The sequence below is a fragment of the Sapajus apella genome, unplaced genomic scaffold, assembly GCF_009761245.1.
Source record: "Sapajus apella isolate SASKATOON/1434 unplaced genomic scaffold, GSC_monkey_1.0 scaffold7, whole genome shotgun sequence".
Lineage (NCBI taxonomy): Eukaryota > Metazoa > Chordata > Mammalia > Primates > Cebidae > Sapajus > Sapajus apella.
Window position 1 is genome coordinate 34676351 of NW_022436947.1, and position 67397 is coordinate 34743747.

Sequence of the window (67397 nt, forward strand, 5' to 3'; positions counted from 1 at the left end):
TACAAATTAAAAAAAAAAAAAAAAAAAAAAAAAAAAAAAAAAAAACAACCCCCCTTTAAAACGACAAAAAAAAAAAAAAAAAAAAAAAAAAAAAACCTAGAAATAAATTTATCCAAGGAGGTAAAAGACCTCCACAAGGCAAACTATAAAACACTAATGAAAGAAATTAAAGAGGACACAAATGCAAAGAAATCCAATGCTCATGGATAAGAATTCATATTGTTAAAATGATCATACTAGCCAAAGTAATCTACAGATTCAATGTAATCCCTATAAAAACACTGATAACATTTTTCACAGAAACAGAAAAAACAATTTTAAAATTTATATGGAACCCTAAAAGAGCCCAAATAGCCAAAGCAATCCTGAGGAAAAAGAACAACATTGAAGGCATCACATTATCTAACTCCAAAATATATTACAAGGCTATATAAACAAAACAGCATGATAGTGATATAAAAATAGACACACAGATCAATGAAACAGAAGCGAGAAGCCAGAAATAAATTTATGTATTTAAATGTAACTAACTGTTGACAAAGGCAACAAGGACATACACTGGAAAAAGGACAGTCTCTTCAATAAATAGTGTGGGCAAAACCGAATATCCATATGCAGAAGAATAAAATTGAACCTCTGTCTCACTATATACAAAAATCAACTCAAAAATTGATTAAGGACTTAAATGTTAAGATCCAAAACTATAAACTACTAGAAGAAAATTTAGGGAAACACTAAGAATTCACCTAGGCAAAGATTTTATGAGTAAGACTTCAAAAGCACAGGCAACAAAATGTATATCTATATAGACAAATGAAACTATATTAAACTAAAAGGCTTCTGCACAGCAAAAAAAGCAATCAACAGAGTGAAGAAAAAACCTGTTGAATGGGATAAAATACTTCCAAACTATTCATCCAACAAGGGACTAATATCCAAAACATACAAGGAACTCAACAGCAAAAGAGAAAAAAAAAAACAAAACTAAATTTAAAAATGGGCAAAGGACATGAATAGACATTTCTCAAAAGAAGACATACAAATGGCCAACAGGTGTATTTAAAAATCCTCAACATCACTAATCATGAGGGAAATGCAAATCAAAACTACAATGAAATATAATCTTGCCCCAGTTAGAATAGCTATTACCAAAAAGACAGAAAAGATGCTGAGGAGAAAGCAGAGAAAAGGGGATTCTTATACTCTGTTGGTGGGTATATAAAGTAGCCATTATGGAAAACAGTATGGGTATTTCTAAAAAAAAAAAAAAAAAAAAACAACCTAAAAATAGAGCTATCACATAATCCAGCAATCCCACTAGTGGGTATTTACCAAAGAAAAAGGAATCAGTATATCAAAAAGATGATGCCTGTACACCCAATAGTAAAGATATGGAATCAACCTATGTGTCCATCAACAGATGAATGAGTAAAAAAAATGCAGTAATATATAGCCAATGGAATACTGTCTAGCCATGAAAAAGAATCCTGCCATTTGCAGCAACATGGATGAAATTGGAAGTCATCATATTAAGTGAAATAAGCCAGCACAGAAAGACAACTATCACATGTACTCACTCATGTGGGAGCTAAAAAAATTTTATCTTGTGAAGGCAGAAAGAATAATAGTTGCCAGAGACTGGGAAGGGTATAGGGGCAAGGAAAATTAAGAGAGGTAGGTTTATGGGTATGAACATACAGTAAATAGTAGGAATACATTCTAATGTTTGTAGCAGAGTAGGGTGACTAGAGTTAACAACAATGTGTTATATATTTCAAAGTCACTAGAAGAGAAGACTTAAAATACTCTCAACACCTAGAAATGATAAATGCTTGAGGCAGTGGATGTCCTAAATACTGACTTGATCATTACATAGTCTGCATTCATAACAAAATATTACACGTTCCCGGTAAATATATATAAATATCACGTATCAAAAAAAATTGGGCCAAGCACAGTGGCTCATACCAGTAATTCCAGCACTTTGGGAGCACGAGGCAGGTGGACCACTTGAGGTCATGAGTTTGAGATCAGCCTGGCCAACGTGGTGAAACCCTGTCTCTACTAAAAATACAAAAATTAGCTGGGCATGGTGTCACATGCCTGTAATCCCAGCTACCTGGGAGGCTGAGGTGGGAGAATTGCTTGAACCCAAGAGGCAGAGGATGCAGTGAGCCAAGATCTCACCACTGCACTCCAGCCAGGGTGACAGAGCGAGACTCTATCTCAATAAAAAACAAAACAAAAACAAAAAATTAAGACTCAACGTTCTCTAATTGCTGTTTCATTTTAATATGGCTATTTGTAAGATCTCATCTTTGTTCTCGTGTTCCATGGTTTGCTTATGGTGTGCCTTGGTAGATTTATTTCTATCTATACTACTTGATATTTCTTGGTCTTTCTATATCTGATGAAATCTACTTTTATCAAATGTGGAAGATTCTCAGCCATTGTCTCTTTAAACATTGCCTCACTGACATTGTCTCCTGAAATTTTGCTGGTCACCTATTAGACTCTCTTCCCTATCCTCTAGGTCTTGTTACCTGTTTCATTTTTCTGTCTTTATCCCTCTGGTCTGCATTATGGATAATTTCTTTGAATTTATTTTCCCATTCACTAGTTCTCTCCTCAGCTTCATCTAAAATCTGATATTTAATCTATCCTTGAAGTTTTCATTTTCAATTATTAATTTTTTATTGCTAGAAATTTTATTCCTTTGGCAAATTTGCTTGGTCATGCCTTACAGTCTCTTTCCCAATCATATTTTCAAGTTGCTTTTATTTAGACATATTACATACGGCTATTTTATACTTTACATCTGATAATTTTAATGCTCAGTCTTTAGAGTCTGTTTCTGACATCAATTTTTCCAACTAGCATTCAGTCAGGTGCTTCATTTCGTTTTTCTTTTTAAATTTTGTGACCCTAAAATTCTCCTTACTTAAAAGTAAAGAAATTCACAATAGGAAATCTCTGAAACCATTGTTCAGGTTGCAATCCTCCAGAAAGTTTTTATGTTTGCTTCTGCCATTTCCCTGAGGACACTATCAACCCTGAACCTTTTTTTTTTTTTTTTTTTGGTGGAAGTCTCGCTCTTTTCCCCGAGTGCAGTGGCACAATCTCAGCTCATCAGTACAGCAAAGGGATGCCTGCACACTCTCTGCCTCCTGGGTTCAAATATTCTCCCACCTCAATCTCCCAAGTAGCTGGGATTACAGGTGCGTGCCACCACACCCAGCTAATTTTTGTATTTTTAGTAGAGACAGGGTTTCACCATGTTGGCCAGGCTGGTCACGAACTCCTGACCTCAGGTGATCCGCCCGCCTCAGCCTCCCAAAATGCTGGGATTACAGGCATGAGCCACTGCACCCAGGTTCAACCCAAAACCATTCTAAATATAATTATCTGTTTGAGGGTTGGTTTTGTTTTTTTACTACATAGATTACATAAATTTGGACCACAACTCTAAGAGAACCAGCTTGTCATTACAAATTCTTATGGGAGATATTTTTCTTCCCTTCCATCCAGTGCCAAGGTTGAAACAGGCAAGTCTCCTTACTAACCTCTTCAGCATATTAGGTTGATTTATTGCTCACTCCTACCATCAGATTGTAGCCCGCTGGGTTCTCATCCTTCTGCAGAAGAGTCTCCTAACAGACTCACCCATTGGGCATGCCCTACCCTTATTGCCTACCCCGTGACCTCCCCTGAAACTATCAAAAAGGAAACCGAAAGTCTCCTGTCTGTAGCGGAAACGCTTAGTATTACTTCACAGGATTCCGGCTTCCTTCTTGTTTTTTGACCTCTGCAGATGTTTTTTAAAGAAGCTCAGTATTAAATGTTTTAAAGATGTTGGTTTGCCTAACATTTTCAAGTGGAAGATAGAGTATCTAATCTTCCATATGGACAGAAACAGCTATCCTACCCCATAAGGAGTAGGTCACCGGGAGAGTGGTGGGGTTGGAGACGGGGGTTAGGGGGTACTCTGATTATGAGTCCACAAGTGGCCAGTGGCAGAGGTAGTTCTGGGCCACTAATCCTCGGGCCAGTTTGGCCTCTGCAAGATTCTAAGAGCAGCAACTACTAAGGAGTCAGTCTTAGGAGGGTGTGACTATCCAAAACCACATAAGATGCTTAGAATTACCTTTAGCTAAAGACCTGCTGCCACGACAAAGCTTCTCCTTATAGATGTATTCTAACTAACATATGAAATTACAAAGAGACTGTTGCTTCAGAATATCACCCTTTTGTAACAGCCAGTGAGTTAGTACATTTAGACATCGAGAAGCAATGCCTGTTAGCGGGCATCTAACGTCATGCACATAAAAGAGATAGAGATTATGAGATGAAAGAAGCCTCACCACCTAGCATCTTACCAAGGCTCAAGCCCAAAGGTGAGCCAGCCTCTGAATCCACCTGCCCATCTGCAGGATCACAAAGGTCAGAGGAACATGGGAGATGACCACGCACATGCAATCTAAGATTCAGACCACAGGTCAAGTGGCCCAGATTCTTAAGCCCATACATTTAAAGGAAAAGGAAAAGATGGAGGGGAATGTGTAAAAAAGACTAACATGGCCAGGCACTGTGGCTCACACCTGTAATCCTCGCACTTCGGGAGGCCAAGGCGGGTAGATCACTTGAGGTCAGGAGTATGAAGCCGGCCTCGCCAACATGGTAAAACCTCATCTCTACTAAAAATACAAAAAAAAATTAGCTGGGTGTGGTGGTGGATGCCTGTAATCCCAGCTACTTGGGAGGCTGAGGCAGGAGAATCGCTTGAACCAGTGAGGTGGGTGTTGCAGTGATCCGAAATCACGCCACTGCACTCCAGCCTAGGCAACAGAGAGAGACTCCATCTCAAAAAAAAAAAAAAAAAAAGAAAAGAATAACTTGAGGACACGTAACAATATTCAAAAGGGGAAACAATATTAAACTGCAGTGTCTAGGATGACATATTTAGATGACAAACTAGAAAGAAATGCAAATAAGTAACTGCTATAAAAGTCAGAATAGTGGTTACTTAGGGGTGTGGGAGGCAGCTGTGCTTGGGTGTCCACGCTGTAATCACTCATTATACTTGTCTTTTGTGTGGTTTTCTATAGCTGGTTTTATTTCATAGTAAAAAGGGTTTTGTCAAAAAGTCAGAAGAGAGCAATTATTCCTGTCTCAAAATATTATCTCACTGCTCAATCTTTATTGGTCCAACCCTACCTGTAGCATTCAATAGGTTTTAGAATTGGCTGTAAGGAACCCAAGGCAACCTGATAACACTCTTTCCAAACATATGGGCACAGACAGAAAGAGTTCTTTATCCACACACGCACACATACACACACCATTTTCCCTCCATCTGAGATGTCATCCCTGTTGTTCTCTCCCCAGGATGTCCCCACCTCCTCACAGCCCAGTTGCCTCGGCTGCTTTTTAACATCCTCCCTGATCTCTAGCTGAATCTGAGCTCATCACTATCTGGTGCTCTCTCGTGAGATATATCTTCATCTGTTTCATTTTGCACTGACTTCCCCACCTTCTGAGTTATATGATTATAAACTTCTGCAAGCAGAGAGTATCTAACTTTTTCATGTGTCCCTTTTAGTATGAGCACAGTATTTTACACAATATGGCCATTGAGAAGCATTTCTTGTTAAGCACAAAAAATATATTGTCTTTCTTGCCTGTAATGAAGTTAAAAGGCAACTGATGCCTCTATACTACGTTTGTTGTTCTTATTGTTTTGAGACGGAGTCTCACTCTGTTGCCAGGCTGGAGTGCAGTGATGCCAGAGTGTAACTCAGCTCACTGCAACTTCTGCCTTCTGGGTTCAAGCAATTCCCCTGCCTCAGCCTCCCGTGTAGCTGGGACTACAGGCGTGTGCCACCATGTCCAGCTAATTTTTTTTTTTATTTTAGTAGAGACAGATTTTCACCATGTTGGCCAGGATGGTCTCAATCTCCTGATCTTGTGATCTGCCTGCCTCTGACTCCCAAAGCGCTGGGATTACAAGTGTGAGTCACCTCTCCTGTCCCTATCATTCCTTGTTAACAGTCATGTTGCTCATTCTGTTTTAATGGGGCATTGATTGTACTTAGCGTTCAGTTATAAGGCACAAAGGTCTGTAATTTGCTTGTCAGCTTTTCTCTGTTACAGACCAATAAGAAATACCAGGAACTGGCCAAAGTTTTGAGGACGAGCACTAGTGGTGCTGGCAGCGGCATTCCAACAGAGGGCAGCAGAGGACTGAGCGCAGCGCCCCAGCCTGCTGCAGGCAAATTGCTCCTGGGATATATTTGAGAGCTGAAGCAAGGCAGGTGTGCACACCCCAGGAAATCTCCTATTTCAACACAGAAAATGTCTAGAATTAGAGAACACGCAAAGCTAGAATGTTCCATCTCTGATCTCAAAGAGATCACAGATCTGATGGAATCTATACTCGTTCTAAGTTCAGCCTCTGCTGGGGGTTAGGGTCACATGACTCCTTTTTTTTTTTTTTGGTTGGTTGGTTGGTTTGTTTTTGCAACTGAGTCTTGCTCTATCACCCATGCTGGATTGTGGTGGCGCCATCTCAGCTCACTGCAACCTCCGCCTCCCAGGTTCAAGTGATACTCCTGCCTCAGCCTCCTGAGTAGCTGGGATTACAGCCATGCACCACGACATTGGGTTAATTTTTGTATTTTTAGTAGAGACGGGGTTTCACCATGTTGGCCAGACTGGTTTCGAACACCTAACCTCAAGTGATCTGCCCGCGTTGGCCTCCCAAAGTGCTAGGATTACAGGCGTGAGCCAGGGCGCCTGGACTGTTGTTGCTATTTTAACATAACATCCTGAAACAACCTTCCTCCTGACTCAACATCTGCCTCCTGGAAAGCCACCTTCCTTCCTCTGAGGGGCAGCTTCTCCTCTGTTCTCGGAGAGAGGAGCCAGTGTTTCGATGCAGCCTTATTTTTTTCTTCTGTGGACTGCCCTGATAATTGCAGTCAGCAAGTTCTTTCCAGGGAAGGGCTCACTCACCTGCGTTTTAGAATAAGCCATCCTTATTTTCGGGCACAGAGAACATCTGTTATCCCAAAACATCTTCCAAATTTCAAGGAGTACACGTTTCAAAAGTAAATTTCTTCACAGTTTTATTCTAAGCAGTTGGCTTCCAATTCCAAGAAGCCTGTCTCTGGCCATTGGGGGTGTTAAAATAATCTAAATTTGGCCGGAGAAAGCTTTGCACCCAAGTCCTTACTTAACTAACCGCAGGCAGCCTGGCTTACTACTTATACTAATCAAAAGCCTAAATTTAGGAGTATGCCTTTGTAAGAAACAGCTGAGTCTCCGCCATCGCAGCAACTAAGATTCCCCCAATCACAAGCAGCCAACAATCAAATAAGGCAAACGCTGACCCGGAACTAGTTATGCCTTGTATGTACCTCACTTCCGGTTTCTCTGCGTCCATAACACCTGAATCACGTTGCTGACCGAGTTCTTAGAACCAGTTCTGAATCTGAGGGGTGCCTGATTCACGCGTCATGTTTTTTTGTTTTTTGGGGTTTTTTTTTTCTCACTTAAACTCTGCCAAACTTGTCTAAGGTTTTTCTTTTTAACAGGGTCTCTGGACCTCACTACTCAAAGATCTTCCATTTGTTCACTGAAAGGTGACAAATTCCCCTCTAAAAACTGCAAGGTGAAGTGTGTCTGTGACTTTAGCGACTGTCAAAAGAATGCTGGGGTTGGGGGTCAGATGACTCCTTCTTTGTGTTTGTTTGGTTGATCGGTTTTTGAAATGGAGTCTCACTCTGTCACCCATGCTGAATTGTGGTGGTGTGATCACTGCAACCTTTGCCTCCCAGGTTCAAGCGATTCTCCTGCCTCAGCCTCCCGAGTAGCTGGGACTACAGGCACGTGCCACCACACCTGGCTAGTTTTTGTATTTTTAGTAAAGATAGGGTTTCACCATGTTGGCCAGGCAGGCCCAAACAAGTGGGGACAGAAAGAAATATAGGGGATGACAAACAACTGTCATCCTGGCACTCTTGTGCCAGCTTCCTATGGACCGTCTGTATTGGAACAGATGCCAGCCTAACTACAGATCAGGCTAACCCCAATCCCACTGAACCCTGAGGGTGAACGTAGAGTGAGACCCTGGCTCACCAACTACAGCAAAAGAACTGTCTTGTTGAGCAAATTCTTCCCATGGGACTGTGTAATACCTTTGGTTTCCCAACTTTTTACAAATTTACCTTGATCCTGAAATCTCTGCAGCACTTAAAGATTATAGACTTTTGCTGGACGCAGTGGTTCACCTTTGTAATCTCAGCATTTTGGGAGGCTGAGGTGGGTGGATCACAAGGTTAGGCGTTCAAGACCAGTCTGACCAACACGGTGAAACCCTGTCTCTACTAAAACTACAAAAAAATTAGCTGGGTGTAGTGGCACGCACCTGCAATCCCAGCTACTCAGGAGGCTGAGGCAGGAGAATCCCTTGAACTCGGTAGGCAGAGGTTGCAGTGAGCTGATATTGTGTCACTGCACTCCAGCCTGGGTGACAGAATGAGACTCCATCTCAAAAAAAAAAAAAAAAAAAAAGATTATAGACTTTTCTATAAAAGAAGCAGAGCTTTTAGACTATGTGACACTACTTGTTGCCTGCCCAAAGCCTATTCCTCCTTCTTTAGTAACAGAACTTTGGACAATATGTCTGTTTAAAAAGAAACAAAAACAGAAAACTGCATTCCAAACCTCCTGCACAGATTACTGCCACTAAATATGCCGGTGAGCCTGGGGGTGAGGCCTTTTGGGAGGTGCACATGCCCTTGTCCCTGTCCAATCCCAGCTGAAACAGGGACACAACAGCCACAGCAGGGATGGTCTAGCAGTCATCTTGTGAGCTCAGTGCTGAGAGCCACCCACCAGGAGTGGCAGGCAGACACAAAAGGGGTTGACACCAATAAACTTTTGGAGTCACCATACCTGCCTCGACTCCTGCCTCATTCTGTTACTTGAGAGAATAAGTGAAACATTTATTCCCCAATTTTCTGAAGTAACTGACATCAACCCCCACCGCTATAAATCAACCCCCACCGCTATAAATGGCAGGAGGTTACCCTGCCCCATGCACCATGAGCATCCAGTTAACGGTCACAGAGAAAAACCAGATGGAAGGAAGACACTCTCTCACCTTTCCCTGATCCAGATAGGCAGCTGCTGTTTTTATTTCTCATCCCCATATTGAAATAGAAATAACATTAGCCAGAACCTTAGAGTGAGGGGGCGGGAGGATCTATAGAGAGCTTTGTATCTTAGGGGCTGAGCAGTGACCAACCTGTGTAGGGAACAGAGTCAACACCAACTCTAGGAGGAGTCCCCCGGCCGGCCTGCCTGACCTGCCGACGTCCCCCATTCCAGTTACCTCTGAAGTTGAGGGAGGTGCAGCCAAATGATGTTCCTTCCCTTTTTATTTTCATTATAAACATACTATAAAAGCTCCTTTAACCAGAAAGTTCTGCAGATATATAGTACAAATACAAAAAAAATAAAATACAGGAACATCAAAAGCGCTAATAATTCCACCCAAAGACAATTTCTTTTAAAACTGTGGAAATAACCTTCCAGATCCTTTTGGATATACATATACAGAAATATATATTTATCATTAAATGCGATTATACTATAGATAGAATTGTGCGATTTTAAGTGTGTAATCCCAACCACTCAACAATACATTGCTATTGTAATGTAACTAGAGCTGCCTGCCCTTCTGTCTGGCTCCACTGAGACACCAGACCTAGGTGTGCCCTCCCCCACCACCAGTCCATCTCCATTTCTAAAAGGGCTTGAGAGGTGGTGGTGCCCTTCAGAGGATGGCTTTGAGGCCAGAAGCTGAAGCTGCTTGTCTGCATCAATGCCAACTGGCATGCCTTAGGACAGTGGCTGCCTGGGCGTGCAGATGATTCTGCCCACAGTGACCATCCAATGCAGTGCCCCCACCCCCAGCCCCCAGCTTTCCCAAGATCACATCTCCCTCCAGGCCAGTGCACTGAGGAGATGCCTCCCTTTTCAGCTTCTTTCCAGTCTTCTAAAGGTATAAACTCATTGCCCCATTCCACTGGGGTCTTTCATTTTGGCTCCCCAGTCAACCGAATGTAAAGTGTTTCTCCCCATATTTGCCATCTATAGCATCTCCACCTCCAGGGAAGTGGCACCATGGACCGGGAGAGCCGGGAAGGGTGGTGAATGTCCTGCCGCAGCAGCAAGGTGGTCAAGCACAGAATGCGACCTGGCCTGCGCCTCTGACTCCTGCCATCTGTAACTTCTATGATCTCAGAAATGTAAGGTGCAAAGAACTAAAGGAGTGGAGTATAGGAGATAACTGTTAGCCAGGGGCAGAAGAAAGAGCTTTTATCTGAGGAATGCAAGTCCTGTTAATTATCAGTCCCAGACAGACATTAAAATGAGACCACAGTCATGCCCTATTCCCAGCTTTGAGCTCTGTACTCATCTCCTGAAACTATTTGCTCTTTCCGCAAGTATTTAGCTATAAATTAACCTAATAATGCCACGCCCACACTAGAATCCACACCCAACAGCTTAACAATAAATAGGCAGTCACTAATCCGAATTTCTGTAAACCCAGGAGAATTTCTGACAAACAACTTTGTATCGGCCCATTCCCCATACCCTTTTTTTTTTTTGCCTTTAAAAATCCACTTGTAGGCTGGGCGCCATGGCTCACACCTGTAATCCCAGCACTTTGGGGGGCCAAGGCAGGCAGATCACAAGGTCAGCATTTCGAGACCAGCCTGGCCAACATGGTGAAACCCTGTCTCTACTAAAAATACAAAAATTAGCTGGGCGTGGTGGCAGGTGCCTGTAATCCCAGCTACACGGAAGGCTGAGGCAGGAGAATCACTTGAAACCGGGAGGCAGAGGTTGCGGTGAGCCGAGATCACACCATTGCACTCTCACCTGGATGACAAGAGCAAGACTCCGCCTGGAAAAAAAAAAAAAAAAAAAAACCCACTTGTGGCCAGGTACATGGCTCACATCTGTAATCCCAGCACTTTGAGGGGCTGAAGCGGGAGGACTGCTTGAGCTCGGGAATTCACGACCAGCCTGGACAATATGGCAAAATTTTATCTCTACAAAAAATAAGCCACATGTAGTAGTCCATGCCTATAGTCTCAGCTACCCAGAAGGCTGGGGCAGGAAGATGACTTGAGCCCAGGCTGTGGAGGCTGCAGTGAGCTGTGATCATGCCACTGCACGCCAGCCTAGGCAACACAGTGAGACTCTGCTTCCAAAAAAAAAAAAATCCACTTGAAACTGCTGCTAATTAGAATGCATATTCAAAGCAACTTGAATCTGGGCTCCTGGATGAAATCCTCAAATTTGGCCCAAATAAACTCTATATGTATTAATTTTGCCTCAGGTCAACAGCTACAGACTAACTGCCTCTCTGAGTGCTAAGGGGCAGGTGGTAATATGAGAACTAACCTGGCCTGTGCTGAGTCTCCAAGTAAAGCCTCTGTGCCTCTGAAATACACGAGGAATGGGTTTTGCTACCTCCTGGGTTGGTCTCAAAGTCCTTGGAGGAAAAGGAATTCTTTTCAACAAAAGTAATCATGGCCAAGATTTACCAAGCACTTATTCTGTGCCAGGGTATTTTCGTATATAATCTCATTTAATCCTCAGAAACACCCATGAGGTGGATTCTATTCCTATCACCATTTTTCTGATGAGGAAACAGGCCAGGGTGGTTAGGCAGTGTGACCAAGGTCATAGGGCTAGTAGGGATTGTAGGCAGGAATTGAGCCCAGAAACCTGACCCCAGAGTTCATTCTTTCTACAGGGTACAGCCCCCAAAGGAGAGATCAAAATTGCCTCTCAGGCACCCATTTTCAAAAATCTGGGGATTTTCCTTAAAAAGGTCACTAGCTATTTCAGATTCAGATCCTGTATTTCCACCTGTCCCAGAAAGTAGAACATAACAGATCTGGGCATTCCGAACACTGGGCTTCTATGATCTCAAATCAAATCTTTCTTTAAGCCACAAGTGAGAAGAGTCCCTGGAAAGGACTAACTGGAAAATCGAGTAAGTTACTTCTGAGATCACAGCCCAGCAAAGAATGGTAACCCCATAGTCCTATCTCCAAAAAGCCGCATGAGGTTTGAGCCAAGTCTCGTGTGAAATGTCAGAATCCTAGCCACATCATTATTGAAGTAATTCAGAGGGAGAGCTTGCATTGCGGGCATCAAGATTTGTTATAAACCTACAGCAGCTAAGGAAGTATATACTGGTGTAAAAATCTAGAAAATCAGGCTGGGTGCGATGACTGACACCTGTAATCCTAGCACTCTAGGAGGCCGAGGCGGGCAGATCACAAGGTCAGGGGTTGGAGACCAGCCTGGCCAGCATGGTGAAACCCCAACTCTACTAAAAATACAAAATTAGCAAGGCATGGTGGTGTGCCTGTAACCCCAGCCTGTAATCTTTTGGCAGGACCTTACACCAATTATGGAAGGTGATCAGGGAGATCAGCTGTAATCATCTTTGTGACCCCAGGTTGGGGAAGGTTTCTTAAAGAGGTCACAGAAATATTGATAAATTGGACATTAGAATTTAAACTTCTGCTCACCAAAAGATGTCTTTACAAAAGTAAAAAAGCAGGCCAGGCATGGAGGCTCATGCCTGTAATCCCAGCAGTTTGGAAAGCCAAGGTGGGTAGATCACCTGAGACCAACCTGGCCAATGTGGCAAAAATCCTTCTCTACTAAAAATACAAAAATGAGCCAGGCATGGTGGAATGTGCCTATAGTCCCAGCTACTCCAGAGGCTGAGGCAGGAAGATCACTTGAGCCCAAGAGACAGAGGTTGTAATGAGCCAAGAACATGCCACTGTACTCCAGCCTGGGCAACAGGAGTAAAATAATTTTAAAAAATAAAATAATACAAAGGCGAATCACAGAGTGGGACAGGCCATTTTCAACACATGCGTAGGATAAAGAACTCCTGCAAATCAGCAGGAAAAAGACACATAGCAAACAGAACAATAGGCAAGAGAGTTGAGCAGGCACTTCAAGAGAGAATTCCAAATGGCTAGTAAAGGCATGAAAAGGTGCTCGATCTCATTAGAAATCCAACAGATGGGACCACACGCGGTGGCTCACCCCTGTAATCCCAGTACTTTGGGAGGCCTAGTAGGGCAGATCGCCTGAGGTCAGGAATTCAAGACCATCCTGGCCAACAAGGTGAAACCCCGTCTCTACTAAAAATACAAAACAAAAATGAGCTGGGCGTGGTGGTGGGCGCCTGTAATCCCAGCTGCTCAAGAGGCTAAGGCAGGAGAATCATTTGAACCCGGAAGGCAGAGGTTGCAGTGAGCTGATATCACATCATTGCACTCCAGTCTGGGCAACTAGAGCAAAACTGCGTCTCAAAAAAAAGAAAAGAAAACCAGCAGACACGCATTAAAGTCACACTGATATTTAGCTAATGAAGCCTTTAGACCCAATTCCCAGTTTATAGAGAACAGAGAAAAGTGAGTTGGACACCATAAGAAAACATGGGACAAATGCAGAATGTGGGACTCCTCAGGACTTTTTAAAAAGCCAAAGTCATAAAAAAGAAAAAAAAAAATGAAAGAAAGAAAAAACAAAGAGATTAAAAATTAAGAGACTAAATACACAATACAAATGCAATGCATAAATTTGGGGTGGATCACAATTTCAAAAAATTAGCTATAAAAACATTTTCAGGTCAAATTGGGGAAATTTGAATATGGGCAACATATTGCACGATATGAAGAAATTGTTTATTTTCTTGATCATCATCACAGAATAGTAGAATATCCCTCATCTTAGGGGAGTCATGAGGAAATATTTTAAAATCCAGTGAACACACACAACGTAGATAAATACAGGTAAATAGATAACTAGATCAATTGATAGATAAATGATAGAACAAATATGCCAAATGTTAATAATTTCTGAGGTAGCGAGAGGCATGTGTTCTCTGTATTATTTTATGTTTGAAATGTTTTGCCAGGCTCAGTGTCTCATACCTGCAATCTGGCACTTTGAGAAGCCAAGGCAGGTGGATCATTTGAGTCCAGGAGTTCAAGACCAGCCTTATAAGGTGAAACCCCATCTCTACAAAATATTCGCTGGGGCCAGCCGCAGTGGCTCATGCCTGTAATCCCAGCACTTTGGGAGGCTGAGAGGGGCAGATCACAAGTTTAGGGGTTCAAGACCAGCCTGACCAACATGGTGAAACCTTGTCTCTACTAAAAATACAAAAATTTGCCGGGTGTGGTGGCATGCGCCGATAATCCCAGCTACTCATGAGGCTGAGGCAGGAGAATCCCTTGAACCCAGAAGGTAGATGTTACAGTGAGCCAAGATCACACCACTGCACTCCAGCCTGGGCGACAGAGCAAGACTCCATCTCAAGAAAAAAAAAAAAATTAGCTGGGTATGGTGGCATGTGCCTTTTAGTCCCAGCTATTCAGGAGGCTGAGGTTGGAGGATCACTTGAGCCCAGTTAAGCCAATATTGTGCCACTGCACTCCAGCCTGGGCATTAGAGTGAGACCCTATCTCAAAAAAAAAAAAATTATAAATATTAGGTTAATAATGAAAATCAGGTTAGAAAATATCTGTCACACACACACATGCACACATACACACACAGATATAGCTATGCATACCACCCAGAGGAGCTAACCTTACACACTAGCATTCTCCAGTGTCGACAAGGATGTGGGGTACGAAGACCTCATGTGTAGCTGCTTGGAGTATAAATCCACAGAATCACTTTGGCATCATATGGCAAAGCCAACAAAACATACCCCACGACCCATCAATTCTACCGCAGGGTGCACACCCTACTGACATATGCATAGGGAGGCAGGAACGTTCAGAGCAGAATTTATTCATAAAATCCCCAAATTGGTAACAAGTAAATATCTGCAATGGTATGAATTTGTGGAAAAACTACTGATTATTCACGCAATAAAATGCTACAGGACAATGACAGTGAATAAGCTACAGCTATGTGCAACAAGAAGAATCAATCTCATAGACATCATGTTGGTGAACGAAGCCAGGTATGAAGAACACATCCTGTATGGATCCATTTCTGTAAATTTCTATAGCAGGTATAATCAAATAATAGTGGCCATGGACATGTATGTTTGTAATAAAATTTTAAAGAAAATCAAAGACAGGATGAATGACCATCAAAGTAGAGGCAGTGGTTACTGTTAAACAGGGTGACTGCAATTGGATAGGCAGGAGGGCTCCAGGGGTCTTGCAAAGTTCTGTTTCTTGACCTGATAAAGGGTTTACTTTATTCTAAAAATACATTAGGCCGGGCCCAATGGCTTACACCTCTAATTCCAGCACTTAGGGAGGCTAAGGCGAGTGGATTGCCTGAGCTCAGGAGTTCACAACCAGCCTGGGCAGCACAGTGAAACCCTGTCTCTACCAAAAAACAAAAAATTAGCCAGACGTGGAGACATGAACCTGTAGTCCCAGCTACTCAGGAGGCTGAGGCAGGAGAATCGCTTGAATGTGGGAGGCAGAGGTTGCAGTGAGCTGAGATTGTGCCACTGCACTCCAGCCTGGGCAACAAAGTGAGATTCAATCTCAAAAAAAAAACCAAAAAACAACAACAAAAATTAAATTGTTCATTATGTTTAGTATACCTTCTTCTTTTGAGACAGGGTCACCCAGGCTAGAGAGTAGGGGCACAATCTCAGTTCACTGCAGCCTCAACCTCCCCAGGCTCAGGTGATCCTCCCATCTCAGCCTCCTGAGTAGCTGGGACTACAGGCGCATGCCACCCGGCTAATTTTTTGATGTTTTGTTGAGTTGGGGTCTCACTACGTGAACTCCTGAGCTCAGGTGATCCTCCTGCCTCAGCCTCCCAAAGTGCTTGGATTACAGTTGTCAGCCACTACACCCAGCTAGAATACTTTTCTAAATGCCTTTTTTAGTTCACAATAAAGAGTATTAAAATAAACGTTTAAAACTGCAGAAAAAATCTGGCCCCCAGACCCTCATTGTTAGAGGCAGGCCCCCTTTCTACCATGTTTGTCTCGGGGAAGGAAGATGACCTTTGAAATGAGACAGCAGGTTTCCGGACTTCTCCAGAGAATGTCTTTCTGGATTCCACCAGCCTCACTGAGGAGGGACTGATTGGTGGTCACTAGACTTTGAACTTTGGTGGCCATGAAAAACAAGCAAATTATGTCTTTCTTTTTACAAATTTGGCCATGCTGCTGGAGAGGAAATTCTTACTCCCAAAGCCTGCAAGTCCTGTGAGGAAGGGTAGAAATCTCCTGTATTTTTTATGCCTGGGCCTAGAGACCAAGGGGCCTTGACACTGAGCCTTTTAAAAGGAATGACTATAACGGTGTGTGGTGGGTGCCTGTAATCTCAGCTACTCAGGAGCCTGAGAGAGGAAATTGCTTGAACCCAGGAGGCAGAGGTTGCAGTGAGCCGACATCATGCCACTGCACTCCAGCCTGCATGACAGAGCGAGACTCAGTCTCAAAAAAAAAAAAAAAAAAGAGGAGTGACAGGCTCTGGGGCACAGGATGAGAGAATGACAGATCTAGACCTCAAACCCAGGCCACGCATGACGGCCCATGCCTGTAGTCCCAGCTGCTTGGGAGGTATGAGGTTAGAGGATTGCTTAAGCCACAAGGTCAAGGCCACACTAAGCTATGATCACACCACTGCACTCCAGCTGGAGGGACAGAGGACCCTGTCTCCAAAAATAAAAAAACCCAGGCCTGCTGTGTCATTTTGTGCATCTATAATGAAAGCTGCCCTCCTATTTCTTGCTGACTCGGAGCTTTTCCTTAATTTTTTCAATCATCAGTAATTAATTTGATCCAGCTGTGTTCAAACCAAAAACAAGGTGGGGTTTTCCTTTGCTTTCATGGGATGATGAATTTTGAAGTAGGTGAGTACCAGTGTTGGCTCAGTGACTGAAGGGAAGAGCCATGACCTCTGCAATTCTCATAGCCCCAAACCAGAGCCAGCATTAGGGCACGTAGTACATAAAGTACAAATGAAGTACAACATGTCAGCCCCTCTTTCAGATGCACAATTCACTAACGACACCCTTCCAATAAAATCAGGGCTTATAGGGGCCAGGCGCGACAGCTCGCACCTGTAATCCCAGCACTTTGCAAGGGCAAGGTGGGCAGGTCACCTGAGGCCAAGAGTTCTAGACCAGCCTGGTCAACATGGCAAACCCTGCCTCTACCAAAAATACAAAAAAGTTAGCTGGGCGTGGTGGTGCACACTCGTAGTCCCAGCTACTCGGGAGGCTGAGGCAGGAGAATCGCTTGAACCCAGGAGGCAGAGGTTGCAGTGAGCCTAAGTCGCACCACTGCACTCCAGCCTAGTTGACAGAGACTGTCTCAAATTCAGGATGTATAGAGTAGATGGCTGTTGGGTAAGGAACCAGCAGTCTGCCCTTCTCACTAGGAATAATCAGGACATTTCAGAGGAACCGTGGGAGTTTTTTACATGGGGCTGAAATCTTGAAATCTTAATAATATAAAGCCTAGGACCTGAGTTCTGAAATAAAAATGAGTATCACTCAAGGCCAAATTGATTGCTAGGAATTAAATATTTGAATTTTCATCTAGTGGCAGTTTTCAAAAGAAGGGTGCAGGGATAAGCAAAAGCATAACAAAACAAAAACACATATGTCTACCAGGCTTGCATGAGCTGGAGGTGGGGATTGTCCTAACCAGTGCACTCACATGTGCGCACAAACAACATTTCAGCATGCATTTGCCTGCCCCGCTGGGGATGTGACGCAGCTGTGCAGCCCTGCAGTGGGGGAGGCCCTGTGGCTGCTCTGTTACTTACTTGTGTGAGTAGCAGGCACCTTGCCTGGAGGTAGGTAGCAGAGGGTCCAGCTAGCAGAGAGGACACAGCTGACCCACACTTCGGGTGACCAGCACCAGTTTCATCCACACTCACTTCTCTGCGTCCTTGTGACCAGTGAATGAGCTTTCTAAGAAAACTAGCCGTGATTAGATGCTAATCCCCAAAAGGCAGGGCCAAGCTGAGCCTCATTAGCACAACGAGCTATTCTGCAAACTCCGGCCTAACTCCAGAGCAGGGGCAGCAGACAAGTCTTCCCTTTCATTATCAACAGACAGGGACCAATACTGTCTGCCCCGAGCAGGTGTCAACAACCTTTTTCCATAAACGGACAGGTTCTAAGTATTTGAGGCTTTGCGGACCTTCTGCTGTCCGTGGCAATTACTCAGCTCTGCCTTTATACTGTGAAAAAAAGGTATAGATGATACATAACCAAGTGAGTGTGGCTGTGTCTCAAAAAAACACTATTTATAGAAACAGGGAGCTTTCCAGATATGGCCAATGGGCTGTAATTTGCCAACCTCTGGCCTAGAAACCACGTGTCGGCCAGTTGTAATGGAGGGTGGGGATGCCTCCAGGTCCACGGTGCTGTAGTCAGTTAGCTCTGCCTGCACAGGTGTTGTAAGGGGAGTACCAGGCTCTAGATCAGTGGTCTACAAAGTGGGCTATGTATACCCCAAGATGTGTACCATGTGATCCATTGGCATACAGGAAAAAGCATTAAATTTCTGTTCATTTTAAAATCTGTTTTCATTTTAGACTATTGATCTTGTCTACCCTGTCATGAATCTGCAGAGTTGGCAATGAATCAACATTGTAGTGGCAATGAGCTTTATATCTAATGTGCTAATGACAAGTCAGGCTTATAAACCTCCGAAGAGGATCTCACAGCAGTTGCATCCTGGAATAGCAATATGCCCATTGCCACTCCCTGCTTGTCTGGGCTGAGCTACAGGTCTCTCAGGAATTCCCCTAAAAGGAGAGCAGTGGTCCCTGATTCCTTGCAGGCAGCTTCCTCGGGAACTATGTTGGACTTGCCACACTAAAGGAGTCTTGGATTCAAGATTCTGTCTTGAATCTGATCAGTGGTTCATCTATTGGTCAGAACACAAATAAAGGGAACTCCACCCCCCCCCCACCCTAGCACACACTGTTCCTAAGAGCACTGAGTAAGTTATGCCTTCCTGATTTCTGGTGGTCTCTCTCCCTCAGTAGTTCAGGCCTGCCACATAAAGTAGACAGATTGTGCACTGAACAAGGATGCTGCATCTAACGACATATCCTTCACATCATAGACAGGACAGACTTAGACGTCCTGTGATAACTTCCTGGTACATAGCAACGTGTCATTCTAACAAATTCAGTACATTATGACCATCTCTGACCAACAGATATAAAGCACTTTGAGGGAAGCATGTCTGTTTAATTCCAGAGGACTATATGGGTTCATAGCAGCCACACTAGTGAGAGGACAGGAGAGAAGAAAAATGCACAAAGTCCAACAGATGCAAACTCTTCCAGGGCAGGGATGTCTTGCAAATGCCTTTTACAGTGTGGAGGGACCTCTTCAGAATAAGGCAGCATTTGAGTGCTCAATCATTAGCAGAGACCCCCAAAAGCAAGGGCTTGAAGGTAACCAACACCCCTCAAACATCACTGCTACTCAGGACTGTAGGTGAAGAGAGAAAGGGAAAAAAAAATTACTTTTCCCCATCCCAGCTGTTCTACCTTTTGTATAGAGAAGAGGAGCTGGAAGAAGTCAAGCAAAGCAGCACAGATGTGTTTTGATGTTTACTCACATGGAAGCAAGTAACAAAATAAGAAAAATAAAACCATCCTTCCAGAAGAGCCAGTTGTTTTGTGGCTTCCCATTATTTATTCTCCTTCTCCTGGTAACAGCTCTCCACTTTCCTTTTAGGAAATCAGTTCTGCCCCATGGTTCAAAGCCTCTAGAACTGCCAATGAAAATACCCTGCTTCTACCAGCCAAAGGGGTGGGCACATGACTCAAGCTAGATCAGTTTCACTCTCTCTCTTCTTCTCTGTGATGGTTAATTTTGTGTGTCAGCTTGTCTGGGCCACAGGGTGCCCACATATTTGGTCAAACATTCTGGGTGTTTCTGTGAGGGTGTTTTTGAAAGAGATTAACATTTTCATCAGTCAAGAAGATTGCCCTCCATACTGAGTGGTCCTCATGCAGCTACTTGAAGCCTCAGTAGAATTAGAAGAGCAACCCTTCATCTGAGTAAGAATTCTCTAGCTGACTGCCTTCATATGCCACATCAGCTCTTCCTATCTGATGGCCTTCAAATAGAAACATGGGTTCTGCTTGGGTCTCCAACCTGCCAGCCCACCCTGCAGACTGAACTTGCCAGCCTCTGCAATCACATGAGCCAATTCCTTATTTCATACACACTCACACACACACAGTTGGTTCTTTTTCTCTGGAGAACCCTGATTTCTATACACACACTCACACTCTCTGGATTTTGAATCATGAGTGCAGACACTTAAAAATATAAGAATGTTTGGAAAACAGTTATTCCAGCAGTGGTGTCCCAATGAGACTGTCGGGGACCTAGTTCCTGCTACCTAAGCCCCTCCAGATATTATTTCATTCTTATCCTTTTCCAAAACTGGTTCCCAGTCTTCCTAACAATGCTTCAATCCACCCCATAACTTTTTAGTCCACAAATATTTACCGGGTGCTATGATCTGAATGTGGGCATTCCTCTAAAATTTATAGAACATATTACCCAACATGATCATATTAAGTGGTGGGACCTTTAGGAGGCTTTGTGAATGGGATTAGTGCCCTACAGAAAAGGAATGAGGGAGCCAGCTTGCCCTTTCTGCCATATAAGGACACATGGAAGGCACTAACTATAAGGAACTCGCTCTCGTCAGATACCAAATCTGCTGGCAACTTGATCTTGAACATCCCAGACTCCGGAATTGTGAGCAATAAATCTGTGCTGTTTATAAATTACCCAGTCTGGCCGGGCGCGGTGGCTCAAGCCTGTAATCCCAGCACTTTGGGAGGCCGAGGCGGGTGGATCACGAGGTCAAGAGATCGAGACCATCCTGGTCAACATGGTGAAACCCCGTCTCTACTAAAATTACTAAACATTAGCTGGGCATGGTGGTGCGTGCCTGTAATCCCAGCTACTCAGGAGGCTGAGGCAGGAGAATTGCCTGAACCCAGGAGGCAGAGGTTGCGGTGAGCCGAGATCGCGCCATTGCACTCCAGCCTGGGTAACAAGAGTGAAACTCCGTCTCAAAAAAAAAAAAAAAGAGAAAAATAAATTACCCAGTCTAAGCAATTTTGCTAACAGTCTGAGCAGACTAAGACAATGAGTGCCTAATATATTCAAGGTACTATTCTATTGAGGAAATACCAGTGAACAAGCTAGCCCTTGCTCTCATGGACCTTATTTTCTAAAAAGTCCTTTTCTACTTAAATACATTAACTCTTCTTAAGAGTTTATTTTGGCTGGGCCTGGTGGCCCATGCCTGTAATCCCAGCACTTTGGGAGGCCAAGGCAGGCAGATGACCTGAGGTCAGGAGTTCGAGGCCAGTCTGACCAACATGGAGAAATCCCATCTCTACTAAAAATACAAAATTAGCCAAGCGTGGTGGCACATACCTATAATCCCAGCTATTCAAGAGGCTGAGGCAAGAGAATTACTTGAACCCAGGAGGCAGACGTTGCAGTGAGCCAAGATTGCGACACTGCACACCAGCTTGGGCAACAAGAGCAAAATTCTGTCTCAAAAAAAAAAAAAAAAAAAAGAGTTTATTTCTGTTGCTTGCCACCAAAGAATCCGGATAAATACTTAAAATCTCCCTGCAGAGACTTCTAGCTCCGCCCCTTTCCTGGATCATCTTAGATAAACCTGATGTCAGTCTTAAGAAGTCAGAAGATCCCTGGCCCTATGCAATTCCTAAGAGCCACTTCTTCATGCTCACCCCATGGAAAAAAAAAACCCTGAGACCCTGCCAGTGCTCTTGTCTATGTCCTAACTTTTGGATATAAATGACTCCACAGGAACATCTTTATCAGAGGGGGTTCTCGACAGATGCCCTCCATCGAAACTATCTTTTCTCCTCTCTTGCTTAGAGCCTGGGAAGATACCTTAAAGAGTATTACCTTGTTTATGCCTCATTATGACTTGTTTCAGGTTTAATCTTCATCAAAGCCTTTTTAATGTCCTCCCCCAAGACCCAAAGGATTTATTCTGGGCTTAGACAGGAGACAAGATCAGAGAAGCTGATGAAAACAGCCAGACGTCGCTTTCGCATCAGGTAGCATCAGACAGTTATTTAACACAGCTGAACCTCTATCTTGAAGCAAGTAAGCATGCTGTTTGGTTCACTGAGGGGGTGTCGGTGACTACGGCTGGAAATTGTCACAGTTTAGTTTAGCACTCCTGGCAAACTTTGGAGCCAGCTTGCATAATGCAGTGTCTAAAGAACATGATTCCAGTTGAGCAGAGCATGTTTGCGGTTAAAAATAGAACTCTGTCACGTAACAACTCATATATAAACCATGAGGCTTGGGGAGGAACAAAATTAAATAATAGTCACTGGAGTTTCTTGAGCACCTGTCCCAGTCCCTCAGAGCATAAGCTATCTGGGAATTGCCAGCACACTGAAGCCAAACCTGCCCTGAAATCAAACGGCAAAAATAAACAACCAAACTGACCCAGTTAAATCAGGAAACATGACCGCACCTTTAAGCAGGCCACCATTCAGGTGGCCTCTCCAGCCCAGGCCTCCGCGGGGAGTTAGCTCTGAGTTCTGAAAGAATTAAGTGCTGTAGGTCCCATGACAGCCCTGCTGGCTTCACAGCCGGGTTGGAAGCTGAGACTGCGTTAGGTCTGAATGCCCCCTCACGTTTGCTTTTCACTGCCCGCACATGGGTTATGCTTTAGACAGAATGCAGGAAACGTGGGCCCCCGCTCCTTCTAAACAGTTGTGCGAGTCTTATGACCCACTGCTCAGACTTGCAAACAGCTAAGAATTAGAGACGGAATATTTGGGTTTCCCTGCCAGGAAACACTTTACAACAGTACGTAGGTCTAACTGGAAAGGCTGCTCGATGACGGAGTGGAAATTTCATGCCTGAGTACAAATAAAGCTAAGCCATCAGAACAATTAATGCTACAATATGCAACCAGAAAAACAAAGGGTGTGGCGGACCAAAAAGTAAAGGAGGCTGCCTCCTTCCCCAGCCCGGCCACCGACCCAGGCAAATTGCTCCTCCTCTCTGGGCCCCACTTCCCCTCTTTAAGAATCTATCTACAATGACTGTGCCCTTCCAAACTCACCGAAACACTGGGAAGATTCACTGGAGACTTGTGTCACTTACTCCATTCTGACTCTGAAACTCTTGAGCAGTAATACGCTCTATGCTTCACAGTCACCTGAAGACGCTTTAAAAACTTCCCTACCTCAGCTGCACTTCCTGAGATTTCTGGGTGGGGCCCAGGCACGGGGTGGATTTAAAAGCCCCCTCAGGTGATTCTAATGTGCCTCCAGGGCTTCAAACCAGGATCCAGGACTGGGAGAAGCAGCACCCCACTGCTTCACCAGGGAGTGATGGAAGATGAAAGAGATGTAGATTCCCCCACCTGCTCCGTCCTTCCAGGGTGTTCCTCTTATGGGGTTGGACAAATTGCCTCATTCCCAGTCCTTCTGTCACCAACTTCCCCCCTCACCTCTGCCAGGTTCAATCAGCAAGGAAACTAGCTAAATATCTCTTAATGGCGAGGAACTGTGTGTTGCTTTTTAAAATAAATTTTTAATTTTATTTTAAGTTCCAGGGTACATGTGCAAGGTGTGCAAGGTCGTTACATAGTAAATATGTGTCATGGTAGTTAGCTGCACAGATCAACCCGTCATGTAGGTATTAAGCCCAGCCTGCATTAGCTATTCTTCCTGACGCTCTCCTTCCCCCACTCATCCTTCCCACAGGTCCCAGTATGTGTTGTTCCCCTCCCTGCGTCCATGTGTTCTCACTGCTCAGCTCCCACTTATAAGTGAGAACATGCGGTATTTGGTTTTCTGTTCCTGAGTTAGTTTGCTGAGGATAACAGCTTCCAGCTGTATCCATGTCCCTGCAAAGGACATGATCTCATTCCTTTTTATGGCTGCATAGTATTCCATGGTGTATATGTACCACATTTTCTTTATCCTGTCTATCATTGATGGGCATTTGGGTTGATTCCATGTCTTTGCTATTGTGAATAGTGCTGCAATGAACATACACGTGCATGTATGTTAATAATAGAATGATTTCTTTTTTGAGGGTATATATCCAGTAATGGGATTGCTGGGTTAAGTAACATTTAAGTGTATTACGGCTTTTCCATCAAAGAAGTTGTATCTTTTAGGATTTACTTAGTGCAGAAGCATTTGTAGCCAACAGGAGAGTCCTGCCACTCTCAGTCTGTGTTCCCGGTCTGGAGCAGGCTGCTGCCTTCACAGTGTGTTTCCAGCAGCCCCCTATACCCAGCTGGTAACTCTGAGCCCCCCACGTGCCTTAAGATAGGTCATTCTTAGTAAGGAATGCCTCAATGTTAAGCACTGCCATCCTGCAATGAAATCCAAATAATTCAGGGCAGAGGATCCGTATGAAGTCCCTGATGCCTGGACGTAGGTTAATCCATCCAGCTTTCTTCCCAGTCCCCCTGTAGGCTCCATGTCCTTTCTGACTAATGCATCTGTTATTGTAGTGACTAAAAATATATTTTCCTCACCCATCCTAGGCTCATGGATGAGGCCCCTCTAATAAAAGCAGATTAACAAGAGAAGAAACATGTAAATTTATTTAAATGTAAGTTTTATGGGTGCAGGAGCCTTCATAAGGAAATGAAGACCCCAAGAAACAGTGAAACCTGTTTTTTATAGTAGGTTTGATGAAGAGTGGACAGTCATGGAGAAATACAAGAGGGAAAAGTGTATGATGTAATGGTAATCGGCTGGGGGAACTTCGGCAGGCCTGTTTGTTCAGAGTTTTCTCTGTGTCCTGTGTCCTCAGAGATAAGGACGCTCTTTTCCTTCAGATGTGGGGAGGGCACTTCTCATGTGAGCACCTGAAGACCTGCTGCAGGGGAGGGCAGGGAGGCCTTCTAGGTTTTAGGACCTCCTTCAGGAAGGAAGGGTGGGTGAAGGTCACAGAGACCTTCCTGCCTATGTGGTTTTTTTCCAATTCCTTCAGCTTACACTATTCAATATGCCAAGGTACCGTATGTTGGGGTAGCATGTCTGCACCCCACCGTTACTGTCTGTCTTGCTCAGTCAGTCCCGTCTGCAGGTCAGTGGTGCTTCCCACTCTCACAAATCCTGCACAACCCATTGTTCCTTCTCTATGTCTTCCCCACAGCCTGTAGTTTGGTTCTTTGCCCTTGAAAGCAGCCAGTGTGCTTCTGCTGTGTTGAATCAAACATTTGGACAAAGCCAGAAACCTTGAAAGAGAAACCAAAGAGCACAGCAAGGTCATAGTCGTGTGTTTAAGAGCACAGACACCAAACAGGTCTATGTTTGAATGTTGTTTCCACCACCTACTAGCCATGTACCCTTGGTCCACATACCCAACTTCTCTGAGACTTACCTACCCTCTCTGAGCCTCAGTTTACTCAACTGTAGAATACAATTGGTGTGAGGATTAAATGGGATGTACTTGGCATCATGTGAATACCCCCCAAACATTGGCCACTATTACCATTGTTGTTATTAATCAGAGTGAAAGGAGCGTGGGGGACAAATGGCAGCTCCTCTGAATCAATGTGAACTGGGAAGCAACAGGACTTAGGATCAAAACACCTGAGCACGGCCAGGCCTGGTGGCTCATGCCTGTAGTCCCAGCACTTTGAGAGGCTGAGGTGGGCAGATCACAAGGTCAGGAGTTTGAGACCAGCCTGACCAACATGGTGAAACTCTTGTCTCTCCTAAAAATATAAAAATTAGCTAGATGTGGTGGCGCATGCTGTAGACCCAGCTACTCAGGAGGCTGAGGCAGGAGAATCACTTGAACCCAGGAGGCAAAGGTTACACTGAGCCGAGATCATGCCACTGCACTCCAGCCTGGGTGACAGAGCAAGACTCCATCTCAAAAACAAACAAACAAACACCTGAGCTGAGAGCCATTTCCTCTCTCCGTGAACTTAGGCAAGTCCAGTCATCTCTTCAAGCTTTGTTTCCACAGTTGTGAACTGTGATGATAATAATAATATAACGCCTACTTCACAGGGTTATCGGGAGGACTAAATGCAATAATGTATGGAAAGCTGCTTTGCAAACTACAAGGAACCATATAATACCAGTGATTATTGCTTACACTCAGTTCTCAACATTTTCTGGGACTGTTTGTAGTAAATTGAAAAAGAATGAGTAGATTATCTAAGAATAGAAATGGGAAAAAACTGAGGCTCAATTCTCATGCCTTTAATCTGGCAGCTCAATAAAGTCCAGGCCAAAGGGTGATCCCCGCAGAGATTGAGGACTCTGACTAAAAGAGACCACTGGTACTGGGTAATTGTGTTCCTAAGTCATCTTTTCCTTTGAATCAGCAACTGCCTACTGTTTACCTATCATATAATCCCATGTTGCCTCAGGAGACACCCTAACATTGGTTAATGTTATTGAATTTCATAAAAGATGACCTTCATAAAAGATGGACAAGTATCACAGGGCAAAAGAAAAAGAGAGTGCAAAAAAATCATGGTATATGTTACCTCCCCCCAGGTGCCTTTAGTCTAAGCTCTCAATTTTTTTTTAATGTTTACCTTTTTTCAATGTTGCATTTTGGGTAACACTTTTCTGGTATTTTATTGTTTATGAGTTCTCCAACTTCTGCAGACTTTGCTAACTTACCTTCTATTTCCCATTGCTACCCTAAATAAACATTTCTAATTTGAAAGTTAAAGGCTAAGGTATAGCTTATACCTGAAAGGAAGAGGAGGCTTTCAGAGTCAAAATGTTAATTTACTAGCTATAGGCAGGCCTGAGATGTCTCCTACCAAAGTGGAAGTTCTCTCTGAGTCCTGAGCTACCTCACTCCAGGCTCTCCCCGCCTCCATTCCGGGGCTGTCCCCAGAGCAGCCACTGACACAAGATGTCTGACGTTCACATTAAAACACAATGACTTAGGACAATTAAAATGCAGACCATGGCCAGGTGCAGTAGCTCACGCCTGTAATCCCAGCACTTTAAGAGGCAGAGGCAGGTAGATCACTTGAGTCCAGAGTTCAAGACCAGACAGGGCAACATGGCAAAACCCCATCTCTACTAAAAATACAAAAAAATTAGCTGGATGTGGTGGTGTGCACTTGTAGACCCAGCTACTCAGGAGGCTGAGGTGGGAGAATCACCTGAGTCCAGGAGGTGGAGGTTGCAGTAAGCCGTGATCGTGCCACTGTACTCCAGTCTGGGAAACAGGAGTGAGAACCCGTCTCAAAAATATTAATAAAATAAAATGTGGTCCTCCAGCATACTGATTTTTTAGGAATAATCAAAAATTTAGCCAATGGAAAGTTCTAAAGTAAAATTCCAGAATTCTAGAATTGGGCTTTGTTCAAAAGGTCTTATGGGATAGAGGCAGAAGATAATTTGTACAGTACTACTTTGCACAATAGTACAAAACTTTTCACCAACATTCTACGCCTTTAACCCCCGCCCACTAGAAAGAAATTGGGGCCAACTGTATCTGTATTCGCAAGACATGAGCCGGAATGGGAATGCTAAAGAAAATTTGTGAGAGCATAAGGAGTGCTACTCCTCCAGAATTTTCTACCTGCTGTGGAGGCCACAGGATTAACTCAAAGAGAAGAAGGGCAACCTAGTGATCAGGAATGTTCTCTTCCCTCAAAACAGCTCTGAGGAGAAGGGTCTTAGAGTTGGGAGGTGTATAAAATATGCATTACTAATATGAAGAGCTCCTTTTCCAAGCTTCTTCTCAGCCCCAATCTAACTTCATTTTACCCCAAATTAGAAAACAAATTAAGAACCAGAAAGGAAAATTTTAACTTACTCATCTAAATCTACAAAACTAAAACCTTCACTTTCACAGTAGGACACTTCACCAGCAAAATAGCAGTGTGAATTTATTTTAGTCCCTAGTAAGTATTCAAATACAAGAACCTATAATGGTGTTATGAAAAACATGAGTAGTTAAATGTATAAGGGAGGCAAATCAGGAAATGAATGTTCTTACATGACCAAAGAGTAAAAGTAATCCTGAATTAAAGGGAAACCTGGCAAGAGCTCTGGCTGACCTAGTCAGTCTTTGTGGGACTCTAGACATATAAGAAATAACCAGGTGGCCGGGCATGGTGGCTCATGCCTATAATCCCAGCACTTTGGGAGGCTGAGGCGGTTGGATTGCCTGAGGCCAGGAGTTCAAGACCAGCCTGGCCAACATAGTGAAACCCCATCTTTACTAAAAATACAAAAAAGTAGCTGGGCTTGGTGGTGGCTGCCTGTAATCCCAGCTACTCAGGAGGCTGAGACAGGAGAATCGCTTGAACCCAAGAGGCAGAGGTTGCAATGAGCCAAGACCATGCCACTGCACTCCAGCCTGGGCAACAAGAGCAAAATTCCACCCTTCTCAAAAAGAAAAAAAGAAAAAAAGAAACAACCAGTGAACAGTTGGCCAGGGTAGCATGCCAGAAGAGGGCAGACATATCCCTGAAATAAATTGGAAATCTGCCATCAGTGGCTTTGGGCCTCTATGCCCAATCCCTGACATACTGGGGAAAGGTGCCTTTGTCCTGCTGGGCCAGCTTTGCCCCCAGCCAAAGTAAATACTACCTGCTTGGAGCACCCATCTTTGTTTGAGATCCCTCTTTAAACCCAATATCTTTTCAAACCAAGGGCACAGAGGACAGCTGCAGCCTCAGGACTCTCGACCTTAGGAAGGGGGTACAAAGCGTCTTTCTCTCCTTCATCCTGTAACATAGGGCCCAGTGCCCTTGGGCTGCCCAAAGCCAGGAAATGGGCCAGGTGGGACAAGGAGAGAAGGGGAATGAAGCCAGGCCTGCCCACCCTCAACCCCTAGTACTGTCTCAATTGTGCTTCATGGCAGGGGGTAGGATGAAGAAGAGCTACATGTTTTGAGCACTTATTAGATGCCAAAGATTCCGCTGGTTGCATTACATACATGACCCCTTTCTAATATGAGAAACAACACTTGGAGGTAGTTATCACTACTCCCGCATTCTAGATGAGTCTCCAGGAAGTTAAGAACTCGATCCAAGTTCACACAGAGATTCAAACCTGGGTCTGACTCCCAAGATCCTTTTCACACAGCATCCCATGGAACCTTAGCCACCAGCTCTGACTTGGTTGCCTCCATAATACCAACTTACTCCGCCTGGGGTGAGCCAGCATCTTGCCAGGGATGGCTGGGACCATACTCTTGCTGCTGTTGGGCAGCTAGGCAGGAAAGCCACAGGCTTGAGATTCTGGTATCTCCCACCACTCCTAGACTTAACGAAAACACAGGATGTGAGATCTGGTTTTCCAGCCGCCACCAAGAGAGGCCAGCCAGATAAGCAACCTAAAGGTAGTGCCACAAAGAACTTACCTTCCAGTTAGAGACCCAATCTGCCCATTTCTCTCCCTTCTTCTACCTGAGGACTGCTCCAAGGCAGACCTGTCCTACCTGAAGACTCCCATGTGGCTGGACAGGCTCACCTGCCATCTCACCAGCAAAGCTCATCGTGAAACAAGGCTAAGGCACCCCTGGCATTACTCCCTATCCCTCCTGCCTCGCCTCACACTCCCCTCACTATCAGTGCTCTGAGAATGCACTTTCCAAATAAAGCGTCAGCCTCAGGCAGTTTCCTTAGGGAACCCAGGTTTTCTAGTCATGTTTATGCTTCATTTCTTATTTCATTATTCTTAATGATATAAGTACCTGCAAACCTACCATCCAAAACAAAATCTAGAACCTTGACATAAACTTTATCTAACTATACAGTGCCCACATGCCATGTCCCCCTACCCCTCAACACACACACAAGATTGCCATCATCTGGAGAATTCCTTGGCTTTTTGAAATATATAGTTTTATTGCACCCATATGTATTTCTATAAAGCTTATTTTTACATTAATTGTAACTCTAGAAAAATAAATCGTGCATTGTTTAATGACAGGAATACATTCTAAAAATGCATCATTCAGGGATTCCATCATTGTGTGAACATAACAGAGTGCACGTACACAAACCTAGGTGGTGTAGACTGCTACACACTTAGGCTGTGTGGCATAATATATTGCTCCTAGGCTATAAACTTGTACAGCATGTTACTGCACTGAATGTTGTAGGCATCTGTAACGCAGTATTTGTGTATCTAAACACACAAAAGGTAAAGTAAAAGACAGTATTAAAGATTTATAGGCTGGGTGTGGTGGCTCACACCTGTAATCCCAGCACTTTGGGAGGCTGGGGCAGGCAGATCATGAGGTCAAGAGTTTAAGACCAGCCTGACCAACATGGTGAAACTCCAATGGTACTAAAAAAAAAAAAAAATACAAAAATTAGCTGGCTGTGGTAGTATGCCCCTGTGATCCCAGCTACTTGGGAGGCTCAGGCAGGAGAATCGCTTGAACCTGGGAGGCAGAGGCAGCCTGGGGGATAAAGTGAGACTCTGTCTCAAAAAAAAAAGAAGATTTATAAATTGGATACCTATATAGGGCACTTACCATAAGTAGAGCTTGCAGGATTGGAAGTTGCTCTGGGTGAGTCGGTGAGTGAGTGTTGAGTAAATGTGAAGAACTAGGACACTACCATACAGTACTATAGAGATTATAAACTCCAGATGCTTAGGCAATGGAAAATTTATTTGTAAAATATTTTCCTTCAATAATAAATTGGCTTACTGTAACTTTTTAACTTTATAAACTTTTTTAAACTTTGTAACTCTTGAAATAACACTTAGCTTAAAACACAAACACGTTGTATTTTCTTTCTTTAGATCCTTATTCTATCAGCTTTTTTCAAATTTTCCATTTTTAAATTTTTATTTTCTACTTTTTAAACTTTTTTATTAAAAACAAAGATAAAAACATGCACTTTAGCCTAGGCCTATGCAACGTCATAATCATCAGTGTCACCTCCTCAACTTGTCCCACTGGAAGGTCTTCAGGGGCAATAACAAGCATGGAGCTGTCATCTCCTATGATAACAGTGACTTCTTCTGGAATTCCTCCTGAAGGACCTGCCTGTGGTTCTTCTTGAAGAGGGGTCACTCTTCAGAAATACGTCCATAGTGGTTTTCTTGGTTTGTTTCTTTTCCTTTTTTTTTTTTTTTTTTTTTTTTGTCAAACACTTGCTTATAAGAAAATACTGTACTATGAATATTCCTCTCTATTAATGAAAACCTCAGTGTTGGGGTCTATGTTTTTAAACTTTTTAAGGAGCTTTTTGAGGTTTGCAAAACCTTCTGCTAAGCCCTCCGTGAATTTTCTTGGGGATTCTTTTTTTCTTCTCCTGCAATTTCCTTTCTCTTGCCTCTTCTTCAGCAACAGATTCCTGTCCCACTTCCAACAACTTCTTGTGAGTCAATTCTTTAGGACAACATCACTAGGTGATAGAAAATTTTCAGCTCTGTTATAATCTTATGGGACCACTGTCATATATGGAGTCCATCATTGGCTGAAGTGCCATTACGTGGTGTATGACTATATATCATATTATACAAATTTGGGGCATTTTCTTCACTTAGCGTTTTATTACTGCTTGGAGTTATCCACGTTATTGTGTGGTTCATTTCTTTTTATAGTCCTGCAATAGTTATATAACTACACCAGAATTTATCCATTCTCCTGTTGACAGGCACTTCAGTTGTTTCCAAGTTTTTGCATTAAAAACAGGGCAGCGATGAACATTCTTGTACACATCCCCTGTTTTACATCCGTAAATGTTTCTATCTTGGTCCTTTTTATGCTACTATCACACAGGGTAGTTTATAAAGAACAGAGATTTATTTGGCTCACAGTTCTGGAGGTTAGAAAGTCCCAGATCAAGGGGCTGAATCTTCTGTGTAATAACGTGGTAGAAGGCATCACATGGTGAGAGGGAGTGCTCACACAAGAGTTGGGGGCCAAGCTCATCCCTTTATCTGGAACCTACCCATGAGATAAGTAACCCACTCCCACAATAACAGCATGAACCCCTCTTCTCTTAAAGGTCCCACCTGTCAACACTGTTGCATTAAAGATTCCATTTCCAGCACATGAAATCTGGGGAACACATTCAAACCATAGCAGTTTCCTTTGGCCCCATCCCTAGGAGTGAAATTTTTGGGTCATATGTAGATGAATGTTCAGCCTTAGGAGATAATGCCAAACTGTTTTTCAAATCAGTTACGCAAATCTATGACCTTTCTTTCATACAAACAGTGTTCTTTAAAATCCAATTTTGTTTTTGTTTTTGTTTCTGTTTTTTGAGATGGAGTCTCACTTCGTCACCCAGGCTGGAGTGCAGTGGCACCATCTCAGCTCACTGCAACCTCCAAGCCCCAGGTTCAAGCGATTCTCCTGCCTCAGCCTCCCAAATAGCTGGGATTACAGGCATGCACCACCACACCTGGCTAATTTTTGTTACTTTTTTAGTAGAGATGGGTTTCACCATGTTGGCCAGGCTGGTCTCAAACTCCTGACCTCAGGTGACCCGCCTGCTCCAGCTTCTCAAAGTGCTGGGATTACAGGTGTGAGCCACTGCACCCAGCCTAAAATCCAATTTTTATAGTTTCCTTTGTTACAGGAAAGGGGTCTTGATCCAGGCCCCAAGAAAGTGTTCTTGGCTCTCACGCAAGAAAGAATTCAGGGGAAGTCCACAGGGTGAAAGTTTATTAAGAAAGTAAAGGAATAAAAGAATGGCTACTCCATAGACAGAGAAGCCCTGAGGGCTGCTGGTTGCACATTTTTATGGTTATTTCTTGATGATATGCTAAACAAGGAGTGAATTATTCATGCCTTCCCATTTTTGGACCTTACAGGGTAGCTTCCTGACGTTGTCATGGCATTTATAAACTGTCATGGCACTGGTGAGAGTGTAGTAGTGGGGATGTCCAGTGGTCACCCTTGTCGCCATCTTGGTTTTGGTAAGTTTTAGCTGGCTTCTTTACTGCAAACTGTTTTATCAGCAAGGTCTTTATGACCTGCATTTTGCACTGATATTCTGTGTTGTCCTGTGACTTGGAATGCCTAACCGTCTGGGAATGCAGTCCAGTAAGTTTCAGCCTTATTTTACTCAGCTCCTATTCAAGATGGAATTGTTCTGTTTAACACCTCTGACACCTTCATTCTGATAACTGCCAAAACTGAGAATTGTTGGTCGCCTGTTAAACATGTTATGTTTCCTCTGGGTATTTGTATTTTTAAAGAGGGTGCTTGGAGAGGCAGTACCGTAATGCAAAGCCATGAATTTTTCAGGCTACTATTTCAGGGCTTCTATTCTATATGCCTTTATCAGATTCACTCATCCAAGCATCACTGAAATGCTTACTGGGTTCTGGGGCTGTACAAAGCAAGAAGATGCAGAAGTGGGAGATAGAGGCCCTGCCTCCAAACATCTTAAAGTCTGAAGCTTCAGTAAGACAACAAAACCATTATGTTGGGCTTTGAGAGTATGTCAGGTGAATCAGGTACCTCAAGTTGACATTAAGGCAGCAGAGGGCACAAGAAGGCTCCCAGGAAAGTGGGTGCATATTCATCAGTCTTAAAGTTATGCAAAGGCAAATAACTTCAAGTAAGTCCCAGACTCATTACATGTTATCGTCATTCCCCTACCACTGAAAATTTCCTGGGAGAGCTTGGCCCCTCCTGACAAGGACAAGTGGTTCTATGGTGAGTCGTACCCTGCTCTGCCCCACCAACTGTCCCCTTGCTAACAGGCTAATAGGAATCTATCCTTCCACTGAGTTCCATCCACACAAAGATCTGTTAGCATGGACGAAATGTCTGTTTGGACTCTTCCCCCATTCCCTATTCTTCCTATTCCTAGAATTCTTCACACCTACTTTGCTGCTTCTTCAAGTTAGCCCCCTCCATGTAGTAGCAAAATGGATGGATCCTGGCTGCTCTAGACCTCTTGAGATTTTAGAGCCTATGATCCAAAAAAGGGACATTTTTCTGGAAAGTGTCTGGTAAAATACCCAGAGACTTTCAAATGGTCCAACATATATTACATACTCTCTTATGAGCCAATCACTGTGACTAAAGGAATAAAATATATTGATTGGCTGAGCCTACATCATATAGTCATCCCTGGCCCAAACCACACGACCAGGAATACTTTGGAGCTTTGGAAGAGGAGCATGTTTCCCACAAGGAATGCTGGGCAGACAAAAATGTGTGTCACTAAAAGGCCTGAGGAGGTCGTAGTTTTATTTGATTGCTCTAGTTAATTCTCTTGCCTCTTTCACTAGTAGGTACGTGAGAACAAGGCATAAACATAGTTTACATAGTTCCTCAGTATTCTATTAATGAAGTACAATTAAGCTTGTAATATAAAAATAACATTATCTCGCTGTCTTCTTACTTCTAATGGCTTTAGTAATCATATGCTTTGCTAAGAAAGTGTTTATGGCTATGCATGCATAGGACATATTTATAGTCCCTCCTTAATGCTGAGCAACAAATCCTCAAGGGCTTATTTGCAGTTTCATGCATGGGGTACCCAGCTATACTTTCTTTTTTTTTAGACAGGGTCTTGCTTTGTCACCCAGGCTGAAGTGCAATGATGCGATCAGAGTTCACTGCAGTCTTGACCTCTCAGGCTCAACCAACCCTCCCACCTCAGTCTCCCAAGTCGCTGGGACTACAGGCACATGCCACCACACCTGGCTAATTTTTTTTTTTTTTTTAAGTAAAGGTAAGGTCTTGCATGTTGCCCAGGCTGGTCTTGAATTCCTGGGCTCAAGCAATCCTCCCAAAGTGCTGGGATTATGGGATTACAGGCATGAGCCACTGTACCCACCCCCTACACTATGAAACTTAAGCGGAATTCTTTTCACCACTCTCCCTCTTCTCATTATCTAAGTTACTGATGTTGAAATGGTGTGAATTCACTCTCCTACATGAAGCATCTTCAGTCAGTTTTCTTGTTAGTTTTTTCCATGGCTCTGGGCATGTTTGTCACTCATCTCTCCTTGTCACCAGCTGCTTCATAACTAATCCCAGCTCCCTATTTTCTTCTTCTTAGGCCAGTCTATTAGAATTCTCAAGCCTGGAATTTCTGGATATGTAACAGGAGGGTGGGCATTGTATAGGGAGTGGGCATAGCAAACAGAAGGTAGGGTTTAACATCAAACCACACCGGCAGCAGTTAATCTCACCTGTTTAATTATTAGAATTGGAATTGGCTCTGAGGAATCCCTCAGTGTTTAGAATGCTGAGTCTACAAAATTTCTTTTTCTTTTCAATGCTGAAAGGAAGTTTTATTTCCTCAACTTGACCAAAATTATAATATTGTTTATAAAAATTATATAAATGCAGGCTGATTGTTTTGAAAAAGTCAAAAAGCCAAATATAAATAAAGCACTAGAAACAAATTCAGTCATAAAAAGTTGTTGACATCATGCTTCTAAATGTTATGTGGAATCATAGGAAGAAATATCACTGCAATAATTGAAGGTAACATAAGAGATGTTTGGTCCTCAATGTCAATTCAAATGTAGAGTGTCTACGAAAATAGATCAGAGAGAAAGTAAGTACATCTGTAACTAACACAGGAAAAAATAAGTTAGTTGCAAATACTGTATTCTTCAATGAAAGAGGAACACAGAGTAAGGATAAAACAATTAGATGGGCGTATCAAGTAGGCCACCTTTAAGAATCACTTTTCAGGGTAGCTAAAAGGAGCAACAATAAAGCTCTACATATATAACTGAAATGTCTGCAATTAATCTAGTCCCAACACTTTTATTTGTAGAATTCTCAAATCAAAAGTAACAAATAATTATACATCAGGATAGTTAGGAATACCAAGTATTATTTTACAACTGCCACGATGTGTTTCTTCTTCTCTGACACAATCGGCACAGATCCAATGGATGGATCTGTGTTTAAACACATTGCTGTGTTTAATGTGGTTCACTTGCTTCTTTCATGATGCACTGTTCCTGAATCGGGCTATAGACAGATTTTGGTAGATGTTGATGGCGAGCTATCTGTTGTATATGAGGATGATGCTGACATTTCTTTTTCAGTTTCTGGTTATAATACTTGGCTGCTTTTTCTCTTTGTGTAAGCACACCCAATTCTTCAGAAGCATTAGCTTTACATAGGTGAATGTTCATTTCATCAGATCCGTACTTAATATACTTGCTGTCAGAAGTCCATTTTACACAGACAACATGTTGCATTTGCTTTGTGTGATATGCCACCCTGCTTTGACTTTTATCTACAGGAAAGGTTCATATAGATTTATCGAAACTAGCAGACACAAACTCTTTCCCAGTGGGAGAGTAATCCACATCAAGCACTGCAGATACATGATCCATATGGACCATTACAGAAGTGTCCAGTGCATGCATACCAAAAGTTAATAAGTTATAATCTTCATTTGCTACTGTAAAAATGAAAGCTTCCATAGGGTTCCAACAGATTGTATTTGTTCTTATATCTAAGACAACCTTTTTCAGAGGAGCAGCTTGCCTCATAGCATAAAGTACTATAGTCCTGTCAGACACACAACTTTCCAAGAGAAATGTCTCAATTGGGTTAAATTTAACACGACTTATACTGTCAAATCTCCAGGTCATTGAACATATAGGATTAGTTATTTGTTCATCACAAACGTCTACCTGCTGTCCACATGTAGCGAAAACAGCTTCTTTCCAGTGATGATCAATCCCAGTAGACACTATCTTTCCTAATATTGTATGTAATGGCTCTTCCTCCTCTCCATAGGCTGGCCCATCCATTTTCCACTGCCTCACAGTTCTGTCGTCACCAACAGTGAAAAAAGAAGCCCCATAACAGCGAGTACATATTCCTCATACAAAACCTTCATGTGCTTATATTGTACGGATACATTTCAGTTGAGTCAAGTTCCAAATTCTAACCTCTCCATCACATGCCCCAGAAAGGACAGTAGCCAGGCTCTTCGGATGCTTTGCCAAGAAACTGACTCCATCTCCGTGACCATCCAGCCAAGCAAGGAATGGTTTTGCAAACTCCTTCCAATTTGGTAGCATTTAAAGCTTTTACATATTCTCGTGGGACCTCAAAAGGATGTAAGGTAGGAACATAGTTTCTTGGAACTCTCTGTAAGTCCAACTTGGTTTTGTGGACACAGTTGTCGATTCCAGTTCAATAGCTTCACCTTCATCTTGGTTGCTCTTCCTTCTGGACTCCACGAGCTGGTCACTCTTCAGAATTTCAGAGTCCTGAGAGTGTCACAGGATTATACCTACAAATTTCCTTATATAGGACCTGAGTCGATCACAGTTTTTATGTAGATTATGAAGACTGCAGCCCTTACCAATTTATCTCTGTTTTACCATAGACTTTGCAGGGCAATCTAATTGTAAAGCAGAAAATAAAAAATATAAAAAGCACATGTTTTGTGTTTTTCATTACACTTATCACAACTTGAAAAAAAATATATATATATATATATATTTTAATCCTATCTTTCCCTTTATTTATTTTATTTTATTGAGAGAGGGTCTGGGTCTGTCATCCAGGTTGGAATGCAGTGGTGCATCTTGGCTCACTGCAACCTCTACCTCTTGGGCTCAAGCCATCCTCCCACCACAGCCTCCCCAGTAGCTGGGACTACAAGCTCATGCTACCATGCCCAGCTAATTTTCGTTTTTTTTGTAGAGGCGGGGTTTTGCCATGTTGCCCAGGCTGATCTCAAACTCCTGAGCTAAAGCAATCTACCTGCCTTGACCTCCCAAAGTGTTGGAGTTACAGGCATGAGCCTATCTTTCCCTTTAAAATACAAACTCTTTGAAGACAAGAGTGTCTTATTCTACTTGTATGATCAGCACTTAGCAGTGTCCAGTATATATGGGTGATCAATAAATACTAGAAGGAATATATGAAATGTTCAGATCTTTCTTCTCAAAGGATTGGTAAACAATGAAGTTAAAGATGCTAAAGGAGTTCAGTCTTCCCTAAGCTAACTTGTATCACAAATCCAAGTTTGCTTTAGCTCTGCTTTACATTTTCCTTTTCTTCAATACTGAGCAGCTTCTCCATCATACTTTCCAGGCATTCTTATCCCTTTTACAGCTCCTTGGCAGCCTAGAACTTTTCCCTTTGGTTAAGCCTGTCTTCCTGGGATGGTGCCCAGATTCCACGACTATCTCTTACTTGCTATACTCCCATTAAAACTCCCATTATTTTCACTGCCAGGAGAAAAATATTCAGATAATTTCTCATTAAAGCATTATCCCGTAATAGACCATTTAATGCAATAATTCTCCAGGGTATTTGTATTTTAGAACATGAAGCTCTTAGCCTAAGGTAGAGAATGTATTATGATGGCATTTCAGGGTCAGCGTGACAGTGGCATGGTGTGTATATACATTTCCGTAGGTGGGTGGGGGGTTGGTTGGGACTTTTGTTATTCTCTCAGGCCTCATCATAAAGGTGGTCAAAAAGTTAAAGTCAGTAAATTCCTAGTCAAAGTCAGTAAACTCAGGCTTCTCACCATTGGTCATACTAGGAGAGGAAAAAAATCAACAAAGAAAAATAAGAAAGCAAACAGGCTTAAATACAAACAAAAAAAACCTTGCTTTTCCCTCAAGGAAAATAACAACAAAAACAAATTGCTTCAGAAAGCAAAGACCAATTTATTGAGCTAGTAAGACAATTACAAATGATTATCACTTTAAAAAATTTGAATGGGTGGAAAGTATAAGAAACTACAAGCCCATGAAACATAAAGAATGTTTATAGCAGACCAGGTGTGGTGGCTCACACCTATAATCCCAAAACTTTGGGAGGCTGAGGCGGATGGATCACCTGAGGTCAGGAGTTCAAGACCAGCCTGATCAACATAGTGAAACCCCATCTCTACTAAAAATATAAAAATTGGCCAGGCATGGCCATGCACACCCATAATCCCGGCTACTTGGGAGGCTGAGGCAGGAAAATTGCTTGAACCCAGGAGGTGGAGATTGCAGTGAGCCAAGATCATGCCATTGCACTCCAGTCTGGGCAACAGAATAAGATACTGTCTCAAAAAAAAAAGAAGAAAGAAAAAAATGTTCTCAGCAGATTCTCCAAGACTCCTTTAAATGGCCAACTCCTAACATGCATTTAAAAGAAAATTCCATTTGAAAAAATTACAGTTATACTTAAGTTTCTACCAGTCCTTTGAGAGGCCAAAGTGGATGAGTGACCTGAGGTCAGGACTTCAAGACTGGCCCACCCAACATGGCGAAAACCCATCTCTACTAAAAATACAAAAATTAGCTGGGCACAGTGGTGTGTGCCTGTAGTCCCAGCTACTTGGGAGGCTAAGGCAGGAGAATCGGTTGATTCGCCTGAGAGGCAGAGGTTGTAGTGAGCCAAGATTGTGCTACTACACTCCAGCCTGGGCAACAGAGTGGGACTCTGTCTCAAAAATAAATAAATAAATAAATAAGTTTCTAGAAACCACCTACTGTGTAAAGTACCTTCCTAAGTCTGCTAGAGAAATGATATGTAAACTTTCATTGCCATCAATTCATCAACATCAGAATTTTCCTGGCCAGTTTCCACTCAGGTACTTCTTTCTTTCCCCTCTTTGCATCGTTAGAAGGTCTTCACATCTGTCTTCATTCCCAGGTTCCGATTTGTTTTATTTGAAGTATTTCATCAATGTTAACATATGCAAAGCTGGTGCCATACAAATACTCTCATTACACAGATGAGGCAAGCCAAAGGAAATTAAGTGGCAAATGCTCCAGGAAAATCTGTAGATCTGACAAATCCAGGACAGGAGCCAGTCGTTTCTGTGTCTAAATGCTGCGCTTTTGTCACAAGCAGTTCATGCTGCTAGTGCCAACCTGGCTGTCTACATTTGCTCATTATCACCATACTTGGGAACTGAGACCTCATAACCAATAGGTTATCTTGAACCTACCACCTAAGCATCTTTCTAGTTCAGCTTCTATACTACTGACATAGTGATCTTCCTAAACTGAAATCTGATCATATTACTCTCCTTTGCATGAAAGCACCTCACTGGCAGAGAATAAAGTCCAAACTCCTAGCCTGACATACAAAGTCCTGACTCTACACTGTCCCCCTTACCCAAACCATCAGATATATCAAAGTATTTGGTCCCACCATAGAACTCCTCCTCCTCTATCACTGTGCCTTATCCTCTACAGCACCTCTGCTGAAAACCCCCCAGCCCCAATCTACTTAAGAAATCACCTACACATCTCTCAAGCTACAGTGCTCTGTCTCTTCCCCTGTGAAGCCTTTCCTGATACACTTTCTTCCCTCTGAGCTTCAGTTTCTGCATTAGCAAAAATGTGGATTATAGTTCCCACACCATCCTTTAACCCAAGGATCACATAAAAAATGACTCTGAGGCTGGGCACAGTGGCTCATGCCTGTAATTCCAGCACTTTGGGAGGCCAAGGCGGGCAGATCACAGGGTTAGGAGTTTGAGACCAGCCTGACCAACATGTTGAAACCCTGTCTCTACTAAAAATACAAAAATTAGCTGGGCGTACTGGCACACACCTGTAATCCCAGCTACTAGGAGACTGAGGCAGGAGAATCACTTGAACCCAGGAAGAGGACATTACAGTGAGCCAAGATCTCACCACTGCACGCCAGCCTAAGGAACAGAACGAGACTCTGTCTCAGTAAAATAAAATAAAATGACTCTGAAAAAGGCAAAACACTATGCAAAGACCAAGTTATGTTATTATAAAATAGTTATTATACAATAAGCCTTTTTTTAGAAACTTAATTACAGTACTTATAATGATTATTATAAAAATAAACTTGGCCAGCATGGTGGCTCACACCGGTAATCCCAGCACTTTGGGAGGATGAGGCGGGTGTATCACTTGAGACCAGGAGTTTGAGACCAGCCTGGCCAACATGGTGAAACCCCGTCTTTACTAAAAATATAAAAATTAGCTGAGCATGGTGACACATGCCTGTAATCTCAGCTACTTTCGAGGCTGAGGCACAAGAATAACTTGAACCCAGGAGGCAGAGGTTGTAGTAAGCCGAGATCGGGCCACTGCACTCCAGCCTGGGTGACAGAGCAAGACTCCATCTCAAAAAAATAAAAATAAAAATAAAATTAACCTCTGCAAATTAGAGGATTTTCCCTGTTTAGTCATTGTTTAAATATAAGCTAAGCTTGAAATGGTGATGAGAACTGTGTTCACTTCAGACACAAATAGATTAAAAGTGGACCCACACAGGGAGGATTAGCATGACCTCTGCCCCACATAATTTTCAGTAATGAAAAACTGCATTTTATTTGCTTGCAAGAATTCTATTCTCATTTCATATTTTTCATTTTATCAATGGAACATTCTTCCTTACAACTCTAATTCGCTCTAGCCAAAGTCTGATTTCCTTAAATGACTTTTGTTCTAGCACTAAGTCTTTGCTGCTTCTTATCCACCCAATCAGAAGATTGATGTTTCTGGAACACAGCAGCCAGAGCAGGTAACATTTCCTCCGTTCTTAGTCTGTACTAGGCCTCTTCTAAATGATCGCTTATGATCATAAAATTTAAATCCCACTACAATTCTCATTTCCTGTTTGCAAAATGGGGATGAGAAAATGGAAACTTAGAAAGGCTAAACCTCTTGTCAAAGTGTAGGGTAAATGCCCCTGAGAGCAATAACTTGAGCATACCCTTAGAATGACCTTATACACAGCAGATGCACCTGAGTGTGTGTTCCCAGCAAGGGAATCCAGGAGTGGCCAACCCCAAGATTCACTCCTTGTATAAGAGCAACATCTGAGCCCCAGGCCCATCTGGTAGAACAAGAGCCATACAGAGGTTTGAGTCCTGAGTTTGGGGTTGGATGTGTAACTACCCAAGGAGATTTTCCTGCCTTCTGTACAAAGAAAGAATACAGCATTACAGTACAGAAAAAGTTGAATAGACATGAGGCAGCCAAGCCACATGAGAGATGGAGTTAGTATTTAAATCAAAGTTAGTAGTTTAGGAGTTTTTCAAAGGCAGTTTAGGGGAAGGGTGGGGGTGGCTGGGGTTGCTGTTGATTGGTTGGGGTAGAGATGAAATCATAGGGAGTTGAAGCTGTCCTTCTGTACAATGAATCGCTTCTTGGTGAGGCCACAGGAGTGGGATTGTTAGGTCCAGGTAGAGCCATGGGTGTCAAACATACAAAAAAACCTGAAAAGATATCTCAAAAGGCCAACCAACAATAGTAGTGTTATCTGCAGGAATGGCTGGCAATCTGTGTCCATTTCTTAGCAGAATCAGGCTCCCTTCCACCCCCTAGCCTGATGGCCACTCATTAGCTTTAAGAAGGTGTCTGAGTTTGGGGAAAGGGCTATTATCATTTAAACAATAACCTATATGTCTTCTAAAGGTAACAGCCCCAAAGCCCAGGAATGAATAAGGCAGCTTACAAACTATAGGCAAGGGGGGTAGGTGGGCTAGATCAGATCTCCTTCACTATTATAATTTTGTGCACATTTTAAACTGATGGGCAAACTACAACAAAAAAATTCAGAGCTCAAACGATTAATCTGTACTGTAGAGTTAGGTAGAGTCCTCTAAAGCTCTCTATCTTCCTCTCTGTTTTTCTGCCTGCTTTAAATCTGCTGTTACTCAGCTGCTAGTGCTGAGATGAGACTCATTATTTATGGTCTAACTAGAATGTAAACATTGGAAACTCATTTAAATTTAAAAAAAAAGTAAGAGAGATTTCGTTAAACCAAACAACCTAGAATTTTTAAATCTCCCTTAAAGTTGATGGAAATAAATCCAGCATCTCTTTTAAATCTTATTCTTTTTTTTCTTTTTGAGACAGTTTCACTTTGTCACCCAGGCTGGAGTGCAGAGCCCCGAACTCAGCTCACTACAACCTCTGTTTTCCAGGTTTAGGCGATTCTCCTGCCTCAGCCTCCTGAGTAACTGGGACTACAGGTGTGTGTCACCACGGCCAGATAATTTTTGTATTTTTTTAAGTAGAGATGGGGTTTCACTGTTTTGGCCAGGCTGGTTTTGAACTCCTGACCTCAGGTGATCAGCCACCATACCTGGCCCTTAAACCTTATTCTTAAAGCTGGCTCTTATTATTCAATTCTACTGCAAGCTCTCAATAATTGTCCAACTTCCTCTCTTGAGGAGCTTCACTCTCTTGATATTAATCCTTTTATAAGAGAGATAGTACATGATTGCTACTGGCAAGGGGACCTCCGAAATTATTGCCCAGAGGAAATTTCTTTATCTTTGTCCTAGTAATGCTATTTACCCCCACACCATAACATTGATAGGCTGAGGTACTAAGTACTAGGTGTTTGGTTTTTTCATACTCTTTACAGCATTTCTTCTTTCCTGTCTCCCTGAGTTTACTGTATATTGTCATTTTCCTTAAATATACTTCTGTGAGGCCAGGCACTGTGGCTTACACCTGTAATCCCAGCACTTTGGGAGGCCAAGGCAGGCAGATCACCAGAGGTTGAGATTTTGAGACCAGCCTAATCAATATGGAGAAACTCCATCTCTACTAAAATACGAAATTAGCCAGGCATGGTGGCACATGCCTGTAATCCCAGCGACTCGGGAGGCTGAGGCAGGAGAATCTCTTGAACCCAGGAGGCAGAGGTTGCAGTGAGCCGAGATCATGCCATTGCACTCCAGCCTGGGCAACAAGAGTCAAACTCTGTATCAATAATAATAATAATTATATATATATATATATATATTTCTGTGTTTATTCTGTCTATCATGGCTAACTATTGTTTCCATGGCTGCACCAGGCACCCACTCTAACCAGTAACATCTCAGGTTGCTAACACAACACACAGCACTAACCGCTGGATATCCTCATGTAGGCAGTCACTTGAGAATGACATTACACTCCTAGCAGTCCCACTACCTATGGAAGAAATTGCTAACACACAAGCCCCATACTCTGGATTCAACTACACCATATACATACACACCAAAAATACAGTTTGATGAGGTGAACCTAGGCCAATTGATCCCTCATGGCAATCTTCCATGGTGGCCGAGCAAATAGGAAGGGCACCAGAGATGGCCTGTAAGGCTAAAAATTCCAAGGAGCCTAGCCCTTTCCCAGAGACTTTAACACATAAGCCCATTGTTATTACACTCACAGCTATAATCAAACAAACCAGAATGGAAGCCATACAATGACGCTAACAAGTTCACTGTAGACCTCCTCAGTTTTTCTCTATAGTGAGGAAACAACAAAGTTAATGCCAGAAAGATTGATAACCGTTCCTTTATGCGTATATATAGTTCAGCAACCAGGTTGGAATATATAGAAATGGAAGTCTCCCGGCCAACATGGTGAAACCCCGTCTCTACTAAAAATACAAAAATTAGCCGGGTGTGGTGGCACATGCCTGTGGTTCCAGCTACTTGGGAGGTTGAGGCGGAAGAATCACTTGAATCCAGGAAGCGGAGGTTGCAGTGAGCCAAGATTGCACCACTGTGCTCCAGCCTGGTGATGGAGCAAGACTCCATCTCAAAAAAAAAAGAAATGGAAGTCAAAAGTGGACTACTTCACAACTTCACGAATACATCTACATCTTTTCCTCAACTTTCTCTTATCCCATTAGTATTCAAAAATCTTACCTGTCAGGCCCACAGTCATATAACACTACAAGTCAAAATTCTACCCCCTTATGTATGAAAAACTACTTTTTGGGTCACCGCCCATCCACATGTAATCCCAGGGGACCATGGGATCCCTCTATTTATGCAAATCATACTGGAATCTAAACTAATCACACCTATGCCTGGTTATGAGGTTCCTCTTCAGGAGTTTCATTGAAAGAAACTGGGTTCTTCTTTTCATACAGATCTAACATATTTCTAGCCTTGTCTGATAAGTGAAAAGGCACTTGCACTATAGTTGCAGCAATATCTGTAGTGCATACATATAACTCCTCAGACTTTGTAACCTTTGGCCAGGTTCCAAATTTAAAATCCTTCTTACGTCGGTCCCTCCAAAGGGCATCAGAAGCAGTACTTAGCCAATCTCCCATCATTTGGCATCCTCGCCGATAATAATCCGGTCATGGAGAAAAATGGCCTTGGACATTCTGTAGCCCATGCAATCTTTTGGTTTGCAGATATACCCATGCTTAAGTGCAGTGTTCATACTCTGACCATCCCAGCCCAGCAGGCCCTAAACTCATTGGCAGGGGATGTTTTGCAGAACCAACACGCTTTGGATGTGCTTACTGCTGATGCAGGAGGCACCTGTGTGTTGTTAAACAAAACTTGCTGCTTTTACATCAGTACCTCAGGTCAGGTAGACGAACGTTTAGAAAAGATAACAGAGAACATAAATATTAAAGGGCCTTCGAAAGGAAGTTCCTCAAAATTCCTTTTTAGCACAACTATTTCAAAGCTTCTCCAGTTACATTTGGCCATGGGTTGCTCAACTTCTTCTGCCTATAATAAAGTCATATTAATTTGTTTATTTGCATCATGAATTGTTAATAGTACATCTTATTTCGTGTTTTCTAGGATACGACAATTTCAAACCAAAATAATACTACAGCAAAGGTATCAGCCACTAAGAGAACTCTATAACTTTCCTTTGAATGCAGCAGAACAAAATTTTAGGCTACAAATGCCGTTCCCCAATAGTCTCATAGCAACCCTGCCCAATTCAAGTCCCAACTTGGGGATTTAGGCCCAAATAATCTCCTGACTGACTAACAATCTTAGGTAGGGCCAACTCGGTCAGCAAGAAGTAGTTGGAAGATGAGACCTTCAACCACATGCCAAAGATTTATCATTGTTGTTCTGTCGGGGTTTGCAGAGTCCTAATTTGGGAAAAGGAGTCAGGCTGGCAGGACCAGAAGAAAGCAAAAAGAGAAAGCAGATGGATAAGCTATAAGTCTGCCTTTCTTCATGGTCTAGGACACATAGCCCTCATGTGTAAGTAACTGACAATCTTCCTGTGCCCAGCTATCACCAAACCCTTAGCTGATAGAAAAATGCAAGTTAGCTCACTGCAACCTTGGCGTTATCTGTACTGCACAAAGTCCTCTTTAAGCACAGAGCACAGGCACCATCCTATAAAATCCCTAGCAAGCTTTTGTCTCTTTGCAGTCAGCTCCCCTTTTGCTGACCTGCCTGTTGCACCCCCGCAATGCATTTTCCTGCTTTCTCAAATAAATGTGCCTTTCTTTACCTACAACTGTCTTGGTAAGTTCTTCTTACTGCCTGCACCACTGGCGCCAGATAGTTGCTGTTCACTTGTGACACTCGTTACATTAAATGTGGTTTCCTGGATTGGAGCCTGGGATAGTAAAAAAGACATTAGTGGACAACTGATGAAGTTTGAAAAATCCTTCAATTTAGTCAGTAGTAATACACTAATACTAATTTCTTTGTTTCGACAAATGTATGATGGTTATAGAAGATGTTAACATTAGGGGAAACTGGGTGAAGTGTATACAGAACTCTCCGTACTTTGCAACTTGCTTGTAAATCAAAATATGTTTTAAAATGAGAAGTTTATTTTAAGAGAGCTCAATTTAATTATTTTGAGATTAATTTACTGTGCCTATTGAATCAATCTATTGTACAATTTGAATAAATTTAGTTATTTAAAAATGCTTCTAAAATGATTACTGAATTCATTAGTGAAAACAAAACACGTATTTGTGTTTATAAGCAAAAGTCAGATTTTGAATTTGATATTAAACAATATCTTTTTGGCTGGGTGCAGTGGCTCATGCCTGTAATCCCAGCACCTTGGAAGGCTGAGGCGGGCAGACCACGAGGTCAGGAGTTTGAGACCAGCCTGGCCAACATAGTGAAACCCTGTCTCTACTAAAAATATAAAAACTAGCCGGGCGTGGTGGCAGGCACCTGTAGTCCTAGCTACTCAGGAGGCTGAGGTAGAAGAATTGCTTGAACCCAGAAGGGAGAGGTTGCGATGAGCTGAGATCCCACCACTGCGCTCCAGCGTGGGCAACAGAATGAGAATCCTTCTCAAAACAAACAAACAAACAAAACCCAATAATATCTTTTCAGAGAAAGAGATAAATGTTGGTTGGGAATGAGTTACAAAGTCCCATCTTGCTAAGAAGGTGACCAAACGGTATTCTCATTGAGAAAAACAAAAAATATTATAGTTAGCTAATGATATGACATACCTAACTATATCTTCCTTTCTGGCCTTCTGAGCATTCCTAAATCCCATGTGTCACAGTCTGGCACATATGCTCAAAGCCACAGAGAGAAAGTAAAACAATAACAAATTATGTAGATAACTTAGCCATAACTATACCACCATAGACAAAGCTCAATAATAACACCTCAGATACAACCATTTTATATTACAGGGATTATTTTCCAAATAGCCCTGGTAGAGTAGACCTGTGAACAAATTGTCCCCAGAGTGCCTGGCTCTTTCCTCAGATTTGAGGAACAAATGAGAAAATGACCAGTGCTGTAGTGAATGTGATACAGTCATCTGAACATTCTTCTCAGATTTTGAACAGCTGTGCCTTCAATGAGATGCTATTGTTTAAAGACTCTTGTTTCGGGAGGATTTTTTTAAAAATCACAACTATCTTGTTGCCAAATCAGATCTCACTGGCTCTACCATTCACGGCCAGCTCCTTCTCAGGAAGGTAGGCCCCTGAGCCTGCCTGACTGACAGAAGCAGTGCTGTGCTGTGAGTGAGCAGTGGTGGCTGACTTCTGTTTTGTTCTGCTCAGTGAGTCTGCAAATGAGTTCTGGTCAGTGACCAGATGTGGTTCTGCTCACCTTCGGTGGTCTCCATCTTTAAAACCGAGTGGCACAAGGCCAAGAACGGGGCGTTCTTAAAGTTCCAGGAGTTACTCTAGCACTGAAGATTTCCTGAGGAAAAGTAACCTCCAAGCTTTCCACTGGTGGGCTTGAACTTCTAAGAAGCAGGAGAGAAAGTGAGGAGGGGCAGATAGAAGCAACAGAAAGTTTAGCACAGAAGTTAAGAAAGGGCCTGGCCAATTCCAGTTACTAAGGTCTTGAATAAACAAAAAGAAGAAATGCCAATATCAGTTTACTACGTTAGGGTATGTTTTAGATCTTTAATCAATAAAGCTGCATGTGAACATATTTCTAATCTGTCAAAGTATATCTCATTTTGAAATTGCCTTAAGAGTCTAATTTGAATCTTTGTGAATATGAAGCTCAAGCTAAATAGTCCTGCTATTCACTATTCCATCCCCAGGTGCCTATCCAGAAGGCCTCAACAGAATGACAGTAAAAGCTTAGAAAAATGGGCTAAAGAGACAAAAAGATAAGCACTGAGAGGAAGGTACAGAAACAGCAGAAAGAGAGAGAGGAAGCTGGAAGACAGGGAGCACCGCTCATAGTGGTATCAGATGCAACGGTTAGCAATGCATGATCAGCTTCCACTCACCTAGCCCTAAGGGGTACCTACGATGCCTTCTTGCTTAGTAGGAGAAATCTGCAACCATCCATTAGGTGCTCACTGAGGACGGACCGTGCTGGGAACTGAGGAACGGGAACCAAGATAAAAATAAAAATAAGATTGTCTCTGTCTGCATGGAAAATGAGATGTATTCTTTGCACTCTGTAGACAGCAAACAAGGAGATAAATTGGTCTCGAAAGAGAAAGGGTTCGCTTACTAGCACGATGTTCAATAACAGCTGTCAACTATGACGGAATAACCTCAGCGGCAGGTAACCTGCTAAGTCATATTCGTGCTTGGAAATTCAGGTAAGTACTTGGAAGCTGGTTTTTCATATACACGAATATGCCACATTCCAGCTGTCCAGGAACTTTCCAGGTATTGAGGAAGCAAGCAAGGAGATCACACTACCTTGGGGCTCCTGTAACTGGGCGCCAGGAGGAAAATATCACTTAAGCCGAATCTTAAAGGCATCAGCTTCTTGAAGAAAGATACCAACGATGAACGACCGGGTAGAAGAGGTGAAAGTGGAGGTCACCGAGGGCCTGTCCGGCCATGCCTCTTTTTTCAGGTATAACCTTTCTTCATCTTTCAACCATGGCTGCCAGGATAACTTTGAAAATCAACCTAACTTGTGTAGGAAGGTTTGGTGATTCACACTTCCCAGGTGCCCTACAGCACGGTCGCCGTTAAGTCTGTTGTTTCCTAATAACTTTCCACCATTTAATCAAAGGCCCCTAACACATGCCTCGAAACACGGCTACATCTGTGCCAATATATTATAAATTCATATCAAAGTTGGGATCTGTGAAGGAAAGCGGGGGAGGGAGAGGTCGGCTTGGGTGTAGTGAGCTCAGCTGTGGTGAGCTCGGGGTCACTGAGGGTTTCTCTGAGGAAGCGCAGGCGCCCCCCAGGCCAGGGCGCTCTCCAGCAGTGCGGGGCCGGAAGCGCGGCGCGGGCCGGAGGAGCCCACGCGTGCGCAGGGAGTGACCGAGCGCCAAGGGCTGGACCGCAGGGAAGGGGGCGCGGCGCAAGCAGCATGGCGCCCAACATCTACTTGGTTCGCCAGCGGATCAGTCGACTCGGCCAGGTGCGGCCTGAGGAGGAGCCTCCCTGTCCCCGCCCCGGCCCGCCCCTCGCCTCCCCAGCCGCCCCTCTCCGTCTCCGCCCCAGCGCCTCAGCCTGCGGCTCAACCGCCGCCGCTCCGCCCCGCCCCGCCCCGCAGCCGCCCGGGCCCGCCTCTGAGCCCGGCCCGCGCGCGCGCCCCGCCTGCCCTTCCTCGCCGCCCAGCCGCTCGGGTCTTGTCGGTCCCTCCTTCTCCGCCCAGTCGTTCTGACTTTCTCTCCCTCCTTCCCTCAGAGGATGTCCGGCTTCCAGATCAACCTCAACCCGCTCAAGGAGCCGCTCGGCTTCATCAAGGTCCTCGAGTGGGTGAGTGCAGCCCGTGCCGGCCAAGCCAGCTGCGGCTCTGCGCGGCGCCTCGGCGGGGAGACTGGGGATTGCGAGCCGGGACGCAGCACTGCTCTGCGGCCTTTGAGGCCGCCGCCCCGGGACGGGAGTGGACGTCAGGGAGGGTCGGGAGGGCAGGGAGGCCGCGGCCTGGGCCCGCGCGGGGCGGAGACGCGGCGGCAGGCGTCGAATCACGAGTTCCTCGACCGCCTGGCTCCTGGGGAGCCACCCTCCCACGCCGGAGCTCCCCTCTGGGTGCCCCCGTGGAGTGAGAGTTCAAATTTCCCCTTGGCCCCACTGCCTCCCGCAGAGGAAGGGAAAACTTCCTGCTGCGGTCTAACCGAACCCGGCGGCCGGCGTCGCTCTCTGGGAGAGGCTCAGCGGCTGCGTCCCTGCCGGCACCCACTCGAGGTCCGACTCCCTGGGTAGCCGATTTTGTCTTGGAGAGGTGATTTGGCGAGCATTCCGTTCTTAACTTGTTTTTCAGATGGGCTCCTAGTTAAAAATAGTAAAAAATAAACCGTGGGCCAGGAAAACGAAGGAAAGGCCTTTTAACAAAACGCATCGAGTCAGTTCGGTTCACTAACACGTTAGGAATGGACATCGTGTTTGTTTTGGGTATTTCCAAGCAACATCCTGCTTAGAAAGTCAGCTTTTAGTCCTTTCCTGAGAACACTCACAATCATTAACATCAAGGAACACTTATTAATTCGACCTTGGCAATGATCAGTCACTTGGAGGAGTTGGTGAATATACCGGGCACTGCAGGCTTCTTTCAAGCTTCGGGGCCCAGTACGTATTTGTACAGGCAAGTTGTGTTTATAGACAGCAACATTTACATCCATAGCTTTTTCACCTTTTAGTGATAGAGTGGTGAAGAAGAACTTCTAATTTCCTGTTTTAAATAACCTACCGAAGATGTTTTTAAAAGCAACATAGAAACTCAGTTTCTCCAATGGGTACCTAATGTGATTTCCTACTTAGACCACTGTAACTGCCCAATGGGTAAGGCGGTTTCACCATTCACTGAACATTGTGTGTGTTTTCTGAAAACTGAAGTGGTGATGACTTCACACAAATGTCTACTTTAAAGACGCATATGTACTTTTGAGTTTTTTAAACCTAAGTCCAGATTTAAGTATAAGGAAAAAACCATTATTTAAGCATTTCAAAATTGCAAGAGGAAAATCGCAACAACGAGGCTATCAAATATAAACGTTAAGACAGTGTTATATCTGGTAGATTTAGTCTCACTGAGGATTATAATTAAATTTATAACTAGCAATTTAGACTTACACTTAAATGAAGAGGCAGTTGTTTACATCTGTGCTTATATTATTTGTCAAGTTTTTAAACAACTATAGACTTAAGTTTTTTTCCTTAATATTTCAAGCACTAGTGATAAGTTAATTCGTATTCTGATGTATTTTGAAAAAATATCCCTTTTTAAGCGCCTTACGGAAATACCACTTTCAGTTTGAACAGCTTGTTACCACACAGGAGAGCCTTTTATGAAAAGGCTAACCATTGTTAATGGTGTGGTAAATATCTATTCGATAAATATGTGACTATTTTATACCAGCTCCGTGCTGCACACTAGCATACCAAGATGAATAAAGCATGGTCTTTTCCTCATGATCTATTAAGGATGAAGGGCATGAAAAAAAATACGAAAATGCCAAGTAATAAACTATAATAAAGGTGTATGCAAAAAATAGTAGATGAAATGAGGAAGAGAACATTTGCTTGTAGGTACTAGGGAGGACTTCATAGATAAAAGACCACTTGAAGGATGGGCACTGGTTTACTTGGGGAGTGGCCTTCTAGGCAGAAGGAATCTTATATTCAGGGTTAGGAAATGTTGAAGCAGCATAATCCTGTGTGAGAACTTAAAGTAATTGGGGGTTGGTGGGAATATATACTGGGTGAGAAAATATGGTTTGAGATTATTCTGAGAAGATTTCAAAGAGCTTGGCTGCTTCTAGGGTTAATCTTTGGAAATCTGGGCCCTTTCCTTAGGAAAATGCCTATGTATAGGGTACAGAATGTTGGAGTGTTTATTGGATCATTTCCACTCAAGCCCAGAATCCCTGCCTTAGATGATACGAACTTACTTAAAGCTTTAAACAAGTCAATAATATGATTAGATTTGCCTTTTAGAAATGTTCATTTTATTAGCAGTGTAGAGGATGGATTGGAAAGGTCGGAATTGGAGGAAGGGAAATCTGTTGACTGAGGAATTATGAGGGCCTAAAATTAGTTTCAGCAGGACTAAAGGGATTGACAAAAGGGGTTTACAAATTAGAATATATTTGGAAGGTAAAGAAGAGGGAGGACCCTAAGATGACTGCGGTCTTTCTGACTTGGTTGCCATTAGCATCTTATTCAAGGTATGTCATTAAGAGTAGGAGGAGCAGATTTTTGTGGAAGGTCAAATAAGGACTTGGATGGATTGAGTTTGTGGTCTCTTTAGATCTTTTGGAGGTATCCTATAGGATACAGTTGTATATATGGACCGAGAATTTAAAATATGTTTGGGCTGCAGATTCAGCAGCTATCTGCCTGCAGAGGAGAGAAGGAATGGTTAGGAAATGGAGAGAAATAATGCTTTGGCATCACTATTAGAATTTCAAGAAAAGAGAGCCCCAAAACATTAGTTGCAAAATGGTTAAGTAAAATAAGGACTAAAATGTGTCCCTTGCTTTTACTAATCAGACCATTGATGGCTTTAGCAAGAGCAGTTTCAGTAAAATGAAAAAGCCAGATTGTAGTAGGCCGAATGAATGTGTGATAATAAAGTGAAGACAATGAGCATAAACAGCTATTTGACTGTGAAGATCGGAGAAATTTGGTGGTTAGCGAAAAAAAGCGGGGCTAGTTCAGCTTACAACTCAGTTGCTTAAATGCTTTCTCTGGAGACAACCATTGTATTTGGTATGCAACAAAATTCTCTATTTGCATGTCCCATTTTATCATACTATTAAGAGAATATAAGGGTCAAAGTTTAATAAAATTTTTACTGCTTCATCAGATGTTCTTTTTTTTTTTTTTTTGAGATGGAGTCTCGCTCTGTCACCAGGCTGGAGTGCGGTGACACGATCTCTGCTCACTGCAACCCCTGCCTCCCAGGTTCAAGCAGTTCTGCCTCAGCCTCCCCAAGTAGCTGGGATTACTGACCTGCACCACCACACCCGGTTAGTTTTTGTATTTTTAGTAGAGCCGGGGTTTCACCATGCTGGCAGGATGGTCTCGATCTCCTGACCTCATGATCCACCTGCCTCAGCCTCCCAAAGTGCTGGGATTACAGGCGTGTGCCACTGCGCCCAGCCTCCTCAGACATTCTTAAGTAAAACTGGTGTGTGTTTTTTGTTCTGTTTTTTTTTTTAACTGCAAGTGTGTGGCAATGAAATAGAGTTTGGTGTTCTTGCTGATTCTTACCAAGCCCAGCAGTTTTCCCTACCAGTGTATCTGCTTCATCAGTACAAATGTCAACACAGTGTAAAAGGCAAATAATGTCTTAGTATTGTTATGAAAATGTTTTACCTTCACGAACTCCTGAAAGAGCCTTGGGAGCTTTCAGGGGTCCACAGACCACACATTAAGAGTTGATGAGGTGCCGGGCGCGGTGGCTCAAGCCTGTAATCCCAGCACTTTGGGAGGCCGAGGCGGGTGGATCACGAGGTCAAGAGATCGAGACCATCCTGGTCAATATGGTGAAACCCCGTCTCTACTAAAAATACAAAAAATTAGCTGGGCATGGTGGTGCGTGCCTGTAATCCCAGCTACTCAGGAGGCTGAGGCAGGAGAATTGCCTGAACCCAGGAGGCAGAGGTTGCGGTGAGCCAAGATCGCGCCATTGCACTCCAGCCTGGGTAACATGAGTGAAACTCCGTCTCAAAAAAAAAAAAAAAAAAAAAAGAGTTGATGAGGTAAACACCACTGGGGACCAGAAACAGAACAGAAAATATGGCAGGGAGAAGGACTATTCCCAAATTTGCTAACTATTAATAAATCTGGAGAAAGTTGAATCGACTCTCTGAATTTATGACTGACTTAGAGCTGAGTACTTAAAAGTGTAGAAATAGAACCCGGGAGGTGGACATTGCAGTGAGTCGAGATGGCACCACTGCACTCCAGCCTGGGTGACAGAGTGAGACTCCATCTCAAAAAAAAAAGTGTAGAAATAAAGATATATATATAGCCACTCAAGACCTGGACCAATCTACTTGCAGGCTTAAGGTCTAGATCTGTGATGACTTGAATTCACTTCTGTTGGTGGTTTGGGGGTTCCTTCATAAGGTGTGGTGTTTGTGGACTAGGGGACTCAGAAGGCCAAGCAGAAATGACCATGACCATAAGTCCGCTAGACAGGGATAGAAGCAGGAGGGGACAGTCAAGTTGAGCCTACATCAAACATTCTAAAACACATGAAGAAAACTTAACTTTTACTTAAAAACTCAAATTATATCAGTGGCAACAAACACTATCAGTTTTCCACAAAGTGACAGCCAGCCAGATCAACAATCTGTATACTGATTCACTCTAAAAGACATGAAAATAGTAGAGCAATTGGAAAATGGTATTTATTTATTTAGAGACAGAGACTCTCTCTGCTGCCCAGTCTGGAGTGCTGGAACTCCCAGGTTCCAGCGATTTTCCTGCCTCAGCCTCCCGAGTAGCTGTAACTACAGGTATCCACCATCTCGCCTGGCTAATTTTTGTGATTTTAGTAGAGGCAGGGTTTCACCATGTTAGCCAGGCTGGTTTCAAACTCCTGACCTCAGACAATCCATCCACCTCAGCCTCCCAAAGTGCTGGGATTACAGGCGTGAGCCATGCCGCACTTGGCCATAGTACAGATTTTTAAAGGTTATAGAATTATCTTGGCAGGCTATTTAGAGTTTTCTACTATTGTACATTAGAAGCAAAGGGAAATAGAGTGAAATTGAAGCACTTTTCAACTGACTTTTTGCCCAGTGGAAATAAACTGAAATATCAGCATCAAAAACAATACTTTTTTTTTTTAATACAGTCTCACTCTGTCACCAGGCTGGAGTGCAGTGGCCTTATCTTGGCTTACTGCAACCTCTGCCTCCCAAATAGCTGGGACAACAGATGCAAGCCACCATGCCCAGCTAATTTTTGTATTTTTAGTAGAGACAGGGTTTCACCATGTTGGCCAGGATGGTCTCAAACTCCTGTCCTCATGATCCACCCACTTAAGCCTCCCAAAGTGCTGGGATTACAAGCATGAGCCACCATGCCTGGTCAATACACAATACTTTTTTTAAATTAATAACTTTAGTAAACATTTCAGATTTGACTCATAAAAATCAATACCTTGGGCTGGGCGCAGTGGCTCATGTCTGTAATCCCAGCACTTTGGGAGGCCAAAGTGGGCGGATCACCTGAGGTCGGGAGTTGAAGACCAGCCTGACCAACATGGAGCAACCTGTCTCTACAAAAAATACAACATTAGCTGGGTGTGGTGGCACATGCCTGTAATCCCAGCTACTCAGGAGGCTACTCAGGAGAATTGCTCGAACCCGGGAGGCGGAGGTTGCAGTGAGCCGAGATCATGCCACTGCAAGCCAGCCTGGCAACAAGAGCAAAACTCCATCTTGAAAAAAAAAATCAATACCTTGGGCATCTAATCTTTTGATTGTAAAGGTAAATGTGTTATAATAGTTCGTTTTAAGTACTGAATGGTCATTTGATTTAGTAAAACCAGGATACATTTGTTTTGCATGTAAACACTCATATATAATATACTTTTATATCTATTTTTGAAGATTTCAGTCATGTTACTTTGGTAAACTAAACCTTTGACAGAAAGAGATTTTAAGTAGATGATTTCAGATTAATGATGGAACTAAATAGCAGTGAGGATCCTGCAACTAGAAACATGTAAACAACACTCATAAACCAGGTGAATACTTGTATTCTCTAGTAGAATCCTCAGAATGAGTATGGCCTAGCAATAGGAGTTAGGTCTCCAAACTATTTTTAAATTTTATTTATGTATTTATTTATTTCGAGACAGGGTCTCACTCTGTCACCCAGGCTGCAGTGCAGTGGCAGGATCACAACTAATTGCAGCCTTGACTTCCCCAGGCTCAAGCCTTCCTCCCACTTCAGCTTCCTGGGTAGCTGGGACTACAGGTGCACACCACCACACCCAGCTACTTTTATTTTTTTTTAGAGACAGAGTCCACCATGTCACCCAGGCCAGTATGGAACTCCTGAGCTCAAGTGATCCTCCTGCCTTGGCCTCCCAAAATGCTGAGATGAGCCACTGCACCCAGCCTCCAGAGTCTTTTTTTTAATCATGAACTCCTATTAGTGCAAAATTTTATGGACACAGCCATCTAAAAGTTAGATGCATGTTTTACCATGTCAGTTAGCATCTTAAGGTATGTTATATATTCAGTGCAAATTTTGTTTATATCTTTAAATCCTAGTATTTTGAATCAGTATTATTTCAGACACTATTCTGATAATTTCTCATTGTTTTGCCACCTTCTTGTGATCTGATTAAGTAGTATGTTTTTACATTGTAATGAGGCTGATGAATATAGTTATAGAGTATATAGAGAATATGAATGCTTCCATTTTCCTTTTTTATACATGTGTGTATGTTACCAATCTATCATTTCTTTGAAGACATATTAAACCCACAGGTCGATTTTATGAAGGTTATTTTGGTTAAAACGAGACAATTTATTTCATAAACCCAGGCCCACTCACATTGTAATGCATGACCACTAAAAGTGAAATAAATGAGGTTATCACTGTCTGTCCTTCTGTGTATGAGATTCCCTTGACCTTCAGGATACCCAGCATGCTATACTGACTGACATGCGACCTTCTGATGTCCACTCCCAGCGTCAGTTTCAGTGGTATATTAATTGCCATAAACCTTCAATTCGTTAAGTCTAAAAGTAGATAAAAATAGAAGTTTATATATTCTTGTGTACCAGTTAATTGGTTACTCCAGTCTAATTTGGAGACTAGTGCTCTAGAAAACCAGGCTGTAATATTCACCCTGATGTTACAGATCTCTGAATAAGATCTGCCATGGTGGTCATCTAGTCTGGGTCTGGTGGGCAGAGATGTATGTGGGACTGTTTCTCTGATTACTTGAAGCTGTATGATTAACATGTAATGTTTCTGACCTAAAAAGAAGCTTGCTGTCACCCTGCCCCTGAATTCTTACTAGTTACCCTGCAGATAGAATTTTATGTCAGTAGTTTCAGTCATTCTTCATGGGGTAGGAGTGTATTGGAAAATGAATTTCAGAAGTGGCCAGAAAATACAAATCAGAACACCAGTACTTTTTCATTTTAGACTAGGGTTAGAAACTGAAATGGTCATAGGAACCACCCTCTAAAGTAAATGAGTAAAGCAAGATGTTTGGAAGAAAAACAATAGTATGTCCGTGATTACTGGCAACTACCACGCATCCTGAGGGCTGATAAGAAAATAAAGGAGATAACCTGGAAAGCACATTCTTTGCCATAAGTGACATCTGTCATTCAGTTCTGATTGTTTCTTCATGAGAATGTGGGTCTGATGTTGCGATTCTTCGGTTTTCACACACACTCAGGAAAAGCAGGAAATCCAAATTTTTATGTGTAGTATCCTGATATTAAAACAGTGACAACAAATTCACATTTTTTTGTAATACTAGAAAGGCCATACAAATACACTTGCAGGCCAGGTTTTACCAACAAGCTGCCAGTATATAACTTCGAATCTAGATCAAAATAGCAGTAGAATATAGGAAGAAGTTAGATAGTTGGATATTCTACCCTCAGAAAATTTTGTGCTTTGTTTAATATAAAATATGTGTTTTTGTCCCTTTTTCCATAAGATAAAGACCAGAATTGCTGTCATGGTATTTATTTATCCTTATAACAAAAAGCTTTAAAATGATAGTTATGTAAGAGTCAAATATGGTTTTATTTGTGAGTTATTGGAAATTAATTTCTCCTTAAGCAGTTATTTAGTGAGCATTTGCTATGTGCCAGGTTTTCTGCTAGCTAGTCATTGAAAATCCTAAACAAGACCAGGTGCAAAAACATGACAGTCTGGCAAAGGAACAGTATTAGTGATAGTCTTCAAAGCAACAAACTGGCTGGGCGCTATGGCTCATGCCTGTAATCCCAGCACTTTGGGAAGCCGAGGTGGTTGAATCAAGAGGTCAAGAGATCAAGACCATCCTAGGCAACATGGTGAAACCCATCTCTACTAAAATATAAAAATTAGCTGGGATTAGTGGTGCTTGTGCCTATAGTCCCAGCTAGTCGGGAGGCTGAGGCAGGAAAATCACTTGAACCCAGGAGGCCAAGATTGCAGTGAGCCAAGATTGCACCACTGCCTGGCGACAGAGTAAGAGTCCAACTACAAAAAATAAAAATAAAAAAAGCAACAAGCTGTAGTGTGATGTGCCATTTGCTACTCTTTGTATTAGGTAATTCGTTTTTCCTTTGGATTTTTAAATTTTTTTTTTTTTTTTTTTAGACAGAGTCTCACTGTGTTGGCGAAGCTGGTTTTGAACTTCTGGGCTCAAGCAATCTTCCTGCCCTGGCCTCCCAAAGTGCTGGGATTACAGACATAAGCCACTGTACCCGGCCTCATTTTATTTTTTATAAGGCAAGTTACACAAGAAAGATGCCTACAGTAGAGTTCATATATAACAGAGTTAATGTCTATGATAGCTCAAGAGAAGAATCATGAGTTCTGCCACAAGGAATTGAATAGGGCCTTAAAAAATGAGCTAATTAGAGATAGGCGGCATTCCCTGCAGAAGAAACATATATGTCTAAGACATAAATACATGCTATGTTTCAAGAACAGTAAGCAGTACAACGTGACAGAATGGTACAGTACCTGGCAGTGAATATAGTGCAGATAAATCTATCTAGAAAGATAAACTTGAGTATAGATCAGCCATGCTCTTTATGCCAAATTAAGAAGTTTAAGTGTTGTTTTGTTTGTTTGTTTAATTTAGGTTGAAAAACCACTGAGGAACTTCCTTTAAATGGGATGGATATCATCGGCTTTTTTTTTTTCAGATCAGTGTGACATCATTCTAAACTAGCTCTGTCCAGTACAAAAAAATACAATGGAAACCAAAAACGCAAGCCACATTGTAATTTTCAGTGTTCTATTAACCCCCTAAAATGTAAGAGGAAATGGGTGAAATTAATTTTATTTTTTTTTTTTTTTTTTTTTTTGAGGCAGTCCCTCGCTCTTTAACCTAGGCTGGAGTACAGTAGCACAGTCTCTGCCCATCGCAACAGCTGTCTCCCGGGTTCAAACGATTCTCCTGCCTTAGCCTCTCAAGTTACCGGGACTACAGGTGCTCACCACCACGCCCAGCATTTTTTGTATTTTTAGTAGAGACGAGGTTTCACTACATTGGCCAGGCTAGTCTGGAACTCCTGACCTCGTGATCTGCCCTCCTCGGCCTCCCAAAGTGCTGGGATTACAAGTGTGAGCCACCATGCCCAGCCATAATTTTAACAAGACATTTTACTTAACCCAGTCTATCCAGATTATTGTTTGAGCAAGTAGTCAATATGAAAATTATTAATCAGGTATTTTACATCCTTTTCGTACTAAATCTTCAAAAATCTAGTGTGTATTTTGCAGTTAGAATACGTATCAATTTAGATTAGTGACATGTAAAGTGTTCAAGAGTCACAAGTAGTATTACAGGGTACTGCAGCTGTAGAGCCCACCTTTTAGAGGATGAGTATCAATTGGAATGAAATTGGAAATGAGAGGAAGAGTGTGCTAGGTTAGTCCCTGTGAAAAATGGTGGGGGCCTGAATGAAAATAGGGTCAGGTGTGATGTAGGCAGGTAAACAGAACTTTTTAAAAAAATGGTTTTATACTCTAAGTAGTCATATGCAACATAGTTTTTGTTTTAACTCAGCATTAGATTTCTATGATTCATCTACGTTGATGTAGGTAGCTATAATTCTATCTTTTTTGCCATATAACTTCCCATTGTAAGAATATACTATGGTGTTGCATCCATTTTACTGTTACTTTTCCCCTCCCCCCTTTTTATGAACATTCTAATACCTCTCTTAGTACATGTGAGCAAGGGTTTCTCTTAGATCTATATACTAGTAAATCCTTTGTGACATCATGTTTATTACAAATATGTCCACTTAGTTGGTAGCTTGTTTTATATTCAACAGCTGACTTGATTAAAAGATTTTTTTCTGTAGTTGAATTGATGGTTCTTTTTTACAAAAAAATCTTAAATTCTTCCTTTTCATGTGGCCACAGGTTTTCTTTTATATTGTTTTTAAATTTTTTAAAGACTTTTTACTTTTGTCTGCAGCTCATCTGGACCATTTACTGAACAGCTTCTTTGTATTATCTATTGCTATATAACAAACTACCCCGAGCTTAGCAGTTTAAAACAACAGACCTTTATTTTCTCATCCATTTTTCTCTGGGTCAGAAATCTGGGAGCAGCTTAGCTATGTGGTTTGGGCTTAGGGTCACCCATAAGGTTTCAGTCAAGCTGTTGGTTGGGGTTGCTGTTATCTCAGGGCCTCCAGCTCATTCTCATGACTGTTGGCAAGCCTCAGAGGATCCCCTTCCAAGCTCAGTTATGTGGTTACTGGCAGTCCTCTAAAAGTTGAGTCTCTAAAAGTTGCCTGAGTATCCTTCCAACATGGCAGCTGGCTTCCCCCAGAGAATGAGAAAGTTCAAGAGAGTGAGAAAGGAAGAGAGAAGTTGCAATCTTTGGCCAGGCACAGTGGCTCAAGCCTGTAATCCCAGCACTTTGGGAGGCCGAGGCGGGCAGATCACAAGGTCAAGAGATGAAGACGATGCTGGCCAACATGGTGAAACCCCCGTCTCTACTAAAAATACAAAAATTAGCCAGGCATGGTGGCAGGTGCCTGTAATCCCAACTACTCAGGAGGCTGAGGCAGGAGACTTGCTTGAAGCTGGGAGGTGAAGGTTGCAGTGAGCCAAGATCAAGCCATTGCACTCCAGCCTGGGCAATAGAGAGAGACTCTGTCTCCTCCAAACAAAAAAACAGAAGAAAGTTGCAATCTTTTCATAAGTGAATCTCAGAAAAGACATTCCATTTCTTCTGCAGTACCGTGTTCTATTCTGTAGAAGCACATCTCTGTGTTTAGTTCACACTCAAGGGAAGGGAAATCAAGCTCCACCTCTTGATGGGAGTTATATCAAAGAGTTTGTGGGCATACCTTTAAAACCACCACATTCCTTTCCTCTGTCTTCTACAAATCAACTCTGTTAGATACAATTTGTCTTATATATACTAGTCTTTTCCTGGCCTCTTTACCTCTTTATTCTGCTCCATTGGTTCAATTTGTGTATCTCTCTCTCTTTTTTTTTTTTTTTAACCTAAATGCGGGTATATGCCCAAGACTCATTTTGTGGCCTTTTGTTTTCACTCTGTGTATTCATGTATATTCATTCTAAGAGAATATCGGTTCTTCTATCTTTACCTCTTTTTTTTTAAACCTAAGACATTATTTAATATAAATAATGAAAAACGACTTCATGACACGTTTTCCAAGGAAAGTTATTTTTACATATTTTGAATTCCTGTAAAAACCAGGGATCACCTCTTAACAGTTAAGACCCCAAACTATGTGTTGGATATTCCCTCAGACTCTTCGTATCTGTAACCAAATTCTTTTCGTGTATTTCTTCCTTGTGGTGGGGGGAAAAGAAACCCTTGACAATTATTATGATTTGAATTATGGCCTACAAAATTCAAGGCCCTAGAATAATCCATGGGAGGCATTATATCAAGTGAAGGTTTGATATCAAATCTTCATTGAATTTTATCTACTACTGCTTGCTGAGTAGCAGTAGTAGACCTTGTGTGACCTTGAACAAAACCAAGTCTCTTCAAGTTTCTATTGTAGGGAAAGACAGACAAATTAAGTGCTGTGTCAAGCCATGGTAATTAGAACGGAGGAGAAATAGAGCAGAAAGAGAGTAGAGGGAATAGGTAGTGTGGGATGGGGAGTGCTGTTGTTTGATACAGCGTGGTGAGGGGAAGGCCTCTCTGAGAAGGTCATACTGGAACAGGAAGCTGTGGAAGTGAGGGAGTGAACCATGTGTTCCAGGCAGGGAAATAGCCGGTGCGAAGGCCCTGAAGGAATCAAGGCCCTGAAGGAATCGCATGGAAACCAGTTTGTATATACAGATTAGGTAAAGGAAAAAGTAGCAACATGAGGTCAGAAATACAAGGGAAGAAAGGATCTTGCAGGCCTTTATATGAACTTTGGTTTTTATTCATAGAGAGCTTAAAAGCCAATGGAGGCTTTTGAGCAAAGGACAACATTTTAAAAGATTGTCTTGGCTGTTGTGTTGATAACAGACTGAAGCTGGGGCAAGGACAGAAGCAGAGAGATCATTTAGAAGGCTGTCGGCACAAAATCCAGGCAAGAGGTGATGGTAGTTCAGATCAGGAGGCAGTACGGGTGGTCAGATTCCAAATGTATTTAGAAAATAGAACCATCACCATTTGCTGAAAGATTGAGCTCTTGGACTTTAACAGCATATCTGGAGTTTTTTGCTTGCTTATGTTGTTTTGTAGAAAATTTACAAGTACAAAAATAAAAAGGAATTATTTTTTATCTTCCTTTGAGAGATGACCAGTGTTAAAATTTTGATGCATAACCTTTCTAGTTTTTGTTGTTTAAAACCTACCTTATATATAATGAACACTTTCTGTGGTGTTAATCTCCAACATTTTTATGGCTATATAGTGTTTCATTGCATGAATGAATGGATGAATTATAGTTTGATTCCCTATCAACATTTAGGTTACTTCCAGGTTTTTTTATGTTTTAGATAGAATTTGAGAGAACATCATTACATTTTTTTAATTATATGCATGATTAGGAAAATAAGTGTCCAACAACTTTGTGAGATCTGGCAGTACCCACAAGGGAGGCTTAACAGGGTCATGAAGTAGCATCTCTTCTCTGCTTACACCCTCTTGGCTTTACAAATTACTGGTAACTTAGGTTCCAAATAAAAATACCTCCAATTCACCCCTTTTGATTTTGATACTAATAAATTAGTCTCACTCTGTATTTCATACTAATATTTAGTAGATACACTAAAGTATGAGCAAATGAATTGTCATATGGGCTGGTACATTCATTTCTATATTATATTCGGAAAAATACAATCATATTTATTGAGGTTTGCAAATGAATGTTTTAATGTCTTTTACCGTCTTAGTTTGTGTTTAAGAATTGCTAGCCAGGCACGGTGGCTCACACCTGTAATCCCAGCACTTTGGGAGCCCGAGATGGATAGATCACAAGGTCAGGAGTTCAAGACCAGCCTGGCCAAGATGGTGAAACCCTGTCTCTACTAAAACCTACAAAAAAATTAGCCTGGCACAGTGGTAGGCACCTGTAATCCCAGCTACTCAGGAGGCTGGGGCAGGAGAATCACTTGAACCCAGGAGGCAGAGGTTGCAGTGACCCAAGATTGTGCTATTGCACTCCAGCCTGGGCAACAGAGTAAGACTCCGTCTCAAAAAAAAAATTTTTTTTTTCTAGAATGTAGCCAGGCATGGTGGCATACTCCTTAGTCCCAGCTACTTGGGAGGATCACTTGAGAGTTCAAGGCTGCAGTAAGCTATGATTGTGCCACTACACTTGAGTCTGTATAACAGAGTGAGACCCATCTCTTTAAAAAAGGGTAGGGTGGAGCTGGGCACAGTGGTTCACACCTGTTATTCCAGCACTCTGAGAGGCCAGGGTGGGAGGATTGCTTTAGTTAAGGAGTTCAAGACAAGCCTGGGCAACATGGTGAGTCCTCGTCTCTACTAAAATTCAAAACAATAAAATAAAATAAGCCAGGTGTGGTGGTGTACACCTGTGATCCAGCTGCTTGGGGTGCTGAGGTGGGAGGATCATTTGAGCCTGGGAGGTGAAGGCTGCAGTGAGCCCTGATCATGCCAGTGTACTCCAGCCTGGGTAACAGAAACTGTCTCAAAAAAAGAAGAATTTCTAGAATTTTAGCGAGCCAATCTTTAATCATCAGTGTGCTTACAGTTTTATTGACCCTTGTTTGGGGTATAGAAATGCTTATGTTTTTTTTCCTTTTGTCTTTTTTCGTCTTACTTTGTATAGCTTGCTTCTATCTTTGCTTTTGCCACCTGTGGAGGTTTTAAGGGCCAAACAGAAATTCAAGCGAGTTGTCCTCCCAAAGTTACTGAGAATAAAACGATTACAGCTGTTTTTGGTTATCCATTCAGGTGAGTTATGTTTCTTTTTTATGGTTTCACAACTCTTTTTACTTTCACACTGAGTTACTAAGATTTCCAGTAATTTATTGATTGTGAGGGGTAGAAAATTTTAGATTGCATGCTCATTTGTAAGGGATCATTACCTACCAAAGGGTGGTACACAGACCCATGCCTGTCTGAAAACATCTCCTGGTCTGTGACAAAATAGTACAGAAAGTGAGAGTAAGCGTTTAGAAAGTTTTATAACAATGTGATATTGCCTTGATAATTTTGTTCTAACAGAGGATAGGAAATTTAAAAATAAAGCAAAATGGAGACTGTTCTATCACCTTAGTATGAGAAGCCCTAATGTAACTTAGAAAAATCCAGATTCTCAAGTTTTTTGCTATTGCTGAATGTTAATGTATTTATAGTTTTAAGACATATATATATATAAAGAAAAGAGCTTCTACATTTCATCATTAGCATAAAGCCATACTTTCTTACTCTTAAAGTAAAATGAATATTTCATCTGTGAAGTCTTGTTTGACATCAGTATCCATTGAAAAATTTATGGAATATGTCCTATGTTTAAGCCAGGGTGGGAATCTTTCACTTACTAACTTCACTTAATTGACCTAGGACTCAGTTTTTTGGTCCAATAATTGGAAATATTATCTTGTAAGGCTGTTTTGATGATTAAATAAAATCTCCATATTAAAGATAAGTCAGATAACAAGTGGTTAGTAATCATCAAACCCTCTCTATCTTGTATCCCTTCTCCTACATGCTTCTCATATAAGGAGCTGTTACAGCCTCTTTAATGATAAATTTTTTGCAGTTTATGAATGGGAAAAACGACAGGCAATATTTATTATTAGCAACTAATTGATTTAGGGTTAAAATGTGAATTATTGTTGTAATTGGCTCTCTTGGGGCTAGTCGCACATACTCTTGCCTCCCACAATGGAATATGATGTCTCAAAGTATAAACTATTTGGTATAATCCCTCCTAACTGGCTAATTTTTTACTGCAGGAAGATAGTATCTGGGTATAAAAGTATTTAATTCAGTCTATATTCAATATGTCATAAACCAATACCAGGTATAACTTATATACATTTATTATGAAAGTGTCAGTTTGCTTAAATATATTTGAATTTTACTTTTATCCCAAATGAATATTTTGAGTATATTTGGGGAATATTTTTTGAAATGTCACTTCCGTGTTTTGCTTAAATATTTCTGTCTCTGTTGGGAAAAGTCCAGTAATTCATACATTTATTTTAATAGGTTGAATGAGGCATCATTTCAGCCACCTCCAGGTGTAAACGTATGTGATGTAAATTGGAAAAGTCTTGTCCTCGTAGGCGATTACTCTTCTTCTGCACAATTCTATGTTACCTTTGCTGTCTTTGTGTTCCTGTACTGCATTGCTGCCCTTCTGCTTTATGTTGGCTACACGAGCCTATATTTGGATAGTCGTAAACTTCCTATGATTGTAAGTAATCACTTTTTTAGGAATTTGTATAAATTAAATGTAAGTTTTCTTTACTGGAAATAAAAATGCTTAATGTAGCCAGTTCAGCATATGTTGGCCTATGTTTGCCATGAGGTTGAGCTTTCTTCCATTAAGTTTAACCCAATTTTTTTCAGCCTATTTGCCCTATAAGGAAAGTTTCTTTTTTAAACTCTATTTTAACTTGGAAAAAACTCAGATATGTAATAAAGCGCATTAGGTTACACATAGCAAAAAAAAAAAAAATTAATTCAAAATTAATTCCTTTATTTTGAAGAATTACCGATCACAACATAGTCTTGTAACTGTTTCTGCTTCTTACCTTTTTTCTTTCTCTAAAGGCCCACTTTATACTACAAAATTTATTGAGCTTAATTATCTGTATCATGGGTTTGCAAACTGTGTCCTAGAAGTCATTGTCTTATTTTTTATCTTCTTATGTATTTACTTTTTGAGACAAAGTCTCGCTCTGTCACCCAGGCTGGAATGCTGTGGCACCATCTTGGCTTACTGCAGCCTCAACCTCCTGGGCTCAAATGATCCTCCTTAGTAGCTGGGACTACAGGCACAAGCCACCATACTCAGCTACTTTTTGTATATTTTTATAAAGACAGAGTTTCACCATGTTGCCCAGGCTGGTCTCTAACTCCTGGACTCAAATGATCTGCCTGCCTTGGCCTCCCAAAGTGCTGGGGGTTATAGGTGTGGTCACTGAGCCTGGTGTTTTTTTAAATAAAGGGTTTTTTTGGGAACTCAGCCATACACAATTATTTATATATTGTGGGTGCTTTCATACTGCAGTGGTAAAGTTGAGTAATTGTAACAGAGATAACAAATATTTGCTATTTGGCCCTTTTCAAAAGAAGTATGTTGATTACTGGTCTATATCTGTAAATTCCTTAATTTAAAATCAGACCCAGATAATTCTTATACTCAGCATTAGTGGCAACCATGAACTCATTTTGAATCTTTGAGATATCAACAAAGGACTTAGATTTGAAATCCTGATACTTTTCTTGACTTTAGAGCCCACTGAGCTAGAAATATTCTCTGAAATTTAGATAGTAGAATCTGCCCTGGATTATTGGTGGCAAATCCAGAGATAAATCATGATTTTAAGCTACACCTCCACTATAAAAGAGTAACTACAAAGTCAGTTATTAGTGACTTAAAGGGAGAAGAGAAGTGTTTTTTATGTGTGATACTGGTCATTCATATGTATGAGAAAACACCTCTGCCAATTATTTATGAGGTTACTTTACTGGGAAGGCTATTTAAATATAAAAGATTATTAAATAAGTTTGCAAGTTTTATTTACTTATTTATTTTTAATTTTTGCTGCTGGATCATAAGAATGCAAATGGTAAGTAAGTAATACAACAGTCTTTTATCATTCAGATTTATTCTATTTCTTATGTCAGGAAACATAAGAAAATTAGTGGTTTTCATGAAATACTTCTCAGTTGTTAAATAGATAACAACTGTTTTAATTTTCAGTGTTTATTCAACATGCATGTTAGGAATCTGTGTCTTCTGCAGACTTCAAATTTTATTTAAAAGGGAACTAGAATGATATTATAATTATATTTTACTAAAATTCTTTATAACTAGAAGTCGTTTCTTACCATTTTGTCATTATCCCAACAAAATTTTTTTTTTTTTTTTTTTTTTTTTTTTTTG

General features: G+C 42.2%; 1 protein-coding gene, 1 long non-coding RNA gene and 1 pseudogene across 3 annotated transcripts in view; 2 read left to right on the forward strand and 1 right to left on the reverse strand.

The window, feature by feature from the left end:
* Positions 1-35323: 35323 nt before the first annotated feature.
* Positions 35324-37261, reverse strand: LOC116550336 (annotated as a pseudogene).
* A 12374-nt stretch (positions 37262-49635) lies between these two features.
* The window catches only part of SYPL1 (synaptophysin like 1), a 23692-nt gene continuing 5930 nt past the window's right edge, over positions 49636-67397 (forward strand). Inside the window, exons 1-3 of one of the 2 annotated variants that reach the window (XM_032276322.1) lie at positions 49636-49920; positions 64104-64228; positions 65492-65699. In XM_032276322.1, the coding sequence (XP_032132213.1) occupies positions 49852-49920; positions 64104-64228; positions 65492-65699 (402 nt within the window). In that variant the 5' untranslated portion in view covers positions 49636-49851. The remainder of the gene's footprint in view (positions 49921-64103; positions 64229-65491; positions 65700-67397) is intronic. The other variant, XM_032276323.1, reaches the window with a different exon arrangement.
* On the forward strand, positions 53173-54339 carry LOC116550337. Its single transcript, XR_004268342.1, has 2 exons — positions 53173-53551; positions 53868-54339. It is a non-coding gene; the product is annotated as an uncharacterized LOC116550337 (long non-coding RNA).